At 42.2% G+C, this 72,089-nt stretch overlaps 4 protein-coding genes and 3 pseudogenes across 4 annotated transcripts; 1 reads left to right on the forward strand and 6 right to left on the reverse strand.

Moving 5' to 3' along the window:
* The first annotated feature begins 2,367 nt into the window (after positions 1–2,367).
* On the forward strand, positions 2,368–3,303 carry LOC138085705 (olfactory receptor 7C1-like). The gene has a single exon (XM_068980206.1). It carries the CDS (start codon positions 2,371–2,373, stop codon positions 3,301–3,303), a length of 933 nt encoding a protein of 310 aa, XP_068836307.1. The 5' UTR covers positions 2,368–2,370.
* A 9,328-nt stretch (positions 3,304–12,631) lies between these two features.
* Positions 12,632–13,572, reverse strand: LOC138085982 (olfactory receptor 7E178-like; annotated as a pseudogene).
* Positions 13,573–20,841: 7,269 nt separating this feature from the next.
* On the reverse strand, positions 20,842–21,787 carry LOC138085945 (olfactory receptor 7E178-like; annotated as a pseudogene).
* A 2,017-nt stretch (positions 21,788–23,804) lies between these two features.
* Positions 23,805–24,761, reverse strand: LOC138085440 (olfactory receptor 7E178-like). Its single transcript, XM_068979824.1, has one exon. The coding sequence runs from the start codon at positions 24,732–24,734 to the stop codon at positions 23,805–23,807; it is 930 nt and encodes a 309-aa protein (XP_068835925.1). The 5' UTR covers positions 24,735–24,761.
* Positions 24,762–39,356: 14,595 nt separating this feature from the next.
* LOC138085937 (olfactory receptor 7E178-like) lies at positions 39,357–46,244 on the reverse strand (annotated as a pseudogene).
* A 10,561-nt stretch (positions 46,245–56,805) lies between these two features.
* On the reverse strand, positions 56,806–57,750 carry LOC138085473 (olfactory receptor 7E178-like). The gene has a single exon (XM_068979884.1). The coding sequence runs from the start codon at positions 57,733–57,735 to the stop codon at positions 56,806–56,808; it is 930 nt and encodes a 309-aa protein (XP_068835985.1). The 5' UTR covers positions 57,736–57,750.
* Positions 57,751–62,002: 4,252 nt separating this feature from the next.
* Positions 62,003–62,941, reverse strand: LOC138085439 (olfactory receptor 7E178-like). Its single transcript, XM_068979823.1, has one exon. The coding sequence runs from the start codon at positions 62,930–62,932 to the stop codon at positions 62,003–62,005; it is 930 nt and encodes a 309-aa protein (XP_068835924.1). The 5' UTR covers positions 62,933–62,941.
* Positions 62,942–72,089: the final 9,148 nt, after the last annotated feature.

The following is a 72,089-nucleotide window of genomic DNA, read 5'->3' on the forward strand; positions in this document are numbered from 1 at the left end:
CTCATCTTCTTAGCTCCATTCTAAGCATCACTGTAATGTGGGTGCCACATACGACTCATCCTTTTGGGTTCATATGTAAATATCCTGGTGCAATTTCTTTCCTCCCAATATTTAATGAGCACCATACTCCAGTACTCTTGCCTGGCAAATCCCATGGACAGAGGAGCCTGGTAAGCTGCAGTCCATGGGGTTGCTAGGAGTCAGACACGACTGAGCATCTTCACTTTCACTTTTCACTTTCATGCATTGGAGAAGGAAATGGCAACCCACTTCAGTGTTCTTGCCTGGAGAATCCCAGGGATGGGGAAGCCTGGTGGGCTGCTGACTCTGGGGTCTCACAGAGTCAGACACGACGGAAGCGACTTAGCAGCAGCAGCAGCAGCAGCAGCAACAGCAGCAGCAGCAACAGCGTAGAGAACAAAATTTTGTTTGTGACCATTCTAGTATCTAATGGTACTGAAATGGTTTAAGACTTGGTGGACACATTTTCCTTGGACATTTAAACCATTCCCTTCACTTCCCAGGTGAAGGGTGTTTCATCACATGACAAATGTCCAAGAAGCATATAGCCCTGTTTCTATGAGATAATTATCATCTTGGTATTTGTTGTTGTTTGGACAATCAGTCATGTCCAGCTCTTTGTGACCCCATGGACTGCAGCATGCCAGCCTTCCTTGTCCTTCACCATCTCCTGGAATTTTCTCAAGCTCATGTCCATTGAGTCAATAATGTTATCTAACCATCTCATCCTCTACCACTCCTTTCTCCCCCTGCCCTCAATGTCCTTGTCATACCAGGCATTAAACATTTGCAGGTGAAACTTGCTCAGTCGTGTCTGACTCTGCAACACCATGGACTATACACTCCATGGAATTCTCCAGGCCAGAAAACTGGAGTGGTAGGTTTTCCCTTCTCCAGGATATCTTTCTGACCCAGGGATCAAACCCAGGTGTCCCTCATTGTAGGTGGATTCTTTACCAGCTGAGCCACAAGGGAAGCCTCCAGAATACTGGAGTGGGTAGCCTAACCCTTCTCTAGTGGATCTTTCCGACCCAGGAATTGAACCAGGGTCTCCTGCTTTGCAGGCGGATTCTTTACCAACTGAACTATCAGGGAAGCTCCTAAACATTTGTAAATGTGTTTTATTATTTAGTGAAAATATTTTCTTCATTTTTCCATAAGAAATAAACCTTAATTCTACTCATCCCACAATACTCTGTCCAGATAGTTGAGATATTCTCTCAAATTTTCTCACCTCTGAGGCATGGTTAACTGACTCCTTTCTGGGTCCCAGACAAGGCAAATAAACTAGAACAAGTTACTGTATTTCTTTAGGCCTCATGTTCCACTTTTGCTTTAGAGCATGAATGAACTATTTATCTATAAGTTTCAAAGTTGCTCTTAACTTTTAATTATTATTATTATTTTTAGAAAATGTACTTATTTATTTTTCTCTACACTAGGTATTTGGAGCTGCACGGGGCTTTCTCTAGTTGCAGTGCGTGGGCTAGTTGTGGTGGCTTCTCTGTGGAGCATGAGCTCTAGGGCATGAGGGCTTCAGCAGTTGTGGCACATGGGCTTAGTTGTGCTGCAGCATGTGGGATCTTCTTGGACCAGAGATCAAACCCACATTCCCTGCATTAGCAGGTGGATTCTTATCCACTGGACCACCAGGGAAGTCCTGCGCTAACTTTGTAGATTTGATGATCCTAAGCCAGAGATAGAGGCTTCCCTGGTGACTCAGTGGTAAAGAATCTGCCTGCAATCCAGCAGATGTGGTTTTGATCCCTGCATCAGGAAGATACTCTGGAGAAGGAAATGGCCACCCATTCCAGTATTCTTGCCTGGAAAATCCCATAGACAGAGGAGCCTGGTGGGCTGCAGTCCATGCAGTTGCAAAGAATCAGATATGCCTTAGTGACTGACCAACAACAAGCCAGAGTCAAGAGGATGGGTGGGTATCCCAAAGGTCAGTGGACAGTGGTTGAAATACTGTATAACAAATAACAATATAGGATTCTGAAGCTTTGTCGTGTTAATGTTTTAATACCCAATCCTTCACTTTAAGAAATTAAAGAAGTAGAGAGACTCTATGGGCTCCCCTGGTGGCTCAGACAGTAAAGAATCTGCTTGCAATGCAGGAAACCTGAGTTCGATCCCTGGGTTAGGAAGATCCACTGGACCCACACCAGTATTCTTGCCTGGAGAATTCCATGGACAGAGGAGCCTGGCGGGCTACAGTCCATAGGATCAGAAAGAATCAGACATGACTGAGCAATAACACACACAGAGAGACCCTAGAGTTGGTCCAGTGGTTATTTCATGTTTTTATCCCCTCTTCTTCAATCCTCTAGTGGATGCATCAGCAATATGAAACCAGGAAATCAAACACATGTTTTAGAATTTTCACTCCTGGGATTTTTCCAAGACTCAGAGCACCAGCACATCTTTTTTGAGCTGTTTCTATCTATGTTTGTGGTCACTGTCCTTGGGAACCTGCTCATCATCCTGGCCATCAGCTCAGACTCCCATCTCCACACCCCCATGTACTTCTTCCTCTCCAACCTGTCCTTTGCCGATGTCTGTTTCACCTCCACCACAGTTCCAAAGATGCTGGTGAACATCCAGACACAGAGCAAATCCATCAGCTATGCAGGCTGCATCACCCAGATGTATTTTTTCATGGTTTTTGGAGGTATGGACACTTTGCTCCTGACCGTGATGGCCTATGATCGCTTTGTGGCCATCTGTCACCCCCTGCACTACACAGTCATCATGAACCCTTGCCTCTGTGGTCTGCTGGTTCTTGTGTCTTGGTTCATTAGCTTGTCATACTCTCTGATCCAGAGTCTGCTGGTGTTACGGCTGTCCTTCTGTACCAACTGGGTCATTCCACACTTTTATTGTGAACTTGTTCAAGTCCTCACACTTGCCTGCTCAGACACACTCATCAATTACATCCTGCAGTATGTGGTGATTGGCTTTCTTGGCATTGTTCCCTTCTCAGGGATCCTTTTCTCCTACACCCGCATTGTCTCCTCCATTCTGAGAATCCCATCAGCTCATGGGAAATATAAGGCATTTTCTACCTGTGCATCTCACCTGTCTGTGGTTTCCTTGTTCTATGGGACGGGCCTTGGTGTGTATATCAGTTCTGATTCATTTTCCTGGAGAGGCATGATTGCCTCGGTGATGTACACTGTGGTCACCCCCATGCTGAACCCTTTCATCTACAGCCTGAGGAACAGGGACATCAAGAGGGCTCTACAAAAAGTCCTTGGAAGAACACTCTGTGTTCAGTGATGGGAACACTGATCCAAGGGTTTTGAGCTGACAGTGATAGCAGTAGTTGGCTAAAGAAATCCTGCCTCTTTCTTGTATGTGTGATTTGAATAAACATGTATTTTATTTAAGCAGAGCATATACATTTTAATGCAGATATCTTTCATTCAGCTCATTAAACAATTTCAGATTTGTCTTAGAAACACATTTCATGAACTTTAGACTATCAACTATTATTTAATAATTTTACATATGTAGAGAAAGTGTTTTTTTAATGACCACTGATTGAATTTTAGTATGTAGACCTATGCTTAATTACTCAACAGGTTGCATTTACTCAGTACACTATATTGGCATTCAAGTGTTTGAAATCCTGCCTCTTTAAAAAAGTTTTTTTTATTGAAGTATAGTTGATTTACAATGTTGTGTTAATTTCAGGTGCACAGCAAAGTGAATCAGTTTTACATGTACCCATATCTATTCTTTTTCAGATTATTTTCCTGTATAGGTTACCACAGAATATTTTTAAAAATTTTTATTGGAGTATAGTCAATTCACAATGTTGTGTTAGTTTCTGCTATACAGTTAAGTGAATCAGTTATATGTATATATCCATACTTTCTCAGATTCTTTTCCCACGTAGGTGATTACAGAATATTGAGTAGGGTTCCTACTGCTATTTAGTAGGTCCTTATTAGTTGCCTATTTTATACATAGTAGTGTATATATGTTCATTCTAATCTCCCAATTCATCACTACCCCCACCCCTCATACTTCCCCTTGGTAACCATGAGGTTGATTTTGAGATGTGTGAGTCTTTCTGTTTTGTGAGTTTGTTTGTATCATTTTTTATCGGATTCCACATGTAAGTGATACTATATATTTGTATGACTTATTTCACTTAGTTTGATAATCTCTAGGTTCATCTATGTTACTGAAAATGGCATTATTTTGTTCTTTTTCATAACTGAGTAATATTCCATTGTAAATATGTACACATCTTCAATCATTCCTCTGTTGATGGACATTTGGGTTGCTTCCTTGTCCCAGTTTTGGTGAATAGTGTTGCAATAGACATCGAAGAGCATGTATCTTTTTTAAATTTAAATTTATTTATTTTAATTGGAGGCTGATTACTTTACAATATTGTATTGGTTTTGCTATACATCAACATGAATCCGCCATGGATGTACACGTGTTCCCCATCCTGAACCCCCCCTCCCCTACCTCCCTCCCCGTACCATCTTTTTGAATTATGGTTTTCTCTGGATATATGCCAAGGAGTGGGATTGTGGGATCATATATTCTATATGAACTTCTATATTTAGTTTTTTAAAGAATCTCCATAGCGGCTGTACCAATTTACATTCCCACCACCAGTATAGGAGTGTACCCTTTTCTCCACACTCTCCCCAACAAGAAATTTTGCCTTTTAGTCACATCGAGTTTTGTTTCTCATCTATCCTCCACAAGGGACTTTGGTCAAAATTGCCTAGTGAGTACTTCGTCTTCACCTCTTATAGTGTTGTCTCTATTAACGTCAGTTCTACTCTCTGCATCCCTCCTTTTACTTATCCATCACTGTAATGGATTCGATTTCCAGTCCTGCAGGCTGATATCAACCACTTCAAGTACAGACTCAGAATAGTTAAATGGGAGTTATGAAATAGTGCCTGTTCTTAATACCATTGCTAGTTCTTATCAAATTCATTTATTCAACAGTACTTACTGAGCAGTTCTCAGTGTGCCAGGCTGATGCAAATATCTGGAACACAGAAGTGAAGGGAGGAAAAAAAAGACAAAAATCTTTGCCCTCATAGAGCTTAAATCCTGGATTTCAGCATTTATCAGATCACACTCTATGTCCAAACAGAAAATACACTGACAAATAAATTATTTATTTGATTTTCAGCATAGTTGAACTTTTCTGCATATAGTTAGTATGCTTCCAAAATAAGGTTTGAACATGTATCACTAGGACAGAAAAACTGCAAGGCCAAGAAGATCAGAACAGGTCAGGTGCTAATAAACTGTTGGGTCTAGCTGCCTCATTCTAGGTGAGTCTACTGAGGTTGAAACACCAGATCCAGACGGTGACCAAATCTGAATGAAAGGGGACATATGTTCAGGTATTGTACCAGGACAGAGTGCTGGATTAGAATTCAGAAAAGTAGGAACTGAATTACAGAATTGCCACCCTGGAGATATATGATGTTGAGCAGCTTCAGGGGGGTACAGAATATGTTCAAACTACCAGGTGTCTTGATGGATGTTTATTTTCCCATCTTCTTCACCATAAAGAAATTGAGTGGGACTTTCCCTGGTAGTCCAGTGACTGAGAGTCTACCTGCCAGTGCAGGGCACTGAGGTTTGATCCCTGGCCCAGTAAGATTTCACATGCTATGGGGCAAGTAAGCCTGTGTGCCACAACTACTGAGCCTGTGCTCTAGAGCCTATGAGCCACAACTACTGAAGCCCATCCATGTTAGAGCCTGTGCTCCACAGCAGGAGAAGTCACCACAAGGAGAAGCCCTCACTTATCACTACCCTCACAACTAGAGAGTAGCCCATGCTTGCCACTGCTAGAGAAAGTGCACATGCAATAAGGGAGACCCAGCACAACCAAAAGGAAATATAAATAAATAAATGTTAAAAAACCAAAATTGGATGATGTGTTGTCTTTCGATGGTGTGTTTTGCCAAGGCACTGCAGGCAGGAAAGGCAAACATAAACACACAAATATTCAACTTGGTAAAGAAGAATCGCTGCTCACACCAGGACTGGAGTCCAGTGGAATCAACTGGCCATCAAGTTATGTTCTTGAAAAGTGTCACCATTTTGAAGAACAAGAATGGGCTTCCATAAGGGAGGCTCATCTCCTATTTAATCCATTTAATTTCTAAGCTTTAAGATTGGAAACAGTCTTGGGTCATTGACTAAGACTACCTTAAGTTTCCCCCTCATCTTAAATGAGTTTCTATCAATCTGCCCTCACTCTCTTTTCTTAGAGTACATACATTAGAAAACTTTTAAATTCTTTTTCTACTCTCTCTTTTTTTTTTTTTTTTCTTTTTGGCCACGCCATGGGCATGTGGGAATCTTAGTTCCCTGACCGGGGACTGAACACGTGCCCCTTGCAGTGGAAGCACAGAGCCTTAACCATTAAACCCCTAGGGAAGTCCAGTCAGCTTCTTTTATTAGTAAATGTAGATAAACCTCCAAGTCTCTCATCCTTTTTACAACCAAAGAATGATTTTCACAAAGCCTTCCCTTTGAAAGCTAATCATAAAGAAAATTAGTTCCCCTATCTCCCTGCTTTTGTGGGAGTGTAAGAGCCTAAATTCAAAAGGCAGCAACCAAAACAATAGCATTGACATATATACACTATCATGTGTAAAATAGAAAGCTAGTGGGAAGCTGATATACAACACAGGGAGCCCAGCCTGGCACTGTGTGATGACCTAGAGGTGTAGGATGGGAGGTGGGGAGGGAGGGTCAAGAAGGAGGGGATATATGTACAATTATGGTGGACTCCATTTATTGTCCAGCAGAAACCAACACAACATTGTAAAGTAATTATCCTCCAGTTAAAAAGAAAAGTGTGCGTGTGTGCTAAGTCACTTCAGTCATGTCCGACTCTTTGCGACCCTATGTACTCTAGCCTGCCAGGCTCCTCTGTCCATGGGGATTCTCATGGGGAATCTCTAGGCAAGAAGGGTTGCCATTTCCTCCTCCAAGGGATCTTCCTGACCCAGGGATCAAACTCCTGTCTTCTTTATTGGCAGGTGGCTTCTTTACCACCAGCACCACCTGGGAAGTCCCCAAAAGAAAGGCAGCAATTAGCAAACACAAATGGCCTAACCTATCAACCCGTCTCCCTTCCCTAACATCTTCCAGTACTTTTCCATTAGCTCCCCCCAGCTTAAAAAATCTTCCCATTTTTTGTTTCAGTGAAGATGAGACAGAGAGAAATAAATGCATGATCCAGAGGCTGAAAAGAATGTGGTCTGGTTGATGAACTAGAAGAAAACCAATATGTCTAAACAACTGTGTTCTCAAGTTTATCAACCCAACATCTGGGGAGGGAAGCTGGAAATGGAGTTCAATCATATGGGCAAAAATTCAACTAATCACATTTATGGAATGAGTCTTAATAAAAATTCTAGAGACTGAAGCTCAGGTGAGCCACCTAGTTAGCAATATATATATATATGTATATGTATATATGTATTTTTGTCATATATTGTAGCTAGGAGGAGGTAATGGATCTGGACTCCATGGAAAGAGGAAACCAAGAAGCTTCACCTATGGGACTTTCCAGATCTTGCCCTATGTTGTATCTTTCATCTGATTTTAATTTATGTTCTTTACTATTAAAAAAGCTATAATCATAGAGTGTTAGTCACTCAGTTGTGTCCAACTCTTTGTGACCCCATGGACTGTAGCCCACCAGCCTCCTCTGTCCATGGAACTCTCCAGGCAAGAATACTGAAGTGGGTTGCCATTCCCTTATCCAGGGGATCTTCCTTATCTAGAGATTGAACCCAGGTCTCCTACATTGCAGACAGCTTCTTTACCATCTGAGCCAAGAACTTTCCTGAGTTCTGTGAGTTTCTGGTGTACTATTAAACCTGAGGGATTCTCCTTAATTTGAACATTCTAGAAAATTACTGAATGTGAGAAAGTCCTCGAATTTGTAGCTGGCTGACCTGAAGTGAGGGTCCCCCTGGGAACCTGGGAACTTGTGCTGGTGTCTGAAATGAGGACAGGCTTGTGAGGACTGTTTCCTCAGACATCACAGTTTGGCAAACTCTTTGTAGCCACTTTCTTTCTTAAATTGAAGAAAGTAAGGAAAACCACTAGAACATTCAGGTATGACCTAAATCAAAACCCTTAGGATTATACAGTGGAAGTGAGAAATAGATTTAAGGGTCTAGATCTGATAGACAGAGTGCCTGATGAACTGTGGATGGAGGTTCGTGACATTGTATAGGAGACAGGAATCAAGACCATCCCCATGGGAAAGAAATGCAAAAAAGCAAAATGGCTGTCTGGGGAGGCCTTACAAATAGCTATGAAAAGAAGAGAAATGAAAAGCAAAGGAGAAAAGGAAAGATATACCCATTGGAATGCAGAGTTCCAAAGAATAGCAAGGAGAGATAAGAAAGCCTTCTTCAGTGACCAAGGCAAAGAAATAGAGGAAAACAATAGAATGGGAAAGACTAGAGATCTCTTCAAGAAAATTAGAGATACCAAGGGAGTATTTCATGCAAAGATGGGCTCGATAAAGGACAGAAATGGTCTGGACATAACAGAAGCAGAAGATATGAAGAAGAGGTGGCAAGAATACACGGAAGAACTGTACAAAAAAGATCTTCACGACCCAGATAATCACGATGATGTGATCACTCACATAGAGCCAGACATCCTGGAATGTGAAGTCAAATGGGCCTTAGAAGGCATCACTATGTACAAAGCTAGTGGAGGTGATGGAATTCCAGATGAGCTATTTCAAATCCTGAAAGATGATGCTGTGAAAGTGCTGCACTCAATATGCCAGCAAATTTGGAAAACTCAGCAGTGGCCACAGGACTGGAAAAGGTCGGTTTTCATTCCAATCCCAAAGAAAGGCAATGCCAAAGAATGCTCCAACTACTGCACAATCGCACTTATCTCACACGCTAGTAAGGTAATGCTCAAAATTCTCCAAGCCAGGCTTCAGCAATACATGAACCGTGAACTTCCAGATGTTCAAGCTGGTTTTAAAAAACGCAGAGGAACCAGAGATCAAATTGCCAGCATCTGCTGGATCATGGAAAAAGCAGAAGAGTTCCAGAAAAAGATCTATTTCTGCTTTACTGCCTATGCCAAAGCCTTTGACAGTGTGGATCACAATAAACTGTGGAAAATTCTGAAAGAGATGGGAATACCAGACCACCTGACCAGCCTCTTGAGAAACCTATGTGCAGGTCAGGAAGCAACAGTTAGAACTGGACATGGCACAACATATTGATTCCAAATAGGGAAAGGAGTACATCAAGGCTGTATATTGTCACCCTGCTTATTTAACTTATATGCAGAGTACATCATGAGAAATGCTGGGCTGGAAGAAGCACAATCTGGAATCAAGATTGCTGGGAGAAATATCAATAACTTCAGATATGCAGATGACAGCACCCTTATGGCAGAAATTGAAGAGGAACTAAAAAGCCTCTTGATGAAAGTGAAAGAGGAGAGTGAAAAAGTTGGCTTAAAGCTCAACATTCAGAAAACCAAGATCATGGCATCTTGTCCCATCACTTTATGGGAAATACATGGGAAAACAGTGTCAGACTTTATTTTTTGAGCTCCAAAATCACTGCAGATGGTGATTGCAGCCGTGAAATTAAAAGATACTTACACCTTGGAAGGAAAGTTATGACCAACCTAGATAACATAATGAAAAGCAGAGACATTACTTTGCCAACAAAGGTCCATCTAGTCAAGACTATGGTTTTTCCAGTGGTCATGTATGGATGTGAGAGTTGGACTATAAAGAAAGCTGAGCACTGAAGAATTGATGCTTTTGAACTGTGGTGTTGGAGAAGACTCTTGAGAGTCCCTTGGACTGCAAGGAGATCTAACCAGTCCATCATAAAGGAGATCAGTCCTGGGTGTTCATTGGAAGGCCTGATGTTGAAGCTGAAACTCCAATACTTTGGCCATCTCATGGGAAGAGTTGACTCATTGGAAAAGACCCTGATGTTGGGAAGGATTGGGGGCAGGAGGAGAAGGGGATAATAGAGGATGAGATGGCTGGATGGCATCACCGACCAGATGGACATGAGTTTGAGTGAACTCCAGAAGTTGGTGATGGACAGGGAGACCTGGCATGCTGCGATTCATGCGGTCACAAAGAGTCAGACACGACTGAGCGACTGAACTGAACTGAACTTGTAGCCAGAAAAGACAGTGGAAAGAAATCAAGTCAAGTTCAAACCCATCACAGGCCTTTGAAAACCCCCAGGGAGCTCTGGAGCTAATACAGTCCCTTAGAATTGCCTGCAACTGGGGCAAAAGAGATCAATGTTTACACACCCTCACCATATAGTCATTGAATTTGGGCTGCCCAGTGATGCTCTGTAGCTGAGGCTGATCCCCCTAGGAGTTGATTGCTGAGGGCTGAGTAACACTCAACATTGGAGTAATGTGTCTCATGCCTGACAGGATAACATAACAACATAAAATTTACCCTCTTAGCCACATTATCTTTTTTTTTAATTGAAGGATAATTGCTTTACAGAATTTTGTTGTTTTATGTCAAACCTCAACATGAATCAGCCACAGGTATACATATATCCCCTCCCTTTTGAACCTCCCTCCCATCTCCCTCCATCCCACCCCTCTAGAGTGATACAGAGTATGAGTTTCCTGAGCCATACAGCAAATTCCCATTGGCTATCTATTTTACATATAGTAATGTAAGTTTCCATGTTACTCTTTCCGTACATTTCACCCTCTCCTCCCCTCTCCCCATCTCCATAAGTCTATTCTCTATGTCTGTTTCTCCATTGCTTCCTTGTAAATAAATTTTTCAGCACAATTTTTCTAGATTCTGTTTATGTGCGTTAGAATATGATATGTATCTTTCTCTTTCTGACTTACTTTACTCTGTATAATAGGTTCTAGGTTCATCCACTTCATCAGAACTGACTCAAATGCTTTCCTTTTTATGGCTGAGTAATATTCCATTGTGTATATGTACCACAACTTCTTTATCCATTCATCTGCTGATGGGCATCTAGGTTGCTTCCATGTTGTAGCTATTGTAAATAGTGTTGCAATGAACAATGGGATACATGGGTCTTTTTCAATTTTGGTTTCCTCAGGTTATATGCCTAGGAGTGGGATTGCTGGGTCATATGGTGGTTTTATCCCTAGTTTTTAAAGTAATCTCCATACCATCTTCCATAGTGGCTGTATCAATTAATATTCCCACCAACAGTGCAAGAGCGTTCCTTTTTTGCCACATCCTCTCCAGCATTTATTATTTGTAGACTTTTTGATGATGGCCATTCTGATTGGTATGAGGTGATATCTCATTGTGGTTTTAATTTGCATTTCTCTAATGAGCAATGTTGAGCATCTTTTCATGTGTTTGTTAGCCATCTGTATGTCTTTGGAGAAATGTCTGTTTAGATCTTTTTCCCACTTTTTGATTGGGTTGTTTGTTTTCCTGGTATTAAGTTGTATGAGCTGCTTGTATATTTTGGAAATTAATCCTCTGTCAGTTGTTGAATTTGCTATTATTTTCTTACCCTGTTAGACATCTTAAGTGTCCAGTTCAGGAGCATTTGTGGCTCAGTGGTAAAGAATCTGCGTGTAAGAGAGGAGATGCAGGAGACATGGGTTTGATCCCTGGATCAGGAAGATCCCCTGAAGGAGGAAAAGGCAACTCACTCCAATATTCTTGCCTGGGAAATCCCAGGGAGAGAGGAACCAGGTGGACTATAGTCCATGGGGTTGCAAAGAGTCAGACATGATTGAACAACTGAGCATGCACGCACACACCACTATCCATCTCCAGAAATTTTTATCTTCCTGAAGTGAAACTCTATTTCCATTAACCTAATTCCCCATTCTTCTTTCCAAAGCCTCTGGCAACTGCCATCCTACCCACTGTCTCTATAATTTTGACTACTTTAGGTGTCAAATCATTCAATTTTTGTCTCTTTGTGTCTTGCTATTTAATATGATTGGGAAGAAGGTAGATGGAATGGGGGAGAATTATCAGCAAAATTGGGAACTGACTTTGCTTTTGTAAGTACCCTCTCATCTACTCCTTGGGAAGCATACACCCCACTTTCCCCAGGAAAAACCCGGTTGATAAGTGTTTATTAAAACTTAATATTCATAGTGTCCTATTTCAATTTCAAAATACTCCAGTTTAGAAATCAAATATCTACTCTATTTACTCAAAAATCACTAAGGAGCAAAAATATATTAGATGTCTTGGTCATTAATGTAGAGTTTAGATCCACCTAACATATAGGGAATAATCTTAGGAAAGTTATAGAAACAATGCAAAACAAGAAAAAGAGAGAGCTGTATTTATTTTGTGATGATAGAAACAAGATTGCTTGTGACCAAGAGTCTTGAGTAATACATAAGGAAAGAGAGACGGGTATACTGATGTGATATGCAAAACCCAGAAGTGTTATAACTCACATGGGGCATCCAGCTAATCTCCCAATTCCATTAAAGCTATGCTATGAAGAGGAAAAGTTGTGTAAACATAAAGTAGAGAGCCAGATAGGTACATTTACAGTAAGTGACTTCAGATTCAGAATCACTTATTGCACATTTTTGATTAGGCTATTCTGCTGATAATCCTCCAGGGGGCACTCTTGATGTCCTTGTTCCTTAGACTGTAGGTGAAAGGGTTCAGCATAGGGGTGACCACAGTGTACATCACTGAGGCCACTGCACCCTTTCTGGGAGATTGTGAGATGGCTGAGCTGAGGTACACCCCAAGACCTGTTCCATAAAATAAGCAAACAACTGACAGGTGAGAACCACAGGTAGATAAGGCTTTGTACTTCCCACCTGATGAGGAGACTCTCAGAATGGAGGAAACAATTTGAGAATAAGAGTAAAGGATTCCCGAAAGTGGAATCCCACCGACAATGGTCCTGTTGAAGTAAATTAATATGATATTGGTGGAGTTTTCAGAACAGGGAAGACTGAGGAGTTTAGAAGGGTCACAGAAGAAATGAGGCATTTCCACTTCTGCACAGAGGTAAGCTGTGACATCATCAAGTAGTGAAGCTGGGAGTTCAAAAGTCTAATGGAAAGTGACACCAGGACCAAGAAGCCACAGAGGCGGGGGTTCATGATGAACAAATAGTGTAGAGAGTGATAAATGGCCACCAACCAGTCATAGGCCATCACTGTCAGAAGGAGACTCTCCAAACATGGAAAAAGAGAAAAGATGGTCACCTCAGCTAGGCAGCCTGCATAGGTGATGGATTTGCTGTGTGTCTGGAGGTTCACTAGCATCTTGGGGACAGTGGTGGTGTTGAAACTGATGTCAGCCAAGGACAGGTTGGAGAGGAAGAAGTAAATCGGTGTGTGGAGGTAGGGGTCAAAGGTGACAGCTAGAATGATGAGTAGCTTCCCAAGCACAGTGACCAAGTACAGGAAGAGCCCAAAGAGAAGGGGCTGCAGGTCTGGATAACCTGAGAGGCCCAGGAGGAGGAATTCTGAGACACCTGTTACATTCTGTGGTTCCATGTTGATGGGGTACCTTTAGGAAAAAAAGTGTGTTGAAAACAGAAAATGATTGTAGGGGCACCCAGATTAGTGTCCATACTTTGGATTGAAGCAATTTACAAATAAAGTATTTACACTTGATAATCATACCCTTTAGCACCTTCAGCAGTATTTCTCAGTTGTGAGTGATTCTTCATTAGGGTCAAAATATTCACTGGTTTCTTTATTCATCTATTTTAGAGGCATGGGGCCAAAGAATATGAGAGAAGTAAAGACATTTTGAGGTAACAAATCCTTGAATACAGTAAAATATCTGTCCCCTACTTTTGAAGGAAAAATATTGAATAATAGTTATTGTTTTCCCCTTTAAAAAATTATTCTAATTACAGGATACTAAAAAGCACTCCGGAGAAGGTGATGGCACCCCACTCCAGTACTCTTGCCTGGAAAATCCCATGGATGGAGGAGCCTGGTGGGCTGCAGTCCATGGGGTCGCGAAGAGTCGGACACGACTGAGTGACTTCACTTTCGCTTTTCACTTTCATGCATTGGAGAAGGAAATGGCAACCCACTCCAGTGTTCTTGCCTGGCGAATCCCAGGGACGGGGGAGCCTGGTGGGCTGCCATCTATGGGGTCGCACAGAGTCAGACACGACTGAAGCGACTTAGCAGCTGTAGCAGCAGCAAAAAGCACTCACATGTACTGCTAGTATCCAAATGTGGTGTAAGAAATTCCCTTGCTTTGTAATGTAGTCCTGAAGAGATCAAACCACAGTCACTGTAGTATAAATTATAGTCAGATAACCTTTTTATATTCCAATTAGCTTTAAGGGTTTTTCTTTTTATGTGATTTTATGACATCCATCTTCCATGGAGATAAATGCTCACTCAAATGTGGTGGTCTGGTCAAAGTGTCCTCAATATAACTGAAATATAAATATTTGGCCTTGGGCTTCATATTTTGATAAATATATTTTTGCTAAAAGTGTATGTATTTCACTAAAAGTGTCACTGATCCTGAGGATAGTATTAACATATGATGTATCAGTGATTAAATAATAATTCAGTTCAGTTCAGTTCAGTCACTCAGTCATGTCCAACTCTTTGTGACCCCATGGACTGCAGCACACCAGGCTTCTCTGTCCATCACCAACTCCCAGAGATTGCTTAAAGTCAAGTCCATTGAGTTGGTAATGCCATCCAACCATCTCATCCTCTGTCATCCCCTTCTCCTCCTGCCTTCAATCTTTCCCAGCATCAGGGTATTTTCCACTGAGTCAGTTTTTCATATCAAGTGGCCAAAGTACTGGAGCTTCAGCTTCAGCATCAGTTCTTCCAATGAATATTCAGGACAGATTTCCTTTAGGATGTACTGATTCGATCTCCTTGCAGTCCAAGGGACTCTCAAGAATCTTCTCCAACACCACAGTTCGAATGCATCAAATCTTTGGCACATTTAATTTGATAATTAAATTTTAATAAATAGTCTGAAGTTTTTTCACTTTTGCAGTTTTTCTCTATCAGTGCTAGACACCCTCAAGAAAAAGCCTGAGGTTGGTTTTTGTTGTTTTTGTGTGTAGTGGCTAGGTAACACTTCTTAACTATGTCTCTACTCCTAAAAATTTATGAAGGGTTGTTTTATCATTACACCTAACTCTTATGAACAGTTGGAGAGCATAGGATCAAAGCCAAGTCTCAAACTCCAAGTTGTCCTTCTTAAGATCAGCTTATGATCTTTTCGAGTCATTTTTCTGTATTGGGAAATTGCATTTTTTTTTTTCTACATTCAGCTCCAGGAAGGCAACTCAGGCCTTCATTTCTTCTACAGGTCAAAACATGATGCCATTTAGGAATAATCAAAATGGGAAAATACCCCAAAGACTAATATCAAAAATACCTGGGGAGTTTGTGCATCTGTAAAATGGGTATATTAACTGTACTGAACTTACAGGGTTGCTGGAAGAAATCAAATTAAAATAAATATAAAATAGTTAGCCAGTGTTATTAGTGCTGGCTGATCAATATAATTACCTTTTGATCTTTCAAAATTTAGCTATGGACTAGCTACAACCTAGAACCAATCAGATCAGAATCTCTGCTCATAATTCCTTTGGGCAAATGAACATATTGTCAGGGTAGAGAAACATTGTTAGGCAATTGATAAACATTGCAATGATGTTATCTATCATTAAAACCGTATTACCCACTAGTGCTCATGCTCCATCGCTCAGTCGTGTCTGACCCTCTCCCACCCATGGAACATAGCCCACCAGGCTCCTCTGTCTACGGGATTTTCCAGGCAAGAATACTAAAGTGGATTGCCATTTCTTCCTCATACTACTCACTGCCCATATTAAAATATAAATATTTGATAATATTTTCTTTAGAACTCATATTTATTACTGATGAAAAGAGAGTGGTTTTGCTGTTCCTGAGTGATCTTATTCCCCTGCACTTCACCAGCTCAGAGGCAAACACATCATGAATTGGGTAGACACATTTTTCTTTCAGTGTTTCCATAACATTAGTGTTAAACTATGTATTCATAAGCAATTTTGTTGAAAACTTACCTAGATAAATTCTCATTGACCACAATACTGGGAGTTTGGGATTGACATGTACACACTACTATATTTAAAATAAAGTGCCTTTCATGAAAGAAATGATACATAACATTATAAGAGGGATAAATTTCACTTTATTGTTTGAATTTTTTATTATGACATAACTATGAAAATTCTTGCAACCCTATGTACATTACACTAGTGAGAATTTCCAAAATATATATGCATACAAGAGTATTGATTCAGTTTTAAAATTTGAAAAATGCAATTTTTCTATTAACTACTTACAAAAGTTATGCTAATGGAAAAATCAGACCAAATCAACTACATGTTCTGATATACAAGGTGTAGAATTAGACAAATCCTTGAAGGCTGACTAAGAATAGTCCTTTCATGACAGGACCATATGAAAATTCACATCTTGTATAGGGAATGATATTTCTATAAATCAGATTTACAAAATGGGCTGGAAAATGCATTACTATCCATAGAAAACCATACCATCCATAATATTCATACCACAAAGCCCCCTGCAAACAGTTTGGTCCATTCTGTTAATTTAGATATGAGCTTACCACATCCCAATTCAAGGAATTGATGGTTCTACTTCCATTTGATCATCTGGGACTAACATAGGTTTTAAAAGAAAATAATCTGGTGGGACAGAGCCCTGGGGTGGGAATTAGGAGGCCTTCGTCTGAGTTCCACATGTTTTACCCACTTAATGTGCAGTGTGTGTAAATCTCCCTACTTCTCTGCACCTGTATCCCTCACATTGAAGTAGGGCCAGCAACACCCATTTGTAGGATGTGTGTGGTGTGGAGGAAAGGGAAATTTCTTCTTCTGCCCCTCTAGAGTTCTGTGGCTGGAATAATAACAAAATTGACACAAGACAGATTAACAGGAGAAAAAAGAAACAAATTTGAGTTCCTGCACATGGAGGTCTCATAAAAATAGGACCTAAGTAGTGGCCAAAGCAGGCAGCTTTTTCCTTTTTAGACAAAGACACAATAAATTGGTGAGGAATTGACAAGAGGAAGAAACGCAGGCTTTGGGTCCTTCGCTAGTAAAGAATCCGTGGTGGATTCATGTCAATGTATGGCAAAACCAATACAGTATTGTAATGTAAAATAAAGTAAAAATAAAAATAAAAAAAAAAGAATCTAAGCAGATTTGGGCATGGGGCAGAGAATGAAAAAAAGAATCAAGTTTGTTTGTATAAGCTTCTATGCTCCAAATTCCCCATCTCTGAGAACAAAGTTGTCCTCCAACTTCCGGGGCAGGAATGCCCCTTTCATGTGATTTATTCCCTGCTTTTCCAGGATACGCGGGAGGGTCACAGTTTCCGTCTTGCATTAGCTGCTTCTCAAGCAACTTCAGTATAAAATAATCAATAAACCATTGCAGCACATTGTGGAGCAGTCCACCCAATAGCGTGTCTCCAATAGTGGCAGATCCCCAATAGTGGCACCTAAGAGGTCAATGCTGCTGCTGCTGCTGCTAAGTCGCTTCAGTCGTGTCCGACTCTGTGCGACCCCATAGACGGCAGCTCACCAGGCTCCCCAGTCCCTGGGATTCTCCAGGCAAGAACACTGGAGCGGGTTGCCATTTTCTTCTCCAGTGCATGAAAGTGAAAAGTGAAAGTGAAGTCGCTCAGTCGTGTCCGACTCTTAGTGATCCCATGGACTGCAGCCCACCAGGCTCCTCCGTCCATGGGATTTTCCAGGCAAGAGTACTAGAGTGGGGTGCCATTGCCTTCAATACTTAATAAATATTCATCTATGTTTTTATTTTATCTATTTATTTTTTAAGTTTTTTTTTTTAATGTGGACTGTTTAAAAAGGCTTTGTTGAATGTGTTACAGTATTGTTTCTGTTTTTTTGGCTGTAAGGCATCTGGAATCTTAGCTCCCCAACTAGGGACTAAACCTGCACTTCCTGCACCGGAAGGTGAAGGCTTAACCCCTGGACCACCAGGAGAAGTTCCCAGACACAGCTTTTAATTCCGAAGTTGAATCATTATTGGACTAGTTAGCTTATTGATGAAATACAATCCTAGGAGAGTTTAATGATCTTACACTCTATTGTATGACAGAGATAGAAGCCTGTCAAGTCCCAGAGAATTCATTTACGAATGAGTAGAAATCCTAAACTGTGTCTCAGTTCACACAATAAAATTAACTTTCCTTTCTCTTTCACTGTTTCTCCTTTTAAAAAAATTTATGATTCACTACTTGTTAAAATAATAGTGTACTGTAGATATTAAATGGGAAATGATAGGTCCCTTAGAAAATCACACAGAGGCATATGAACCCTGCTTTATGCTTTGTCTAGGCCTACAAGACATCACTGGAAGGAATGATGGGGCAAGCAGGCAGGAAGGGCCCAGCATGCATGCTAAGTCGCTTCAGTTGTGTCCCAGCTTTTTGAGACTCTATGGGCTGTAGCCCGTCAGGCTCCTTTGTCTGTGGGGTTCTCCAGGCAAGAAAACTGGACTGGGTTGCTATGCCCTCCACCAGGGGATCTTCCTGATCCAGGGATTGAACCCAAGTCTCCTGCAGCTCCTGCCCTGGCAGATGGATTCTTTGCCTCTGAACCACTTAGGAAGCCTAAACTTCAGGATAACAATATCTAAAATTTACTTTGCTGTTACTGCAATGCCTCCATGAAATATTTAGTACCCATTTGGTTTCATTCTTACTCATGTAGTTGTATCAACTGGATATCAATTTAGATGACCAGTTTCAGGCTCAAAGGTATTAACAGCTTGCTCAGTATCATTCAGGTACTAAGTAGAGCAGATAAGATTCAAAATTAATTTGTGGGTGTCTGAGGCTTATGCACTGTCCATTCTGTTTCCCTACACTTCAGAGGGTTTCAACAGAGGTTCAGAAGTCTCTTCCAACTTTTCTTTAAAATTAATTAATTTATTTTAATTGGAGACTAATTACTTTACAATATTGTATATGCCTTTATACTGTTTCTTATTTCCTGATCAGCACCCTGACTACTCCCTTAGAGATCCACAGGGTAAATAATTACAAGAATGAAAGCACAAGTTGGTAATGAAGCAAAATTCAAGGTCAAAGACAAGAGAGAGAAATGCCTTGAATTGCATAAGGTGATGCTTTCTAGGACCCCCAGCTTCAACTCAGCCTTCCTTCCTATAGCTGATGTAGCAGGTGCCACACATGGTCTGCACTGAGTCTACTGTGAACACCCAAAAGGAACAGCATAGTGAGCAGGGGGTCTGTGCCTGGGAAGAAAAGGAAGAGAGTTTGCTTTTTGCCAATTTATAGTAGCTTGATAAAACTCTTATATGTCTCAAATCCTTAACCTTTGTGAAGAATCCTCATCAAATCCAACCCTCTAATGAACAATTGAGCAATTTAGGACCAAAGCCATTCTCAAACCCTAAGTTACCTGGGATTCTCCAGGCAAGAATATTGGAGTGGGTTGCCGTTTCCTTCTCCAAGGAAGAAGGACAGTTTAGAGAGACCTATTTCCTGATCAGGTAGAAAAGATGCCCAAGGAAGATAGAAACAGTGTGGGAGGTATGCCAAAACCAATACAGTATTGTAAAGTAAAAAAATAAAATTAAATTTAAAAAAAAGCTAAAATAAATAAATAAATAAATAAATGAGTTCTTGGGTCCCCACCACTAAAAACAACATCAACTTCATAAGCCTTTGAGCTAATATATGCATTTTGGTAACCTCCTACTGGCTCTCCTATCTGTTCTCTGCTTTGGTGATGAGAAAACAACCCCACACACATACCCCCCCCCCCCCAACTCAATCCCTCCTGCATTCGTGTCTCCCACTGCACTTGGCACTCACTGGATTGTGCTTGTCTCCACTGGACCAGGACTGAGGGATTCAGATCACCTGCCCCTCCCTTACCTGGAGTTGGATGAGGGCTGAAGCTTTGTGGTGAGGACGGGCACCAAGACAGCCTCAATTGTGGGCTTCCTGGTGCAGACAAAAACTCTGGGAGGAGGAGACACACAGGTATGGAACCCACTGGACTGGAGCTGGCTAACTGAAGGGCTGGGAAGCACAGGTTGACTATCTAAAGAGATGCAGTCTAGAGACCTCAATACACGTAGAAAATAATCATCTACAGTCTCTTAAACTCTGAGGATTTGCTAATTTCATGGAGGAAGAAAAGGAGAAAAGTGAATGTATTAGGAAGGATCTAGATTCATCATCTTCTCAGGGGAGTTTGACCTCTACTCCTCAGCTCTGACTGAAGCAACTTAGCAGCAGCAGCAGCCTCAGCTCTGACTTCCAAGTTTTTTTTTCTTCTTATTTCAATCAGAGAAAACATGTGACTTTCATATCTGCAAGCCCATTGAGTCACTTATGTAATTTAGAGAGATTTAGATCCACCTAACACACAGAGAATCAACATAGGAAAATTATAGAAATAGTATATAACAAGAGAGAACTGTGTTTATTTTGTGAAGATAGGAGCAAGGATGCCCATGACCAAGAGTCCTGGGTCATATGCAGCAAACATGAGAAGGGTGTACTGATGCGCTATGCAAAATCCTAGAAGGGCTATGACTCGTTTGGGGCATCCAGATAATCTCCTCTAAGAGGAAAAACTGTGTAAACAGAGCAGAGAGCCAGATAGGTACACGTAAGCTATGTGACCACAGAACAGAATCACTTACTGCACATGTTTGGTTTTGTTAAATTTTCTACTCCTATGAGCCAAAAAAAGATACCACGGTGTTGAGATTAGGCTATTCTGCTGATAATTCTCCACAGGCTAAACTTAATGTCCTTGTTCCTTAGGCTGTAGATGAAGGGGTTCAGCATAGGGGTGACCACAGTGTGCATCACCAAAGCCACTGCATCCTTTCTGGGGGAAGACAAGACAGCTGAGCTGAGATACACTCCAAGGCCTGTTCCATAAAATAAGCAAACAACTTGACAGGTGAGGGCCACAGGTGGAGAAAGCTTTGGACTTAGCAGCTAATGAAGAGACTCTCAGAATGGAGGATATAATTCAAATATAAGAGTAAAGGATCCCTGAGAGTGGAATCCCACCAACGATGGTACCAATGAAATAAATTAATATTTTATTGGTGGAGGTATCAGAACAGGCAAGGTTGAGGAGTTGAGGAGGGTCACAAAGGAAATGAGGAATTTCCACATTTGTACAGAAGATAAGCTGTGACATCACCAGGTAGTGCAGCAGGGAGGTCAAAAGACTGATGGCAAATGATGCCAGGACCAGCAAGATACATAGGCGGGGGTTCATGATGACCAGGTGGTGTAGGGGGTGACAGATGGCCACCAACTGGTCATAGGCCATCACTGTCAGAAAGAGACTCTCCAAACCTGCAAAAAGGGACAAGAAGGTCACCTGTGCTAGACAGCCTGCATAGGTGATGGACTTGCTGTGTGTTTGGAGGTTCACTAGCATCTTGGGGATAGTAGTGGTGCTGCTACTGATGTCAGCCAAGGACAAATTGGAGAGGAAGAAGAACACGGGAGTGTGGAGGTGGGAGTCAGTACTGATGACCAGGATGATGAGCGGGTTCCCAAGCATGGCCACCAGGTACATGGACAGGAAGAGCCCAAAGAGAAGGGGCTGCAGGTCTGGATCATCTGAGAGGCCCAGGAGCAGGAATTCTAAGACACCTGTTAGATTCTGTGGTTCCATGTAGAGGGGGCATCTTTGAAAATGAAGAGAGTATTGAATAAACAGAACAATTTCAGGGGCATACAGATAAGTGTCCATACTTTGGATTTAATCAATTCACAAATATTTGAAACTTTTTTATTATGATACAGTTCTGAAAATTCTTGCAATCCTCTGTATACTACACTAGTGAGAATTTTAAAAGATGTATGCATACAAGAGTATTGCTTCCATTAAAAAAAATGGAAACATTAAATTTTTTTGTAACTATCTTTACAAATTATGCTAATGGAAAAATCAGACAAAATCAATCACACGGTCTGATTTTCAAGGTGTGAAACTAGAAAGATCTTTGAAGGCTGACTAGGAACAGTCTTTTCATGATAGAGTTACATGAAATTTCACACCTTATATAGGGAATGATGGGGCTTCCCTGGTGGCTCAGGTGGTAAAGAATCCTCCTGCCAATGCAGGAGATGCAGGAGACTCGGATTTGATTACTGGGTTGGGAAGATCCTCTACAAGAGGAAATGGCAACCCTCTCTAGTATTCTTGCCTGAAAAATTTCATGGACAGAGGAGCCTTGTGGGCTATGGTCCTTGGGGTCATAAAGAGTCAGACATGACTGAGCAACTGAGCACAAGGAATAATATTATTATAACTATTATCACTCAGATTTATGAAATGGGCTGGAAAATGCATTACTATCCATAGACAACCCCATCATTCTTAATATTCATACGATAAAGATCCCTTGCAAGCAGTTTGGTCCATTCTGCAAATTTACCTATAAACTCACCACATCTCAAAAGAAGGAATTCATGGTTTTACTTCTACTTGATCATCTGGGACTAACATAGGTTTTAAAAGAAAATAATCTGGTGGGACAGAGCCCTGGGGTGGGAATTAGGAGGCCTTTGTCTGAGTTCCACATGTTTCACCCACTTAATGTGCAGTGTGTGTAAATCTCCCTACTTCTCTGCACCTGTGTCCCTCACATTGAAGTAGGGCCAGCAACACCCATTTGTAGGATGTGTGTGGTGTGGAGGAAAGGGAAATTTCCTCTTCTACCCCTCCAGAGTTCTGTGGCTGGAATGACAAAATTGACACAGGACAGATTAACAAGAGAAAAAGAAACAAATTTGAATTCCTGCACATGGAGGTCTCATTAAAATAGGACCTAAGAAGGGGCCAAAGCAGGAAGCTATTATCTTTTTTAGGCAAAGAAACAGTAAGTTGAGGAATTGACAGGAGAAAGAAATGTAGGCTTTTGGTATTTCACGAGTGAAGAATATAAACAGATTTAGGCTTGGGGTGGTAAATAAAAGGAAAAATAAGATTTGTTTACATTGGCTTTGCAAAGAGTCGGACACAACTGAGTGACTGAACTGAACTGAACTGAACACTGGCTTCTAATCTCCAAATTCCCTATCATTGATCATAAGGGGGTCTTTCCATTCCCGATGCAGGAGTGCCGATTTCAAGTATGGATGTGAGAGTTGGACCATAAAAAAGGCTGAGCACAAAAGATTTGATGCATTTGAACTGTGGTGCTGGAGAAGACTCTTGAGAGTCCCTTGGACAGCAAGGAGATCAAACCAGTAAGTTCTAAAGGAAATCAACCCTGAATTTTCACTGGAAGGACTGATGCTGAGGCCAAAGCGCCAATACTTTGGCCACCTGATGCGAAGAACTGACTCACTGGGAAAGATCCTGATGCTGGGAAAGATTGAAGGCAGGGGGAGAAGGGGACAACAGAGGATGAGATGGTTGGATGGCATCACCGTCTCAATGGACATGAGTTTGAGTAAGCTCCGGGAGTTGGTGATGGACAGGGAAGCTTAGTGTTCTGCAGTCCATGGGTCACAAAGAGTCAGACATGACTGAGTTTCTGAACTGAACTGAAGAGGGAAAAAGTGTGTAAACAGGAAGCAGATCCAGAAAGACATATATATGCTATGGGACTGCAGATCAGAATTTCTTCTTGCACATGATTGACCTTGCTGCCTTTTCCAGTCTTATGAATAGAAAGAAGATAACATGGATGTTGACCTTAGGCTATTCTGCTGATAATCCTCCAGAGGGCACTCTTGACGTCCTTGTTCCTCAAGCTGTAGATGAAGGGGTTCAGCATAGGGGTGACCAGAGTGTACATCACTGAGGCCACTGCGCCCTTCCTGGGGGAAGACGAGGAGGCTGAGCTGAGATACACACCAAGGCCTGTTCCATAAAATAAGCAAACAACTACCAGGTGAGAGCCACAGGTGGAGAAGGCTTTATACCTCCCACCTAATGATGAGATTCTCGGAATGGAGGACATAATTTGAGTATATGAGTAAAGGATCCCTGACAGTGGAATTCCACCAAAGATTGTACCAATGAAGTAGATTAATATGTTATTGGTGGAGGTGTCAGAACAGGCAAGGTTGAGGAGTTGAGAAAGGTCACAAAAGAAATGAGGGATTTCCACTTCTGCACAGAAGGTAAGCTGTGACATTACCAAATAGTGCAACAGGGAGGTCAAAAGGCTGATGGAAAATGACACCAGGACCAACAAACCACAGAGGAGGGGGTTCATGATGACCAGGTAGTGTAGGGGATGACAAATGGCCACCAACCGGTCATAGGCCATCACTGTCAGAAGTAGACTCTCCAAACATACAAAAAGAGAAAAGAAGGTCACCTGAGCTAGGCACCCTACATAGGTGATGGATTTGCTGTGGGTCTGGAGATTCGCTAGCATCTTAGGGATGGTGGTGGTGCTGAAACTGACATCAGTCAATGATAGGTTAGAAAGGAAGAAGTACATGGGGGAGTGGAGGTGGGAATCAGAGATGACAGCCAGGATGATGAGCAGGTTCCCAAGGATGGTGACCAGGTACATGGACAGGAAGAGTCCAAAGAGGAGAAGCTGAAGTTCTGGATCATCTGAGAGGCCCAGGAGGAGGAATTCTGAGACACCTGTTAGATTTTGTGGTTCCATGCTGATGAAACACCTTTTGAAAAAGAAGAGAATATTGAATAAACAAGTCAATTGTAGAGAGACCCAGATAAATGTCTATGCTTTGGATTTAAGCGGGTCACAAATAAAATGTTAGGCTTGAAGACCATACATCCCAAAGTCTTCAGCAATACTTCTTAGCTGTGAACACATATTTTGTTTTTGTTGTTTAGTTGCTAAATCATGTTCAAGTCTTTGCAACCCCATGGACTGTAGCATGCCAGGCCCCCCTGTCCTCCACTATCTCCTGGAATTCGCTCAAATTCATGTCCTTTGAGTCAATGATTCTATCTAACCATCTCATCCTCTGTTGCCTGCTTCTCCTGCTGCCCTCAATCTTTCCCAGTGTCAGGGTCTTTTCCAATAAGTTAGCTCTTTGCATTAGTAAGCCAAAATACTGGAGCTTCAGCTTTAGCATCAGTCCTTCCAATGAATATTCAGGGTTGATTTCCTTTAGGATGGACTGGTTTGATCACCTTGCAGTCCAAGGGACTCTCAAGAGTCTCCTCCAGCACAAAAATTCAAAAGCATCCAATCTTTGAAGGATCACAGCTGTGTTGTGGTGAAGGGGCTTGCAGAAGTCAATGAAACTATAAGCCATGCCGTGCAGGGCCACCCAAGATGGATGGGTCATAATGAAGAGTTCTGAGAAAATGTGGTCCATTGGAGAAGGAAATGCAACCCATTCCAGTATGCTTGCTATGAGAACTCCAGGGATAGTACGATAAAGCCAGAACACATCTTTACTGATGCTCAAAGTACTGACCAGTGTTTTTGTACACCTACTTTAAAGGTACGAGGCCAAAGAATTTGAGAGAAGTAATGACAATTTGAGATCAGAACTTAATGAACACAGCAACATATTTGTCCCCTGCTTTTGAAGGAGGTGTATGAAATTGAACGTATTTTTTTTTTTAAATCTGATTAAAGAACACTAAGAAATACTCACATGTACTGTATCTAATCCAAATGCAGTACAAGAAGTTTCCTTGATGTACATCTTAGTCCTAAAGATCTAGAATCATGTTAATTGGATCCTAAATTAAAATGAAATGCTCAGAGGTAGCATTTCTATGCAAATTATCTTTAATGGTTTTTCCATATTTACTTGGTTTTATGTCATCCATCTTCCATGGAGATAAGGCTGGGTTGTCTGATCAAAGTTCCTTCACATATAACTCAGATACAAATATTTGGCCTTGGTGGGCTTCATATTTTGATAAATATGTTTTTGTTGAAAACATAAAATCATACAGCATCACTGGTCCTTATTACTATATGATATGCCAATGATTAAAGAAAAGCTCACTTTTAATAAATGCTTCTTTCATTTTTAAAGTGCTATACACGCTCACAGAAAGATCTGAAGTTGAGTTTTTCTTTTACTGTTTTTGTTTGCAGTGGCTAATTAAAGCTTCTTAAATATGTCTCTAAATCAGTTTAGTTGAGTCTGAGTCTTTGTGACGCTATGAATTGCAGTCTGCCAAATTCCTCTGTCCATGAGATTTTTGAGACAAGAGTACTGGCATGGGTTGCCATTTCCTTCACCAGGGGATCTTCCTGACCCAGGGATCAAACCTGCACATCTTGTGTCTCCTGCATTGGCAGGCAGGTTCTTTACCACTAGCACCACCTGGGAAACTCTAATATATCTCTTCCTATACATTTGTAAAGGGTTGATTTCTCATCAAATCCAACTCTCATACACACAGTTGAAAATTTTAAGACCAAAGCCTGTTCTCAAATGCTACGTTGGTCTTCTTATACCAGCTTTTCAAGTCATTCTTCCTTATCGAGCAATGACATTTCTCGTACATTCATCGTCCTGAAGGCAACTCAGGTCTTCATTTCTCCTGACAGGTCAAAACATGATGTAATTTGGAAAAAATCAAAAGGGGAAAAGCTAAAGACTAATATCAGAAAAGTAGGGTAAAAAGTATACTTTCCATCTTGGGCAGGAAAGCTGGTAACCCCTGACAAAGAGTGGTAAAATATTTAACCTTGTTTCTTGGGATTAAGACTATGTACTCTTGAAATTTACCAATAAAAGACTTCATCAGAAAAGAAAAACAATACATGAGTAGTTTGTACATCTGTAAAGTGGGTATATTAATTGAACTGGACTCAGGGTTGCTCTGATAGCTCAGTTGGTAAAGAATCCACCTGCAATGCAGGAGACCCCAGTTCAATTCCCGGGTCAGGAAGATCCACTGGAGGAAGGATAGGCTACCCACTCCAGTATTCTTGGGCTTCCCTTGTGGCTCAGCTGGTAAAGAATCTGTCTGCAATGCAGGAGACCTGGGTTCGATCCCTGGGTTGAGAAGATCTCCTGGATAAGGGAAAGGATACCCACTCCAGTATTCTGGACTAGAGAATTCCATGGACAGTATAGTCCATGGGGTTGCAAAGAGTAGGACACAACTGAATGACTTTCACTTACACTTTCTTCCAAGGTTGCTGCAAAAAGTAAATTAAAATAAAGGACTTTAGCAGTGGTTATCGGTGCTAGCTGATTGATCTTTTTGATCCTTTTGATCTTTTCAAATTTAACTATGACTAGACCACAGCCTAAAACCAATTAGATCAGAACCTCTACCTGTAGTCCTTTGGGCATACTTATCAGGAGGCACTAATGGGAAAGAATCTGCCTGCCAATGCAGGAGACACAAAAGACGTGGGTTCAATCCTTGGGTCAAGAAGATCTCATGGAGTAGAAAATGACAATCGCTTCAGTATTCTTGCCTGAAGAAGTCTATGGAGAGAAGAACCTGGTGGGTGATGGCCCATGAGACCACACAGTCAGACATGACTGAGCAACTGAACAGACGCACACATCCAGCCTGGGTAGAGAACCATTACCAGTATATTAACTGTTGCATTAATGTTATATATTATTACTACCATTATTACCATACTAAAAATATAAATATTTAATAATGCTCGCTTTAGAATTCATATTTGTTACTGATAAAACCTGAGGATTTCTTGCTATTTCTGCATGATCTTATTCCCTTGAGCTTCAATTGCCCAAAGGTAAACATTGTCATGAATTTGGTATATGCATTTTCATTTCAATGTTTCCTTAATATTGGTGTTGATTTTTGTATTCACAAGAAATTTTCTTGAAAACTCACTTAAATACTATTACACTAAAGATATTGTTAACTGAATTCTGATATACAAAATATTGTCTTTTAAGCCTCTTGAAAAAGAAAGATATACCCATTTGAATTCAGAGTTCCAAAAATAGCAAGGAGAGATAAGAAAGCCTTCCACAATGATCAATGCAAAGAAATAGAGGAAAACAATAGAATGGGAAAGACTAGAGATCTATTCAGGAAAATTATAGATACCAAGGGAACATTTCATGCAAAGATGGGCACAATAAAGGACAGAAATGGTATGGACCTAACAGAAGCAGAAGATATTAAGAAAAGGTGGCAAGAATACACAGAACTATACAAAGAAGATCGTCATTTCCCAGATAACCACAATGGTGTGATCACTCACCTAGAGCCAGACATCCCGGAATGTGAAGTCAAATGGGCCTTAGGAAGCATCACTATGAACAAAGCTAGTGGGAATGATGGAATCCCAGTTGAGCTATTTCAACTTCTGGAAGATGATGCTGTGAAAGTGCTGCACTCAATATGCCAGCAAATTTGGAAAACTCAGCAGTGGCCACAGGACTGGAAAAGGTCAGTTTTCATTCCAATCCCAAAGAAAGGCAATGCCAAAGAATGCTCAAACTACTGCACAATTGCACTCATCTCACACGTTAGCAAAGTAATGCTCAAAATTCTCTAAACGAGGCTTCAACAGTACATGAACCATGAACTTTCAGATGTTCAAGCTGGATTTAGAAAAGGCAGAGGAACCAGAGATCAAATTGCCAACATCCATTGGGTCATCGAAAAAGCAAGAGAGTTCCAGAAAAACATCTATTTTAGCCCTATTGATTACACCAAAGCCATTGATTATGTGGATCACAACAAACTGGAAAATTCTGAAAGAGATGGGAATACCAGACCACCTTACCTGTCTCCTGAGAAATCTGTATGCAGGTCAAGAAGCAACAGTTAGAACTGGACATGGAACAACAGACTGGTTCCAAATAGAGAAAGGAGTAAACCAAGGTTGTATATGGTCGCCCTGCTTATTTAACTTCTATGCAGAGTTTATCATGTGAAATGCCAGGCTGGATGAAGCACAAGCTGGAATCAAGATTGCCGGGAGAAATATCAATAAGCTCAGATATGCAGATGACACCACCCTTATGGCAGAAAGTGAAGAAGAACTAAAGAGCCTCTTGATGAAAGTGAAAGAGGAGAGTGAAAAAAAAGAGTTGGGTTAAAACTCAACCTTCAGAAAATGAAGATCATGGCATCCAGTCCCATCACTTCATGGCAAATAGAGGAGGAAACCATGGAAACAGTGAGAGACTTTATTTTGGGGGCTCCAAAATCACTGCAGATGGTGCCTGCAGCCATGAAATTAAAAGATGCTTGCTCTGGAAGAAAAGCTATAACCAAGCTAGACAGCATATTAAAATGCAGAGACATTACTTTGCCAACAAAAGTCCATCTATTTCAAGCTATGGTTTTTCCAGTAGTCATGTATGGATGTGAGAGTAGGACTATAAAGAAAGCTGAGCACCAAAGAACAGATGCTTTTGAACTGTGGTGTTGGAGAAGACTCTTGAGAGTCCCTTGGATTGCAAGGAGATCCAACCAGTCCATCCTAAAGAAGATCAGTCCTGAATATTCCCTGGAGGGACTGATGCTGAAGCTGAAGCTCCAGTACTTTGGCCACCTGATGTGAAGAAATATCCTATTAGAAAAGATCCTGATGCTGGGAAGGATTGAAGGCAGGAGGAGAAGGGGATGACAGAGGATGATACGGTTGGATGGCATCACTGATGCGATGGATATGAGTTTAAGTAGGCTCAGGGGGTTGGTGATGGACCGGGAAACCTGGCGTGCTGCAGTTCATGGGGTCACAAAGAGTCAGACACGAATGAGCGACTGAACTGACCTGAAGTACATACATTTGTTTCAATACATAAAATGAGCATAGTATATCCTGGGGGATAAGCTGAGTTTTCAGTTAGGGAAATTCTTGTACCATCCTTCATAATACACAAATGAGAATTTCCAGATATGCACACATTATTGTTTCAATTGTAAAAATTGAAACCTGTCCAATTTTACTATTAATTACCTGTAATTGTTTTCCTGGTGGAAAAATCAGACAAGATTAAGTACATGTTCTGATTTTCAAAATTAAGTCAAAAAGATTCCTGAAATCTGACTAGCAATAGTTTTTCATGATTGAGCCACATGAAAATTCCCATTTTATATATGACTGTTATTTTCATGTGTCAAATTTCCAAAATGGGCTGGAAAATGCATTACCATTCATATAAAATCTTATGGCCCATAATATGTATTCAAAAAGTCCCTGCAAGCCATTTGATGCATTCTGCTAATTCATAGATGGACCCACTGAATCACACTAGAAGGAATCCATCATTCTATTTGCTTCCATTTGGTCATCTGGGACTAAAGCAAGTTTGGAAATAAAGTAATCAGTCATTGCACCCTGGTGGGACAGAGCCCTAGGATGGAAATCAGCAGACCTTTGTCTAAGTCCCACATTTTTCACCCCCTAAACATGGAGTGTGTGGAAATCTCCCCACCTCTGGGCACTGGTACTCCTTACATTGAAGTCGGGCGAATAACATCCACTTGTAGGAGATATGGGTTATCAAGGAAGGAGAAATTTCCCCTTCTACCCTTTTGGGTTCTTGTGCATGGAATAATAATAGCATCGACACATGGCAGATTAATAGGAGAAAAAGAAACACATTTGAATTCCTGCACATGGAGGTTTCATAGAAATGGGACCTATGAAGCGTCCAGAGCAGGCAACTTTTATACTTTTTGGAAGAAGAAACAATAAATTGGTGAGGAATTGGCAGGACAAAGAATCTTAGTATTTGGGTGCTTAATTAGCGAAGAATCTAAATAGTCTGGGCTTGGGGTAGTAAATTAAAGAGATATAGAGTATTGTTTATACAGGTTTCTAGGCTCCAAATTCTCCTTCTCTGATGATAAGCAGGTCCTTCTATCTCCGAATGCAGGGAGTGGACCTTTCATAACAGAGATTCATTTCCTGCTTTCATAGAGACAGAGAAGGACAGAGTTTCCTTCTTATATCGGCTCCTCCAAAAACAACTTCAGTTCATACCAATCAATACATCATTTTGGCATGTTTTGGGGTGACCCATCCTGATCCCCTGGAGGAGGAGATGGCAACCCACTCCAATATTCTTGCTTGGAGAATCCCATAGACAGAGGAGCCTGGTGGGCTACACAGTCCATGCAGTTGGAAAGAGTCCAACACGACAGAAGCGACTTAGCACACAGCACATCCTGATCCCCAATAGTGGCCTCTAACAGAGGTCAGTAGTTAATAAATATTCAATCCTGATTCTTAAATCAGAATTTGAGACATCCCTGGAGTAGTTAGGTATTGATGAAGTACAATCCTAATGAGCTTTAATGTTCTTAGATTCTATCCTATAGCAGAGGCACAGAAACCTATCATGGTTCAAGGAAGTCATTCATAAAATGAGTGGAGATCCTAAAATATGTCTCAGACCACACAATCAGATTAATTTCCCTTTTCTCTCTCTCTTTCTCTTTTTCTGAAAAGGGCTGTTTATTTTCTTTTTTTTCCCTTATTTTTCTTTCTTTTAAATTTTTAACCAGAGGATAATTGTTTCACAACATTGTGCTGGCCTCTGCCACATATCAGTGTGAATCAGCCACAAGTATACATGTATCCTCTCCCTCTTGAACATCCCCCCCACCTCCCACCCCATCCCACCCTTCTAGGTTATCACAGAGCATCTGATTTAAGCTCTCTGCATCATACAGAAAATTTCCACTGGCTATCTATTTTACATATGGTAATTTCTTTTAGGACCCAGTGTTGTTTTTTTTAAAAATAATCTCATGTTTTAAATTCTATTAAATGGAAAATAATAATTCTTGTAGAAAGTGACACAGAGGGTTACAAACACTGATTCATCTATTGTCTAGTCCTATAAGACTTCACTGGAAGGAATGTCAAAACAAGCAGGAAAGTGCCCAGCATGTGGAAGTCATGTTGCCCACACTCTTTTTGAGAAGCAAAGAAAGTCTATTCAATATTTTAACAGATTTATGTTCTTGTATCTTGTTCTGTGCCAAGCAAGGAGAGGCTCTGAGAATTCAAGAAATGAAGGAAGCTCAGGTGTGTCCCACCAGGCACTCTAACTCTACCTGCAGAAAAACAAAAATAAAATGTTCAGACTTCCCTGGAGAGCCGGTGGTTAAGAATTTGCCTACCAATGCAGGGACACAGGTTCAATCCCCGGTTCAGGAAGCTCCCACATGCCTTGGGGTAATTAGGCCCATAAGCCACAACTTCTGAAGCCCATGCACCCTAGAGCACCTGCTCTGCAATAAGAGAAGTCATCACAATGAGAAGCCCATGTACTGCAGAGAGTAGCCCCTACTCGCTGCAAGGAGAGAAAGCACATGCAGCCACGAAGACCCAGTGTAGCCAAAAATAAATAAATAAATAAATTGTAAAAAAAATGTTCTCTCAGGATTTAGGGAAAAATATTTCTGATCATGGCATATGTCACTTAACCTTGATGCTGCTGTTGCTGCTGATGATAAAGATACCTAGTTTACTCTGGTATTGCTGTAATGCATCCATCACACATTTAGTCACATGCTTAATACTCATTCTATTTCATTCTTATGCACCACTGTTCTATTGACTGATATCAATTTAGATGACAACATTCAGGCTCAAAGATATTAAGATCTTTCTCAGTGTCACTTAAATACATACAGCAGATACAACTCAAAATTGACTGTGAGTCTCTGAGGCCTGTGCACTGAACTTCTCCACTGTTTGCCTACACTTCAGAGAGTTTAAGTAGGGGATCAGAGGTGTCTTCCAAACGTTCTAAGGTATACCTTTAAACTATTTTTTGTTTCTTGCCTAAGAATAAAGTTCAACACCCTCACTCTGTACTCCCTTAGAGATCAAGAGGATATAAATTACAAGAATGAAGGAGTAAGTGGATACACAAACAAAATCCAAGAGCTGGCTCAAGAGAGAGAACTGTCTTGAATCATTATACACGGAATCTTTGTGGGATTCCCACCATCAACTCAACCTTCTTTCCTACAGTTGATGCATCAGGTACCACCACTGCTTTCCACTGTGTCTACCATGAACCCCCAAAGGGAAAAGCCCAGTGAGCAGGACATCTCTGCCTAGGATGAAAGGATCGCTTTTTGCTATCTTTGTAGCGGGTTGATAAAACTTCTTAAAGATATCGTGAAACCTAAACATTTGTGAAGGATTGATTTCTCATCAAATCCACCCCTCTTATGAATACCTGAGAAATTTAGGACTGAGGCCACATCTGAAACCCAAAATTGGCCTTTTATGACTATTTCAGAACTTTCAAGCCAATTCTCCCTTTTAGAGGGTGGCATTTCTCCTAAATTCAGCTCTCTGAATACAGGTTGAGTTAGCAGAAAAGAATACTGTCTAGATGCCCTATGAATGGAATTTCATTGTCTACATTCAAATCTGAATTTAATCCTTTTCTACCCCAGAGCCTAGTAAAAAATTGCATTAAAGTCCTGTGTTCCTATCCTTAACTGTAAAATGATGCTAAAGCATATTTGGGAGGTGATAATGCAGATAATGCTTATTTAACTTATATGCAGAGTACATCATGAGAAACGCTCGGCTGGAAGAAACACAAGCTGGAATCAAAATTGCCGGGAAAAATATAAATAACTTCAGATATGCAGACACCACCCTTATGGCAGAAAGTGAAGAGGAACTAAAAAGCCTCTTGATGAAAGTGAAAGAGGAGAGTGAAAAAGTAGGCTTAAAGCTCAACATTCAGAAAATGAAGATCATGGCATCTGGTCCCATCACTTCATAGCAAATAGATGGGGAAACAGTGGAAACAGTGTCAGATTTTATTTTTTGAGCTCCAAAATCACTGCAGATGGTGACTGTAGCCATGAAATTAAAAGACGCTTACTCCTTGGAAGAAAAGTTATGACCAACCTAGATAGCATATTCAAAAGCAGAGACATTACTTTACCAACAGAGGTCCGTCTAGTCAAGGCTATGGTTTTTCCTGTAGTCATGTATGGATGTGAGAGTTGGACTGTGAAGAAAGCTGAGCACCGAAGAATTGATGCTTTTGAACTGTGGTGTTGGAGAAGACTCTTGAGAGTTCCTTGGACTGCAAGGACATCCAACCAGTCCATTCTAAAGGAGATCAGTCCTGGGTGTTCTTTGGAAGGAATGATGCTAAAGCTGAAACTCCAGTATTTTGGCCACCTCATGCGAAGAGTTGACTCATTGGAAAAGACTCTGATGCTGGGAGGGATTGGGGGCAGGAGGAGAAGGGGACTACAGAGGATGAGATGGCTGGATGGCATCACTGACTCGATGGACGTGAGTCTGAGTGAACTCTGGGAGTTGGTGATGGACGGGAGGCCTGGCGTGCTGCGGTTCATGGGGTCGCAAAGAGTCAGATACAACTAAGCGACTGTATTGAACTGAACTGAACTGAATTGAATGCAGATAAAAGGAAACAAGCTATATGAAATCTTAACTCAGCTCCTGGCATGTGGAATCCCTAGAAAAAAGTTTATAATTTTGAGGTTACTGTTCATTTTCATGACCATCCCCTTCATGATCATCTGGAGTACTTAGGGTATAGGTCAGAGGTTCCTATTTCTTGTTCAGGCAGAAAAGATGCCCAAGGAAGAAAAAAGGGAGGAAAATAAGCACTTAAACAAGAGTTCTAAGATCCCTGCCAGTAGCAACAATGTCAATTTCCAAAGCCTCTGAATGGAATCTATGCATTTTGGTGCCCTCCCACCGGCTAGTCCTACTGTCCCTCTGCTTTGATGATGAGAAAACAAGGCTCCCCCAATGCCTCCTGCATTCAGTGTCTCCCACTGCACTTGGCACTCACTGGGTTGTGCTGCGTCTCTGCTGGGGCAGGACTGAGGGATACAGATTGGCTGCCCGTTTTCCACCGTTTGTTGGAAGAGGGCTGAGGCTTTGTCCTCAGGACTGGCAGCAAAGCAGACTCATTTGTAGGCCTTCTGGTGTGGACAACAACTCTGGGGCAATGGGGCACACAGCTATGGAACCGATTGGACTGGAGCTGGCTAACTGAAGGTCTGGGAAACACAGGCTGATTATTTATTGCGGTGCAGCTTTGAGACCTTAATGTACATAGCAGATAATTAGCCAACTTGGTCCATGGTTTCACAGTCTCTGAGGATGTGCTAATTTAATGGAGGAGGAAGAGGAGAAAGTGACTGTTTTAAGAAGGATCTAGACCTGCCCTCTTCTCAGGAAGCTGATCTCATCTCCTCACTCTGACTCCCAGGTTGTTTACCTCCTCATAAAGTTCAGGCACATTCTATTTAATAAGAGAAGGGAATATGTGACTTTTATATCTGCACATTTATTGAGTTCATCATGTAAACTAGAGAGATTTAGGTCTTCCATAACAGGATTCTGACTGTATTTCTAATTCTTTAGTTAAGATTGCTATCTCTGAAAACTTCCTACTTTTTATGTAGTCTTGCTTTGAAGTTTTAAGTTTTATGCCTTGGAGATGTATGGTTTTTGCTATTTTGAATGACAGTTCAAATTCAAGTTCTAATTTAGGTGGAATTTAAAATTTCTAGTTGTAATTAATTTAAAATTTTTGCTCTAATTTTACTGCTCAGTTGAAGTATGTTTTCACATTGCACAAGTCTTTATTTGACATATTTATCTGGTTACTTGCTACTTTGCTTAAACTCTTCAAGAGGCCTTAGAAATATCTACATTCAAAATGTGTTAGGGCTACAGTCCTTACAAGGCTTGCCTGGAGAAGTATCTGATTTTCCTTACTTACAAGTCTGTTGATAGGATTCAGTTCTTTGAGGTCCAGAGAATTCTCTTAGCTTCTTACCAAATGGACCTCTGACAATATGGCAACTGGCTTCCATCTCACCAGAGCAAGGTGGTGAGATGGCCAGAGAGTGTTGGCAAGATAAAAGCTGAGTCTTTCTACACATTAAGGTTTGAAGGGACAGCCCAATAATTTTCCAAATTCTTTTCATTGGAAGCAAGTCACTGTTTCCAGTTCACTCAAAGAGACAGGTATCTACAAGAGCGTGAACTCAGGTGGCTGGTTTCACTGGGAGCATCTTTGAAGCTACCCACCACGTAGACCTTACCCTCTATCAGAACAGTTAACTTGGAGAAAGATAAGACTATAGAGATAGTCCTTTGTTTTCCAGCCTCATCTCCAATCTACTAAAACTTGATCTTTTCTAGAAAATTTTCCTGTAGAAGAACTGGAATGTGGAAGGATTTGCACTGTTTGGGGGTATTTTTGCAGATCCCACCATGCTGCTTCTGGCCATATAGTCAGAAATTCCTCTAGTTGCTCTAGAAGAGTAACTATGCTCACCATAGAGCACTTCCATCACTGTTTGAATAAGCCACAGTCATTCAGCACCCCAGTTCTGCAGTTCCCAGGTGACTCAGTGGTAAAGAATTTGCCTGCCAGTGCAGGAGACACAAGTTTGACCCCTGGGTTGGGAAGATCCTCTGGAAGAGGAAATGGCAACCCACTCCAATATTCTTGCCTGGAAATCCCGTGGGCAGAGGAGCCTGGTGGGCTACAATCCAGGGAATTACAAATAGCCAGACACGACTTAGTGACTGAGCATACACACATGGCCTGAAGTGAGGCTAGCCCCAGGAACTCCTGAACTTGTGCTGGTATCTGAAATGAGGACAGGCTTGTGAGGACTGTTTCCTTAGGCTTTGCGGTTTAGCAAACTCTTTGCAGTGAGGAAAGGCAATAGGAGAAAAACGAGCCAAGTTGAAGCCCCTCAAAGGCCTCTGAAAACCTCCAGAGAGCTCTGGAGTTAGGATGATCCCTTGAAACATCCTGGAGTTGGAGAAAAGAAGATAAAGGTCTACCTCCACGTCATATAGTAATTGGATGTGGGCTGCCTGCCTGGAGGTAGATCCCTCTAGACGTAGATTGCTGAGTGCTAACATCCAACATTGAAGCAGTATGTTTCTCATCCCTGATAGGAGGGTTTTTTTTTTATTGTGGTAAAATAATATAAAATTTAGTCTTAATCATTTAAAAAATATTATTGAAGTATAGATGTTTTACTTAGTTGTGTTTAATTTCTGCTGTATAGCAAAGTGACTCAGTTGTATATATTCTTTTCTACTGTGGTTTATCACAGGATATTGAATATATTTCCCTGTGCTATACAGCAGGACCTTGTTGTGTATCCATCTCTATATAATAGTTTGCATCTATTAATTACAAACTCTTAATCTTCTCTCTCACCTCTTCTCCCCCTTGGCAAACACAAGTCTATTCTGTATGTTGGTGAGTCTGTTTCTGTCTCCTAGATAGGTTCATTGGAGAAGGAAATGGCAACCCACTCCAGTATTCTTGTCTGGAGAATCGCAGGGATGGAGGAGCCTGGTGGGCCGCCGTCTATGGGGTCGCACAGAGTCAGACACGACTGAAGCGACTTAGCAGCAGCAGCAGTGGCAGATATGTTCATATGTGTTGTAGTTCAGATTCCACATATAAGTAGTATCATTTTTGTCTTTCTCTTTCAAACTTACTTTGCTTAGAATGACAATCTCTAGATCCATCCATGTTGCTGAAAATGGAATTTCTTTCTTTCTTTTTAATGGCTCTAATATTCTATCATGTATGTATACCACATCTTCATTGATTCATCTGTCAGGAGACCATCTTAACCATTTCTAGGTGTACAGTTCAGTGGCATTAAGTGCCTTCATATTGTTTTGCAACCATCACCATCAACCATCTCCAGGAATTTTTCATCTTCCCCCAACTGAAACTGTTTGTATTAAACACTAACTATCCATTCCTACTACCAAATCTTCTCTATGTATGACTCTGCCCTCCAATAGTATGAATTGGACTTCATTTGGTATCTAATACACATGGAATCATTTAATATTTGTCCCTTTCTGTCTGGCTATTTAATATGATTGGGGAAAAGGTTGATGGACTAGGAAGAGGAATTATCAAAAACATGGGAATCAACTTTGCTCTGGTAAGTACTCTCCATTCTATTCCTGAAGGAGCATTTGTCACAGTTTTCCTAGAAAAGTTCCATTTGAAAAATCAATATTAGTAGTGTACTACTTGAATTTCAAAATTCGAGCAGGATCTTACTCATCCTACATGTTAAAAAGTCTGGCCACAATCATTAAGAAACAAAAATATACTAAATGTCTGGTTCTTTAGGTAGTGTTTAGATACTCATTAAATAATGGGAAAAATCATAAGCAAAGTATAGAAATAATCAATAACAAGAAAGAGGGAGCTATGATTATTTTGCAATGATAGAAACAAGACTGTCTGTGATCAATACATTGTCTTCATGTATCCTGGATAATACATAGGAATCTGAGAATGTTATAGTCATATGCTATACAAAATCCAAGAAGAATTATGACTTAAGTGGGAAATACAAAATATTTCCCAATTCTGTTAAAGCTATTCCAAGAGGATGAAAAGTTGTTGCTGAACCATGAAAGATGCTGGGATTCTGGCCTTTGGAGGAGAAGAATTCAATCTGGGGCCAGAGACAAGGCTTGATCGCTCAGACCTTTTGTGTAGTAGAGTTTTATTAAAGTATAAAAGAGATAGAGAAAGTTTCTTACGTAGACATCAGAAGGGGGCAGAAAGAGTACCCTCCTTGCTGTGTTAGCAATGGAGTTATATACCTTTTAATTAGTTATTTCAATGAATCAAAAGAATGTCTGGAGGTTGTAAGGATCTTATTAGGCCCACTCCCATAATTTACATTTTAAGATAACAGGACTAGCCGGAAGGTTTTCAGGACTTCCCTGGTGGCTCAGATGGTAAAGCATCTGTCTACAATGTGAGAGACCTGGGTTCTATCCCTGGGTTGGGAAGATTCCCTGGAGAAGGAAATGGCAACCCACTCTAATACTTCTTGCCTTGAAAATCCCATGGACAAAGGAGCTTGGTGCAGGCTACTATCCATGGGGTTACAAAGAGCTGGGCATGACTGAGCAACTTCACTTTCACTTTTTCAGGAAGGAGAAACTGTCCTCAGGCAGGCTACAATCCCTAGTACAGAGTTTAAACTGTGTTGTGTAATTGACTAAGAGTAAGGAATGTAGAGGAAAAAAAAATGTTTGTCCTTTCTTTCTCCTTGAGAATTCCAGACTGCTCTCTCCTTGAAGACCCCCAGACTTCTTATTAACCTGCCTAGGAATTGACTCCTCAAGGACAAATTGTGTAAAGAGAAAGCCAAGAGCTAGATAGATACATATATGTGACATGACTGCAGCATCTGGTTTCCTGTATCACATATTTGATTTTTCTGCCTTTTCCAGTCTCATGAACCAAAAAAGACCAAAAAAAAAAAAAAAAAAAACCACAAGACACTAGCACTGAGATTAGACTATTCTGCTGATAATCCTCCAGAGGGCACACTTAATGTCCTTGTTTCTCAGGATATAGATAAAAAGGTTCGGCACAGGAGTGACCAGTGTACATCACCAAGGCCACTGCACCCTTCCTGGAGGAAGATGAGGCAGTTGAGCTGAAGTATACACCCATGCCTGTTTCATAAAATAAACAAACAACTGCCAGGTGAGAACCACAGGTGGAGAAGGCTTTGTACTTCCTACCTGATGAGGACATTCTCATAATGGAGGATATATTTCAAGTATAAGAGTAAAGGACCCCTGAGAGTGGAATCCTACCAATGATGGTACTAATGAAACAGATTAATATGATATTGATGGAGGTGTCAGAACAGGAAAGGTTGAGGAGTTGAGAAAGGTCACAGAAGAAGTGAAGTATTTCACCATCTGCACAGAAGGTAAGCTGTGACATCATCAAGTAGTGCATCAGGGAAGTCAAAAGGCTGGTGGAAAATGACACCAGGACCAATAAGCCACAGAGGCGGGGGTTCATGATGACCAGGTAGTATAGAGGGTGACAAATGGCCCCAACCTGTCATAGGAAATCACCATCTGAAGGAGACTCTCCATGTAAGAAACGCCGCAGGAAGAAGGAGCCACCCCTATGGACCGTTGATCAGGGCCTTTATTGGGCGGTAGCTCTCGGGCAGAACTCCCGGGGGCGGGTAAGCAAGGAAGCGAAGGGGGTCTGCGAAGCAAAGGGAGTCTGCAAGGTATGAGGGGTGGGGAAGGGTTTTATAGCCCGGGCCGGGCTCCCATATAAGGAAGAAAGCGCAGGCTCAGTGGTGATTGGTGTCCAAGGGCTCCGTGTCGGCACCTGATTGGACGGCTTTGGTTGTCGGCCCGCCTCCGGGGCTTGTCTGCGGCACTCTGCCGGGACATGTCCCGACATGCCCGGGCATGCCCAGGCATGCCTCAACACGCCCGACCTTGCCCTGACCTTTCATCCTGGCCTTTTTGATATAGGACAAGGGGCGCCAATTCTCTCTGGCTACTTCCTGCTCAACGGGGGCGGCGAGGGGTAGGGTGAGGCCGGGATGACAGGGGGCGTCTGCTGTTAATTTTGTCACGGAGTGCTTGTTGGAAGCCCTTGGTATTATTGTCGCAGCACCATCAGCTGGACCATGTTGAGCCGTTGTTTGATAGAGGCCAGAAGCTTATTTAGGATACAGGGCCTGAAAGTCAGGAGCAGCAGGAGAATGATGAGTGGTCCCATTAGGGAGGATAGCAAAGTTGTCAGCCAAGGGGAGCTCTGGAACCAGGACTCAAACCAGCCCTTCTGGGCCTCCCTCTCTCTCTTCCTGCATTCCAATCCCTCTCTTACTTTAGCCATGGACTCTCGAACCACCCCAGTATGATCAGCGTAGAAACAGCATTCTTTGAGGGCTGCACAGAGGCCCCCCTGCTGCAAAAAGACCAGGTCTAGTCCCCTGCGGTTTTGTAATACCACTTCGGAAAGGGAAGTCAGGACTTTTCTAGGGCCATCATGGACTTCTCTATGCAGGCGATGTCTTCGTCAATTGCAGCCCTCAGGGTGATCAGGCCCTGATGTTGTGTGGTCAGGGAAGCAATGCCCGTGCCCATCCCAGCTGCTCCCAGGGCGAACAGCGTTGCCAGAGTAATAGCTGTAACGGGCTCCCTCTTATGTAGTGGTGAGGATTACAGTATGGGGTCCCATCCAGCGAGGCTGTAGTGGGCGGGGACTCAGGGTTTTTAGAAGTACCTGATCTCCTGGGGCCAGAGGCTGGGTGGGCCCCTCGTCGTCTGTCGATTGTGGCAGGACCCGGTCTGTGTGTTCCCTCAGCAAGGATCGTAGGAGGGAGAAGAGGGGGAGGTACCCCGCGAGTGGGGGAGCCTCTCCCTCTGGGAGGTGAGTCAGGAGATAGGGCCTGCCGTAGAGCAGTTCAAAAGGGGTCAAACCTGTTTTGGAGTGTGGTGTGGTGCGAATGCGAGTGAGCGCCAGAGGAACGAGGTCGACCCAAGACAGCCGCAGTTCTGAGGCAAGTTTGGTCAGATGCATCTTGATGATGCTGTTCACCCGCTCTACCTTGCCTGACAATTGGGGCCGATAGGGGATGTGGAGATGCCAGCCGATACCCAGGGCCACAGCCACCTGCTGAGAGATCTGTGAGATAAATGCAGGCCCATTGTCAGACTGGAGAGAGTTTGGCAACCCAAATCTGGGAATGAGATGGGCCGTCAAGATCTCCGCCACCGCCGCTGCCATCTCTCGGGCGGTGGGGAAGGCCTCGACCCATCCTGAAAAGGTGTCTACCAAGACCAGCAGATAGCGGTAGGTTCGATGTCTGGGCATGTGGGTGAAGTCTATCTGCCAATCCTGCCCGGGCATATGTCCCCTCAACTGGTGAGTCTCTTGTGGGGGTCAGAGTCCTCCTTGAGGAGAGGTGGAGGCACATGTTAGGCAGGAGCGGTGGACGGCATATATGGTCTGTCTGAGATGTAAGGGAGAAAAGACAGGGCTGAGAAAGGAAAAGAGAGCCCTTGGTCTGATATGGAGGGTATTGTGGATTTGGGATATTATGGCCTTAGCCTGGCGCTCAGGAAGCACCGGTTTATTATGGAGTAGTATCCATCCCGACGGGTGCCTCTGAGCCCCTTCTTGCACCAGCAAGGCTCTGGCTTCCTTGCTTGAATAATCTGGGTTGAGGGTGGATCTCAAAGTCAGCAGGGGCTCGGGAGCTTGTTGTAAGGTAATTTGTCAAGCCACTTGATCTGCCATATTGTTATCCAGAGAGACAGTGTCGTGGGTATTTTGGTGTCCCTTGCAGTGTATGATAGCGACCTCTTTGGGCAGGGATAAGGCATCCAACAGTCGAGTAACGTGGGGGGCATTACAGATGGGGGATCCTTTAGTGGTCAGGAAGCCCCGTTCTTTCCAGATTGCCGCGTGAGAATGGACAATCAAGAAGGCATACTTGGAGTCTGTGTAAATATTGGCCCTCTTTCCTTCTGCTAGGTGTAAGGCTCTAGTTAGGGCTGTTAGTTCAGCCTTCTGAGAAGTTGTCCCAGGTGGCAAGGGCTGAGCCTCTAGGACTTCCCGGGTGGTTACCACAGCATAAGCCACCCTTCGGTTTCCATTGGGGTCTCGCTTTGAGCTCCCATCGACGAACAAAGTTAGCTCTGGATTTGGTAGAGGTTTGGAGAACAGGTTGTGGGGTGGTTGTATAAGGGACTCAAGGACCTCCGAGCATGAGTGGGCTGGGGGTTCTGAGGAGAGAGGGAGTGAGGGTAGCGAGGAAAGCGGGTTTAATTGTGGGGAGCAGCTCACGGAAACCTGAGGATTGTCCAGGAATACCAGGTGAAATTGTTGGAGCCTGGACTCGCTGAGTTCAGGAAGAAATCTAGAGGCTAAAAGGTCACCAGGACGGTGGGGCGAGAAGATGGTCAGGGGTTGGCCATGAATCAGCTTTTTTGCATTGGCATAACAACGTAGTCACCGCCGCTAGTGCCTGCAGGCAGGGGAACCATCCCCTGGCTGTGGGGTCAAGTTGTTTGGATATGTAAGCAATAGGCAGCAATTCAGGGCCAATCGGTTGCACCAAGGCTCCAAAGGCTATCCCTCCCTTTTCATCAGTGTATAGATGGTGCGGATAGTTGGGATTTGGGAGAAAGAGAGGGGGTGCAGCCAATAGGGTTGAGCGTAAAGCATGAAAGCCCTGAGTCACTTCAGTGGGGGAAGACAGCGGCCCTGTGGGAGTCTCTTTAGCTGCCGCATATAGAGGTTTGGCCAGGGTAGCATAATTTGGGACCCAGTGTCGGAAGAATCCTGTCAGTCCTAAGAAGGACAATATCTGGTCTCCATCGGCTGGAGGGCAGATGGACCGGAGGAGGCTACACTGGTCTGCTGTCAGGGCTTTAGTGCTCAGAGTGATTTGGAGGCCCAGATAGACGACAGAAGTCCGAGTCAGTTGGGCTTTGGATTGTGAAGCTCTGTAACCCTGGGAACCAAGGAAATTGAGGAGAGTTGTAGTATGTTGTCGGGAGGTCTCTTCTGAGGGGCTGCAAAGGAGCAAGTCATCTACGTATTGGAGGAGGGTGCTAGGGCGAAGCGAGCATCTGGCCAGGTCCCGGGACAGAGCCTGCCCGAAGTAGTGGGGACTGTCTCTGAACCCCTGAGGGAGTACGGTCCATGTGAGTTGTGTGGTCAGCTGGGTGTTGGGGTCAGTCCAGGTGAAAGCAAAGAGGAATTGGCAGTCGGGGTGGAGTGGGATGGTAAAAAAGGCATCCTTGAGGTCAGTAACGGTGAAATGAGAGGTCTGAGGAGGTATGGAAGAAAGGAGGGTGTAGGGGTTAGGGACAAGCGGATGGGTAGGGATCACCGCCGCGTTGATCAGGCGGAGATCCTGCACTAGCCGGTAGTCTCCTGAAGCCTTTCGAACAGAGAGGTTGGGCATGTTACAGGGGGAGGTCGTGGGGATCAGGAGACCCTGTCCCATGAGATGGTCGATGATGGGCTTTAGCCCCCTGAGGTTGTGAGTAGACAAAGGAAACTGGGACCGGGCTGGGAAACAGGTGGGGTCCCTTAGCCGGATGAGGACTGGAGGGTGGTGCTGAGCCACCACCGGGACTCGGGTGTCCCAGACCTCAGGATTAACAGAAGAGGTTGGAGGGTCAACAAGTAGCATTAGGAAGGCCCCTGACGTGGGAGCTGATCCTGGAGCTAGCTGAAGAGTGGCCTTCAGCTTAGCAAGTATACCTCTTCCCAAGAGAGGAGTAGGGCAGGAGGGGATGACCAAAAAGGAGTGGGTAAATAGACAGGAATCTAATTGACAAGACAGTGGTTGGGTTTGGAGCGGACACGAGGGTTGGCCGTCAATGCCCATAACCAAAACCTGGGAAGGACGTAGAGTGCCCCTAAAAGAGGGAAGGACCGAATAGGTAGCCCCTGTATCAACCAAAAAATTGATGGACTTACCTGCTACCTGGAGCGTTACCCTGGGCTCGGCTTGGGTTATTGGGGTCCCCGAGTCTGGGCGGCATCAGTCACCGTCGAAGCTCAGCAGCTCCAAAGCCGGAGGAGGGCAGGAGGTCTCCCTGGGGCGCTCTGGTCCCCAGCCCCTAGAGGTCGAGGCCCAAGAGGCCTGGGGACAGTCACTAGCCCAGTGTCCTCGTCGTTTGCACAATGGGCACAGCTTGGAAGGAGGCCGCGGATTGGGGCACATCTTGGCCCAGTGCCCTTCTTGGCCACACTTGAAGCAGGCCCCCGGAGGGGGGTTTTGGGGCCCCAAGCCCGCCGCCGGCCACAGGGCTGCCACCAAGGCCTGGGTTTGCTGGTTTAGGAGGCTTGCCTGAAATTTGGCCTTTTGCTTGAGCCTTGCCTTTCAGCTGGCCTCAGCTGTTTCCTTGCGGGCATGGTAGACCTTAAAAGCCATTTTTACCAGGTCTTGGATAGAGGTCTGAGGGCCGTCCTCGGCCTTGGCCAACTTTTTTCGGATATCAGGGGCAGACTGGGAGATAAAACGATTGGCCAAGGTGGCCACCCCGATGGGGGATTCAGGGGACAGGCTGGTGTATTGGACGAGGGCCTCGGTCAGCCGATTAAGGAACATGGCTGGGTTTTCGTCGGGCCCCTGGGTCACCTCATCTAGTTTGAGGAGGTTTACAACCTTATGAGAGGACGTTTCCATCCCATCAAGGATACACTCTATCATATAGCGTACTCGCAGCTGGCCGCCACCCCTTTCCTGGTAGTTCCAATCAGGGTCAGTGTCAGGAACCACCTGAGCCCCCGGGGGGCGCTCGGGGGAGGGGTTGGCATAGTGCCGCTGGTCGGCCTGAGCCTTGGCTGCCGTCCAGATAGCCTGCCTCTCTTCGGGGGTGGTGGTAGACCCCAGGATGACATATATGTCCTGCCATGTCAAGGCGTGGGCGCGGGTCAGACCAGTAAACTGCTTAATGTACTGAGTGGGGTTGGAGGAGAAGGAACCCAGTTTGGCCTCAATCTGTGCTAAGTCTTGGAGGGAGAAAGGGACATGGACTTGGGCTAGACCCTCAGCTCTGGCTACTTGTCGAAGAGGGAAAAGCGCGGCTGGGGGAGGGGGAGGGGAGGCTCCCGGAGGGTTGCTGTGGGAGCGAGTATGGGAGCTAACCGGGGAAGGGGAGGGAGTGACGGGGGTGGGGGGGGGGAGGAGGATACAAGATAGGGTTAAGGGCCGGAGGATCCGGGGCCGGTGGTGGAGTCTCGGGGGCGGGAGCGGAGGTAGGAGGGTCCGGAGTGGAGGGGGTGGTGGCCATGGGAGAGGTATAGGGAGGAAGAGTAGAACCAGGAGTTCGATCTGTAACTGACTGTGAATAATCAATTGAGATAACTCACAGGCCAGGCTCCCATATAAGGAAGAAAGCGCGGGCTCAGCGGTGATTGATGTCCAAGGGCTCCGTGTCGGCACCTGATTGGACAGCTTTGGTTGTCGGCCCGCCTCCGGGGCTTGTCTGCGGCACTCTGCCGGGACATGTCCCATCATGTCCCAGGCATGCCTCAACATGTCCGACCTTGCCCGACCTTTCACTCCAAACATGCAAAAAGAGAGAAAAAGTTTCCCTGAGCTAGACACCCTGCATAGGGGATGGATTTGCTGTGTGTCTGGAGATTCACTAACATCTTGGGGACAGTGGTGGTGCTGAAACTGATGTCAGCCAAGGACAAATTGGAAAGGAAGGAATACATGAGTTGTGAAGGTGGGGGTCACAGATGACAGCCAGAATGATGAGCAGGTTCCCAAACACGGTGACCAGGTATATGGACAGGAAGAGTCCAAAGAGGACGGGCTGCAGGTCTGGATCATCTGAAAGGCCCAAGAGGAGGAATTCTGAGAGACGTGTTAGATTCTGAGGTTCCATGTTGATGGGGTATCTTTAGAAAAAAGTAGAGGGTGTTGAATAAGCAATTGTAGAGGCACCCAGATAAGTGTCCAAACTTTGTATTTAATAATTCATAAAAAGTTTTCACTCTTGAAGACCACACACTCTAGCACCTTCAGCAATATTTCTCAATTGTGAGGACATCTTTTTTGATGCCCAGAGTATTCACCAGTTTCTTTTTCTTCTTTTTTTTTCAATCCAGAGCTTCTGTTTATCAAAAGACACTGTAGGAAATGAAAGGAAAGTCACAGGGGGACAGAGCCCCTTGTTAACACATGGGTTACTAGTTTTCTACTGCTGCCTCAACTCATTACCAACAACCTAGGGACTTCAAAAACAAGGGAAATGTGTTATCACATAGTTCTGCAGGCTAGAAGTCTGGCATAGGTATGACTGGGCTAGAAGCAGGTTGTCAGCACTGCTGGTTCCTTCTCAGGTTTCCAAGGAGGAGTTTGTTTCCAGCTTCTGGATGCTCCTTCTTCAAAGCAGCAAAGGCATACCCCTCCAGCCCTACTTCTGTGGTCCATCTCCCTCTGGTTGTGGCCAGGAAAGCCTCTCTGCTCTGAAGGACTCGTGTGATTCAATGGACCCACAAGGACATCACAGGGTCATCTCTCCATCTCAAGATTTTTAGTTTAAGCACATCTGCCAAGTTCCTGTCCCCATGTACTGTGACATACACATTAGTCCTGGGGATTAGTGCAGGAAATCTTTAACAAGGGAAACATTCTGCCTACCACAACCTACTAAAAAAGTCATGGTCTCATACCCAGGATTTTTTTTCCAAACTTTAAACCTTTTATTTTGTATTGGGGTATACCCGATTAACAATGTTGTAGTAGTGTCAGGTGAACAGCAAAGGGACTCAGCCATACATATACATGTATCCATTCTCCCCTCCCATCCAGGCTGCCACATAACATTGAGTAGAGATTCATGTGCTATACAATAGGTCCTTGTTGATTATCCACTTTGAATATGGCTGTGTGTACATGACTGTCCGAAATTCCCTAACTATCCCTTCCGTAAACCTCCCACCCCGACCCCAGGCAACCGTAGTTTGTTTTCTAAGTCTGTGTCTCTTTCTATTTTGTAAGTAAGCTCATTTGTATCATTTCTTTTTAGATCCCACATATAAGGGATGTCATATGATATTTCTCCTTCTCTGACTTATTTCACTCAGTATGACACTCTCTAGGTCCATCCATGTTGCTGCAAACATACCAGAATATTTAAAGAACTCCTAGTTGTTGTTATTTAGTTGGTAGGTCCTGTTCAACTCTTTTGCGATTCCTGCTAGGCTCCTCTGTCCATGAGATTTCCCAGGCAAGGATACTGGAGTGGTTTGCCAGTTTCTTCTTCTAGGGGTCTTACTGACCCAGGGATTGAACCCACATCTCCTGCATTGGCAGGCAGATTCTTTTACCACTGAGCCCCCAGGGAAGTCATCATTAGTTTCTTTAGCACTGATTTTAAAGGCATGCGGCCAAAGAATGTTAGTGAGGTTACGGCATTTTGAGATAACAAATCTATGAACCCAATAATATATCTGCTCCCTAGTTTTAATGGGAAAATAAAAATGAAAAAATGTTCTTCTGATTTAAAAAATTATATTTGACACTAAAAAGCACTCAAATATACTGTATCTTATCTAAATGCAGTACAAAAAAGTTCATTGACTTGCAGTGTTGTCCTAAAGAGAGAAAACCTTACTCACTAGATTCTAAATTAAAATCAAATGTTCACAGTCAGATAGTATTCCTGTTTGCTAGTTAACTTTAAGGGTTTTTCATTGTTTTTAGGTTTTATAAAATACATCTTTCATGGAGATAGAAACTCACTCAAATACGTGGGTAGTTTGGTCAGTCTCTTCAGATGTGGCTGATAAACACTTGGTCTTGGTGAACTTCACATTTTGTTTTTTTTTAAATATAAATTTATTTATTTTAATTGTTGGCTAATTACTTTACAATATTGTAATGGTTTTGCCGTACATTGACATGCATCTGCCACGGGTGTACACGTGTTCCCCATCCTGAGCCCCCCTCCCACCTCCCTCACCATACCATCTCTCTGGGTCATCCCAGTGCACCAGCCTTGAGCATCGAACCTGGACTGACGATTTGTTTCGCATATGATAATATATATGTTTCAATGCCATTCTCCCAACTCATCCCACCCTCGCCCTCTCCCACAGGGTCCAAAAGTCTGTTCTATACATCTGTGTCTCTTTTGCTGTCTCATATACAGGGTTATCGTTACCATCTTTCTAAATTCCATATATATGTGCTATTATACTGTATTGGTGTTTTTCTTTCTGGCTTACTTCACTCTGTATAATAGGTTTCAATTTCATCCACCTCATTAGAACTGATTCAAATGTATTCTTTTGAATGGCTGAGTAATACTCCTTTGTGTATATGTACCACAGCTTTCTTATCCATTCATCTGCTGATGGACATCTAGGTTGCTTCCATGTCCTGGCTATTGTAAACAGTGCTGTGATGAACATTGGGGTTCACGTGTCTCTTTCAATTCTGGTTTCCTTTGTGTGTATGCCCAGAAGTGGGATTGCTGGGTCTTATGACTATTCTATTTCCAGTTTTTTAAGGAATCTCCACCCTGTTCTCCATAGTGGCTGTACTAGTGTGCATTCCCACCAACAGTGTAAGAGGGTTCCCTTCACTCCACACTCTCTCCAGCATTTGTTGCTTGTAGACTTTTGGATAGCAGCCATTCTGACTGGCTTCCCTGGTGGCTCAGAGGTTAAAGCGTCTGCCTGCAATGCAGGAGACCTGGGTTCGATCCCTGGGTTGGGAAGATCCCCTGGAGAAGGAAATGGCAACCCACTCCAGTATTCTTGCCTGGAGAATCCCATGCAGGAAGGAATCTCGTAGGCTACAGTCCATGGGGTCACAGAGAGTTGGACACGACTGAGCTACTTCACTTTCATTCTGACTGGCGTGAAATGGTACCTCTTTGTGGATTTTTATTTTATTTTTTTTGATTTGCATTTATCTCATACTGAGTGATGTTGAGCATCTTTTCATCTTTTCATGTGTTTGTTAGCCATCTGTATGTCTTCTTTGGAGAAATGTCTGTTTAGGTCTTTGGCCCATTTTTAATTTGGTCGTTTATTTTTCTGGAATTGAGCTGCAGGAGTTGCTTGTATATTTTTGAGATTAGTTCTTTGTCAGTTGCTTCATTTGCTATTATTTTCTCCTATTCTGAAGGCTGTCTTTCCACCTTGCTTATAGTTTCCTTTGTTGTGCAGAAGCTTTTAATTTTAATTAGGTCCCATTTGTTTATTTTTGCTTTTACTTCCAGTATTCTGGGAGGTGGGTCATAGAGGATCCTGCTGTGATTTATGTCAGAGAGTGTTTTGCCTATGTTCTCCTCTAGGAGTTTTATAGTTTCTGGTCTTACGTTAAGAACTTCACATTTTGATGAATATGTTTTTGTTGAAAGAACAAAGCCATTTAGCATTGCTGATCTTGAAGATAGCATTACTATACAATGCACCAATGATTAACAATTAAATTTTAATATATATCTGAATTTGTTTTTCATATTTGCAAAGTTTTAAAAGCTAGAGTATAGTTGCTTTACAATGTAGTGTTAGTTTCTGCGGTACAACAAAGAGAATCATGTATGTGTATACACATATCCCCTCCCTTGTGGACCTCACTCCCGCTTCCCCATCCCACCCACCTAGGCCACCACAGAGCACCCAGCTGATCTCTCTGCACTATACAATAGTTTCCCATTAGCTATCTGTTTCATACAGTACACAAATGTCAATTCTAGTCTCCCAATTTATCCCGCCCTTCTGCTCCGTGACCACAAGTCCATTCTCCATGTCTGTGTCTCTATTCCTGCCCTGTAAATAGATTCATCTGTACTATTTTTCTACATTCTTTTTCTAGATATTTGTTTTTCTCTTTCTGACTCATTTCACTCTGTATGACTGTCCATCCATGTCTCTACAAATGACCCAATGTCATTCCTTTTCATGGCTGAGTAATATTCCATTGCATATATGTACCACATCTTTATACATTCATCTCTTGGTGGATGTTTAGGCTGCTTCGATGTCCTGGTTATTGTGAATAGTGCTGCAATGAACATTGGGTGCATGTGTCTTTTTGATTTATGGGTTTCTCAGTGTATGCCCAACACTGTGATTGCTGAATCATATGGTAGCTCTATTTTTAATTTTTTAAGGAATCTCCATACTATTCTCCATAGTAGCTGTATCAATCTACATTCCTACCACTCCCTAACACCATACACAAAAATAAACTCAAAATAGATTAAAGACCTAAATATAAGACTGGGCAGTTTAAAATTCTTAGAGGAAAACATCAGAAGAACACTCCTTGACAAAAAGCACAGCAAGATCTTTTTTGACCTACCTCCTACTGCTGCTGCTGCTAAGTCGCTTCAGTCGTGTCCAACTCTGTGCGACACCATAGACTGGGCCCACCAGGCTCCCCTGTCCCTGGGATTCTCCAGGCAAGAACACTGGAGTGGGTTGCCATTTCCTTCTCCAATGCATGAAAGTGAAAAGTGAAAGTGAAGTCGCTAAGTCATGTCTGACTCTTAGCGACCCCATGGACTGCAGCCCACCAGGCTCCTCCATCCATGGGATTTTCCAGGCAAGAGTACTGGAGTGGGGTGCCATTGCCTTCTCTGGACCTACTTCCTAGGATAATGAAAATAAAAGCAAACATACAAATGGGACCTAATTAAAATTAAAAGATTTTGCACAGCAAAGACAACCATAAATGAGATGAAAAGACAAACCTCAGGATGGGAGAAAGTATTTGCAAAGCAATACTTTGGACAAGCAATGGACAAGGCATTAATTTCCAAAATATACAGCTTATGAAACTCAATATCAGAAAAAATAAGCAACTCAATCAAAAAATGGATGGAAGACCTATGCAGACATTTCTCCAAAGTGTGTTAGTTGCTCACTCATGTCCAACTCTTTGTGACCCCATGGACTGTAGCCTGCCAGGCTCCTCTGTCCCTGAATATCTCCAGGCAAGAATACTGAAGTGGGTTGCCATTCCCGTCTCCAGGGGATCTTCCTGACCCAGGGATTGAACCTGGGTCTACTGCATTGCAGGGAGATTCTTTACCATGAGCCATCAGGGAAGGCCTCCTCCAAAGACATAAAGAATGTTTTCTTAATCAATGTCATACACTCTCAGAGAAAGGTCGGAGGGTGAGTCTGTGTTTTGCTGTGTTTGTTTGTAGCAGCTAGGTAAAACTTCTTAAAGATGCCTCTAATCCTAAGTATTTGTGAAGGGTTGATTTCTCATCAGATCCTACCTTTTATGAACAGTCAAAAAAAAATCAAGACCTAATCAGGTCCTAAACAGTACTTTAGCCTCCTTATGCCAGATTAAGAAGTCTTCATGCCAATTCTTCCTTATGGTGAGTTTCTGTTTCTCTTAAATTCAGCTCCCTGAATATCGGTTGGATTGGCAGGACAGAATACTGTCAAGGTGCCTTGTAAATGGAGTTACACTGTCTGCATTTGAATCTGACTTTATCCCCTTCTATACCACAGGGCTTGATCAAAATTACATTAAAAATAAAATTTCCACCCTCAGGTGTAAAATGATAGTAATGAATGTTGCTCTCGTTTTGTGGGGGATAGTAATTCAGACAAAGGGCTTCCCTATTGGTTCAGAGAATAAAGAATCTGCCTGCAGTGTGGGACATTAAGGTTCGGTTCCTAGGTTGGGAAGATTCCCTGGAGAATGGAATGGCAACCCATTCCAGTATTCTTGCCTGGGGAATTTCACTGACAGAGGAGCCTTGGCGGACTACAGTTCATAGGGTTGAAAAGACTTGGACATGACATAGAGAATAAAACTTTCACATTCACATTTTCAATGCAAATAAAACGGCAAACTACATTTAAAAAATCACTTCAGCCTCTGGTGTGTGAATTCTTACATAAGTCTTCGTATTACTGTGGTTATTGTCATGGTTTCATCACTGTCCCTTCCAGAGCATCTGGATAACTTAGGGGGACACTTTAGAGGGACCTGTTTCCTAATCAGGTAGAAATGATGCTCAAGGAAGATAGAACCAGTGTGGAAGGAAAGCAAAAACTTAAGTGTTCTGGGGTCCCCACCACTAACAATAACATAAACCTCATGCTTAGAGCTGAATCTGTGCATGTTAGTGGCCTCCCACCGAAAATTCCAACTGTCCCACTGCTTTGATGGTGAGCAAACAAGGCTCCTCCAATGCCTCCTGCACTCAGTGTCTCCCACTGCACTTGGCACTCTCTGGGCTGGGCTGTGTCTCTGCTGGACCAGGACTGAGGGATGTAGATTGGCTGCCCCTCCCCTACCTGCTGTTGGATGAGGGCTGAGGCTTTGTCCTCAGGACAGGCAACAAGACAGACTCAGGTGTGGGTCTCTGGTGCAGACAACAATTCTGGGGGGATGAGACACACAGGTATTGATCCCACTGGACTGGAGCTGGCTAATTGAAGGGCTGGGAAGCACAGGCTGCTTATTTACAGTGATGCAGCATGGAGAACTTTCATGCACATAGCAAATTAGCCAAACTGGTCCACGGTCTCTCAATCCCTGAGGGTTTGTTAATTTAATGCAGGAGGAAGAGGAGAAAAGTGAATGTGTTAGGAAGGATCCTGTAGAGCCTAGAGGAGGCTGACTTCTGCTTCTCACCTCTGCCTTCCAGTTTATTTTCTCATCATAAAATTCAGACACATTTTTTTTTCAATTAAGGGAAGCAATACATGATTTTATGTCTGTAAACCCACTGAATTAATCATGAAATTTAGCGAGATTTAGGTCTTCCCTTCCAAGATTCTGATAGTATTTCTATTTTCATGGTTAAGAGTTCTGTCTCTGGCATTGTCATTTTTTTTCTATAGTCCTTGTCTGGAGTTTTGGATTTTCTGCCTTGGAGATTTATGGTTTTTGGAATTTTGAATGACAGTCCAAATTCTAGTTCTAGTATGCTTGGAATTTTAAATCCTAAATTCTATTAATTTAAGGGCTTCCCTGGTAACTCAGACAGTAAAGAATCCACCTGCAATGCAGAAGACCTGGGTTTGATCCCCGATTCGGGAAGATCCCCTGGAGAAGGAAATGGAAACCCACTCCAGTATTCTTGCCTGGAAAGTTCCAAGGACAGAATTAATTAAAAATTCTAACTCTTAAGTTTTCTCTTCATTTGATGTATGTTGTTACATTACACAACTGTTTATTTTAACATATTTGTCTCGTAACTTGCTAGCTTGCTCAAACACTTCAAGGGGCATCAGAGAATCTACATACAAAATGGGGGCCAGTGTTGTAGTCTTATCAAGGTTTGACTAGAAGAATATTTGATTCCAAGCTCACTTCCATGTCTGTTCATAGTACTGAGTGCTTTGGAGACTAGAGGATTCTCTTAGTTTCTTACCTCTTATGAGGCAACTGACTTCCATCAGAGCAAGGAGGTCAGTAGACTGGAGAGGACTGGCAAGATGAAAGCTGAGCTATTTCACACATTAATGGTGGAAGCGACAGGCCAATAGTTTTCCAAATTTAGTTTACTGGAAACAAGTCACTGTGTTCACTCCAAGGAGACACGTATGTACAAGGGCATGAACAGAGGTGGTGGGGATCTTTGAAAGCATCTTTGAAGCTACCCATTTAACCAGCCTCATTCTCCCTCTGTACAGTTGACTCTAAAAAGAATAAAACTATGGAGATATTTCTCTGTGTTCCAGCCTTGGCTCCAAAATATCATCTTTTCAAGAAAAATTCCCCAGAGAACTAGAACATGAAAAACTTGCCCTGTTGTGGGTACTTCTGCAGATCCCACCTTGCTGTTCCTAGCCTTACAGTCAGAAATATCTCTTGTTTCTCTTACACCCATAGAGTCCTTCCATCACTGTTAGAATAAGCCACATCCTTTCCAGTGCTGGAGTTCTACAAACATCTCAGTGTTCATCCCTTAGTCGTGTCTGACTCTTTATGACCATTGGACTATAGCCCACCAGGCTCCTCTGTCCATGGGATTCTCCAGGCAAGAATACTGGAGTGGGTTGTCATGCTCTCCTCCAGGGGATCTTCCCAACCCAACAATTGAACCCGGGTCTCTGGCATCTCATGCATTGCTTATTTCTACTCAATAAAGAGGTCACATCTCTCTCTAAATATATTTTTCTTTAAAACCTTTGTGTTTGAACTCTTGGTGTTCATTAAGACAGTGTCTTTTTAGTTTTAAAGCAGGATATGCGAGATGTGGTCTGTTGTGACCTTCTACATCTTATCCTTGCAGTACTCCTGGCTCAGAGTCTGTGTATGAGGAACTCAGAGATTAAGTCTTCATTAAATAATAGACAGAAAACTAGATACACAGTTTTCTCAATTAAGCTGCACATATTTATCTAGTTTTCTGCCTATCAGATAATAAGAATATTCAGTTACATTGGACATGGGACTTCCCAAGGGGTGCAGTGGTAAAGAACCTGCCTGCCCTGCAGGAGATACAAGAAATGTGGGTTCTATCCCTGGGTTGCGAAGGTCCTCTGGGATAGGAAATGGCAACCAGCTCTAGTATTCTCGCCTGGAAAATTCCATGGACAGAGGAGCCTTGTGGGCTACAGTCCATGGGGTTGCTAAGTGTTGGATATGATTGAGTACTGAGCACATTCAGCACAAATTGGACATGGAACCCTGGGAACCACTGCACTTCTGGTGGTATCTGATATGAGGGCAGTCTTGTGAGGATGGTTCTCTCAATTCTGTGGTGTGGCCAGTTCTCTTCAGTATGAAAGGGCAATGGAAAAAGTAAAGCCAAGTTGAAGCCCCTCAGAGGTCTATAAAAACCACCAGGGTGCTCTAAAGATGATCCCTTAGAGTTGGCTGCAGTTGGGTGAAAAGGAATCAAATACTTACATACTCACATCATACAGTCTTCAGATGTGGGCTGCCTTGGGCTCTCTGTAGCTGAGGGAGATCCCTCTAGAAGTTGATTCTTTTTTTAAAAAAAGTTTATTTTAATTGGAGGATAATTACTTTATAATATTGTGATGGTTTTGCCATATAGCTACATGAATCTTGAGGGCTGAGTAACACCCAACATTTGGGGAAAGCGTCTCTCATTTCTAACTGATTTTGTGTGTGTGGTAAAACAACATAAGATAAATTTTACCCTTTTAACTATTTTTAAGTGTACAGTTAAGTGGCACTAAGTATATTCATATTGTTTTGCAACCATCACCACCATTCATCTCCAGAACTATTTTGTCTTCCCCAACTGAAGCTCTGTGCCCATTAAACACTAACTCCCCTTTCCAACTCCCAAAGCCTCTGGCAACCATCATTCTCTTCTCTGTCTATAGGAATCTGACTACTTTAGGTACTTCATATCGGTAGGAATCACTCAACTTCTGTTCTTTATGTCTAATTATGTAATATGATTGAGCTTCCCTGATGGCTCAAAGGGTAAAGCATCTGCCTGAAATGAGGGAGACCTGAGTTCAATCCCTGGGTTTGGCAGATCCACTGGAGAAGGAAATGGTAACCCAGTCTTGCCTGGAAGATTTGACTGACGGAGGAGCCTTGTAGGCTACAGTCCATGGGATTGTGAAGAGTCATACACAACTGAGCAACTTCACTTATGTAATATAATTGGGGAGAAGTTAGATGGAATGGGAAGGAGAATTATCAGAAAAATTGGGAATTGACTACTTTGGTGGGTACTCTATATCTACCCCTCAGGAAGCACACATCCCAGTTTTCCTAGTAAAGTCCCAGTTAACAACTTCTTATTCAAACTTAGTATTCATGGTGTCCTATTTTAATATCAGAATACTTTGGTTTGGAAATGAAATGAAATACCCATCCTATTTGCCAAAATTCATTAAGGAGCAAAAATATATAGATGTCTTGGTCATTAAGGTAGGGTTTAAATACACATAACAAATAGGGAGTAATAATAAGAAAACATAGAATCAGTTGTTTTTTAGTCACTAAGATGTTTTGGGACCTCAGGGACTGTAGCCTGCCAGGCTCCTCTGTCCATGAGATTTCCCAGGCAAGAATACTGGGGTGAGTTGTCATTTCCTTCTCCATGGAATCTTTCCAACCCAGGGATTGAACTCTCATCTCCTGTACTGCAAGAGGATTCTTTACTGTTAGAACAGAAGGAAAGCCCATAGATTCAGTATATGACAAGAAATAGATCTGTATTTATTTGAAGGTGATAGAAATAAGACTGCCTGTAACCAAGGGCTTTGGGTAATACATAAGGAAATTGAGAAGTGTACAATGAGGTGATGTGCAAAATCTTGGAAGGATTATGACCCCCAAATAATGTCCCAATTCCAATAATTCTAATTTAAGAGAGAAAAAAGGTGTAACCAGAAAGCCAGATTGCTACGTATATGCTATGGAACTGCAGATTCATCACAGTTACTTGTTGCACATATTCGATTTTACTATCTTTTGCAGTCTTAACAAACAACAACAGAAAAATTACACAAGAATTGAAATTAGGCTTTTCTGATGATAATTCTCCACAGGGCACTCGTGATGTCCTTGTTCCTTAGGCTGTAGATGAAGGGGTTCAGCATAGGGGTGACCACAGTGTACATCACTGAGGCCACTGCACTCTTCCTACGGGAAGATGAGACAGTGGAGCTGAGATACACCCCAAGGCCAGTTCCATAAAATAAGCAAACAACTGACAGATGAGAACCACAGGTAGAGAAGGCTTTGTACTTCCCATCTGATGAGGAGACTCTCAGAATGGAAGATATAATTCGAGTATAAGAGTAAATGATCCCTGAGAGTGGAACTCCACCCAAGATGGCACCAATGAAATAGATTAATATGTTATTGATGAAGGTGTCAGAACAGGAAAGGTTGAGGAGCTGAGAAAGTTCACAAAAGAAATGAGGAATTCCCACTTCTGCACAGAAGGTAAGCTGTGACACCATCAAATAGTGCAGCAGGGAGGTCAAAAGGCTGATGGAAAATGACACCAGGACCAACAAGCCACAGAAGCGGGGGTTCATGATGACCAGGTAGTGTAGGGGGTGACAAATGGCCACCAACCGGTCATAGGCCATCACCGTCAGAAGGAGACTCTCCAAAAATGCAAAAAGAGAAAAAAAGGTGAGTTGAGTTAGGCAGCCTGCATAGGTGATGGATTTCCTATGTTTCTGGAGGCTCACTAGCATCTTGGGGATGGTGGTGGTGCTGAAACTGACATCAGTCAATGATAGGTTAGAAAGGAAGATATACATGGGAATGTGGAGGTGGGAATCAGAGCTGACAGCCAGGATGATGAGCAGGTTCCCTAGGATGGTGACCAGGTACATGGACAGGAAGAGCCCAAAGAGGAGGGGCTGCAGGTCTGGATCATCTGAGAGGCCCAGCAGGAGGAATTCTGAGACACCTGTTAGATTCTGTGGTTCCATGATGATGGGACACCTTTCAAAAACAGTAGAGAGTGTTGAATACACAAAACAATGTTAGAGGCACCTAGATAAGTGTCCAAACTGAATTTAATCAATTCACAAATAAATTATTAGGGGAAAAACATAGGAAGAACATTCCTTGACATACATAACAGTAAGATCTTTTTTGACTCACCACCTAGGGTAATGAAAATAAAATGATAACATAACAACAACAAATTAAAATTAAAAACTTTTGCACAGAAAAGATAACCATACATGAGATGAAAAGACAAACCTCAACATAGGAAAAAATATTTTCAAATGAAGCTATGGACAAAGAATTAATCCCAAAATATGGAAAAAGCCTGTGAAACTCAGTATCAGAAAAAAAATCAATAAAAAAATGGGTGGAAGGCCTACATAACATGTTTCCAGAGACACACAGAATTTTTTCCAATCAGTATCAAATACTTTCAGAAAAAGATTGGAGGTTGAGTTTATATTTTGCTGTATTTGTTTGTCGTGGCCAGGTAAAACTTCAATATCCCTCTCCTCCTGAATATATACATGAAAGCTTGATTTTTCATCAAATCCCACCTCTTACGAACAGTCAAAAAATTTAAGACCTAATCAGGTCTCAAACACCAAGTTGGCCTCCTTATGCCAGCTTAAGAGAGCTTTTCGTGCCAATTCTTCCTAGTAGAGAGTTTATGTTTCTCCTAAATTCAGCCCCCTAATTGTTGGCTGGATTGGCAGGAGACAATACTGTCAAGGTGACTTGTAAATGGAGTGTCACTTTTGCCCTGTAAATGCAATGTCACAAGTGACAATACTGTCAAGGTGCCTTGTAAAATAGAGTGTCACTGTCTGCATTCGAATCTGACTTTATCCTCCTCTCTACCACAGAGCCTGATCAAAATTACATTAAAATTAAAATTCCTATCCTCAGGTGAAAAATGATAATAATGTATGTTGCTCTCTTTTGGGGAAGGGGAATGCAGATAAAGGGCTTCCCTGTTGGATCAAAGAATAAAGAATCTGTGTGCAATAGAGGAGACCTGGGTTCAGTCCCTGGGTTTGGAAGATCCTCTGGAAAACAGAATGGGTACCCACTCCAGTATTCTTGCAGTTTCCCTGGTGGTTCAGACGGTAAAGAATCTGCCAGTAATGCAGGCGATCCAGGTTTGATCCCTGGATTGGGAAGATCCCCTGGAGAAGGGAATGGCAACCCACTCCAGTATTCTTGCCTGGAGAATTCCATTGACAAAGGAGCCTGGCAGACTACAGTCCATGGGGTCGCAAAGAGTTGGACATGAATTAGTGATTAAAACATTCACACTTTCAATGCAAATACAATAACAAACTACATTGAAAACTTACTCCAGCCTCTGGCGTATGAATTCCTACATAAGTCTTTGTAATACCGTGGTTATTGTCACCATTTCATCACCATTGCCTTCAAGAGCATCTGGAGAACTTAGGGGACACTTTAGAAGGACCCATTTCCTAATCAGGTAGAAAAAATGCCCAAGGAAGACAGAACCAATGTGGAAGGAAAACAAAAACTTGAATAAGCACTCTAGGATCCCCACCACTAACAATAACATAAACCTCATAGGCTTTGAGCTGATCTTTGCATTTTGGTGGCCTCCCACTGACTATCATAACTCCCACTGCCTTGATGATGAGTATACAAGTCTCCCTCATCCCTCCTGCACTCAGTGTCTCCCACTGCACTTGGCACTCTCTGGTCTGGGCTGTGCCTCCGCTGGACCAGGACTGAGCGCTGCTGATTGGCTGCCTGTCCCCTACCTGCTATTGGATGAAGGCTGAGGCTTTGTCCTAAGAACAGGCAGTAAGACAGACTCAGGTGTGGGCCTCCTGGTGCAGACAACAACCTTGGGAGGATGAGACACATAGGTATTGATCCCATTGGACTGGAGCTGGCTAACTGAAGGGCTGGGAAGCACAGGCTGATTATTTACAGTGACGCAGCCTGGAGAACTTCATGCGCAGAGCAGATAATTAGCTAAACTGGTCCAGGGTCTCTCAATCCCTGACGGTTTGCTAATTTATTGGAGGAGGAAAGGGAAAAAAGTGAATGGATTAGGAAGGATCCAGTAGAGCCTGGAAGAGGCTGACTTGTACTCCTCACCTCTGCCTTCCAGTTTATTTTGTCATCATCAAATTCAGACACATTGTTTTTTCAATTAGGGGAAGCAATACATGATTGTATGTCTGTAAATTCACTGAATTAATCATGAAATCTAGACAGATTTTGGTCTTCTCTCCTAAGAATGTGATAGTATTTCTATGTTCATGGTTAAGTTTTCCGCCTCTGGCATTGTCATATTTTTCTTTCTATAGTCCTGGTCTCGAGTTTTGGGCTTTCTGTCTTGGAGATTTATGTTTTTTGTTATTATATTTTTTTAATTTGGAGCCAAGATGCCCAAGGTAAGAGTCACTCTGGGAACCACTGCACTTGTGTTGATATCTGAAATGAGGACAGTCTTGTAGGAACTGTTCCCTAGACTCTGTGGTTTGGCAAACTCTCCATAGCATGAAAGGGCAGTGGAAAAGTCAAGCCAAGCTGAAGACCCTCAAAGTTCTATGAAAACCACCAGGGTGCTCTAAAGATGATCCCTTAGAGTTGGCTGCAGTTGGGGGAAAGGAGCCCAATGCTTACAACCCCACATTATGCAGTCATCAGGTGTGGGCTCTCTGAAGCTGAGGCAGATACCTCTAGGAGTTGATTCCTGAAGGCTAACACCCAAATGTGAAGCAATTCATCTCTTATTTCTGACAAGAGATTTTTATTTTGTTGTGGTAAGAAAAATAAAAAACCATAACATTTACCTCCCTAACTATTTTTAAGTGTACAATTCAGCAGCATTAAGTACATTCACATTGTTTAGCAACCATCACCACCATCCGTCTCCAGAACTATTTCATCTTCCCCTAATGAACACTAACTCCCCTTTTCCTATCCCAAAGCCTCTTACAACCATCATTCTCTTTAAATTTGACTACTTAAGCTGTGGAATCAGTCATTTTTTGTCCCTTTCTGTCTCACTAAGTAATATGATTGGGGAGAAGTTAGGTGGAATGGGAAGGAGATTTATCAGAAAATTTTGGAATCAATTTTTCTCTGGTAGGTAGCCTCCTCTCTACTCCTTGGGAAGCATATACCCCAGTTTTCCTAGGAAAGTCCCAATTGATAACTGCTTATGTAAACTCAGTATTCATAGTGCCCTATTTCAATTTCAAACTTCTCTGATTTAGAAATGAAATACCCATCCTATTTTCACAAAAAGATCATTAATGAGCAATAATATATCGGATGTATTGATCGTTATGGTAGAGTATAGATACATATGACAAATAGGGAATAATAAAAGGAAAAATATAGAATCAATATATAACAATAAATAGAGCTGTGTTTCCTTCCTTGGAAGGAAAGCTATGACAAATATAGTCTATTAAAAAGCAGAGACATCACTTTGCTGACAAAGGTCAATATCGTCAAAACTATGATTTTTCTAGTCATGTACAAATGTGAGAGTTGGACCATGAAGGCTGAGCACCAGAGAATTGATGCTTTTGAATTGTGGTGCTGGAGAAGACTCTTGAGAATCCCTTGGACTGTTAGGAGATTAAACCAGTCAATTCTAAAGGAAATCAACCCTGAATATTCATTGGAAAAACTGATGCTGAAGCTGAAGCTTCAATACTTTGGCCACCTGATGCAAAGAGCTGACTCATTGGAAACTACTCTGATGATGGGAAAGATTGAGGGCAGGAAAAGTGGGTGGCAGAGGATGATATGGTTAGATAGCATCACCAAATCAATGCACATGAATTTGAGCAAACTCCAAGAGATAGTGGAGTACAGAGGAGCCTGATATGCTATAGTTCATGAAGCCGCAAGAGTCGGACACGACAGACACTGAACAACACCAACAAAGAGCTGCATTTATATTGTAACTATAGAAACAAGACTGCCAGGGACCAAGGGCTCTGTGTAATGCATAAGGAAATTGAAAAGGTGTAGTGATGTGGTATGCAAAATCTTGGAATGGTTATGACTCACATTGGGTGGCTAAATAATGTTCCAATTTCATTAGAGCTATTTTAATAGGAAAAATATATAAACATATATGGTGTGAGACTGAATATTCAGAATCGCTTGTTGCACATATTTATTGTTACTGCCTTTACCAGTCTTAGGAACATATATATATATACACACATACACATATAGGTACATATGACACAGGTATTGAAATTAGGTTCTTCTGATAATAATCTTCCAGAGGGCACTCTTTATGTCCTTGTTCCTTAGGCTGTAGATAAAGGGGTTCAGCATAGGGGTGACCACAGTGTACATTACTGAGGCCACTGCACCCTTCCTATGAGAAGATGAGACAGCTGAGCTGAGGTACACCCCAAGGCCAGTTCCATAAAACAAACAAACAACTGACAGGTGAGAACCACAGGTGGAGAAGGCTTTGTACTTTCCACCTGAAGATGAAACTCTTAGAATGGAGGAAATAATTCGAGTATAGGAGTAAAGGATCCCCGAGAGTGGAACTCCACCCAAGATGGCACCAATGAAATAGATTAATATGTTATTGATGAAGGTGTCAGAACAGGAAAGGGTGAAGAGTTGAGGAGGATCACAAAAGAAATGAGGAATTCCCACTTCTGCACAGAAGGTAAGCTGTGACACCATCAAATAGTGCAGCAGGGAGGTCAAAAGGCTGATGGAAAATGACACCAGGACCAACAAGCCACAGAAGCGGGGGTTCATGATGACCAAGTAGTGTAGAGGGTGACAAATGGCCACCAACCGGTCATAGGCCATCACTGTCAGAAGGAGACTCTCCAAAAATGCAAAAAGAGAAAAAAAGGTGAGTTGAGTTAGGCAGCCTGCATAGGTGATGGATTTGCTGTGTGTTTGGAGGTTCATTAGCATCTTGGGGATGGTGGTGGTGCTGAAACTGACATCAGTCAAGGACAAATTGGAGAGGAAGAAGTACATAGGGGTGTGGAGGTGAAAATCGGAGCTGACAGCCAGGATGAGGAGCAGGTTCCCAAGCACGGTGACCAGGTACATGGACAGGAAGAGCCCAAAGAGAAGGGGCTGCAGGTCTGGATCATCCGAGAGGCCCAAGAGAAGGAATTCAGAGACACCCGTTAAATTCTTTTTTTCCATGTAGATGGGGCACCTTATGAAAAGAAGAGTGTTGAGTAAACAAAACAAATATAGAGGCACCCAGAGAAGTGTCCATACTTTGGATTTAAGTGGATTCATGTTGATGTATGGCAAAACCAATACAATATTGTAAAGTAATTCACCTCCAATTAAAATAAAAAAATTTAAATTAAAAAAAATAAAATATTCACACTTGATGACCACATGGCCTAGCAACTTTAGCAACATTTCTCAGTTGTGAGCTCATCTTTAATGAGGCCCCAAATATCATTTGCTTCTTTATTTACCTATTTTAGAGGCATGAGGCCAAAGAATGCAAGAAAAGTAAGGACTTTTTGACATAATAAATCCATCAACATGATGTGATATGTGTCCCCTTAATTTTGAAGGAAAAGCCTATAGTAAAAGTTTTTTTCTCTCTTAGAAAAGTCATTCTAATTAAAGGACACTAAAAAACGCTCAAATATACTGTATCTTATCCAAATGCTCTACAAGAAACTCTCTTGATTTGTAATGTAGTCCTAAACAGCTAAAACCACTCTCTGGGGTATAAATTTTAGGGAGAATGGCATTGAAACATGTATAATATCATATATGAAATGAATCACCAGTCCAGGTTCGATGCATGACACTGGTTGCTTGGGGCTGGTGCACTGGGATGACCCAGAGGGATGGTACAGGGAGGGAGGAGGGAGGGGGGTTCAGGATGGGGAACACGTGTATTCCTGTGGCGGATTCATGCTAATGTATGGCAAAACCAATACAATATTGTAAAGTAATTAACCTCCAATTAAAATAAATAAATTTATATTAAAAAATTCCTAATCAGCATTTCTATTTTTTAAATTAACTTCTAGAGATTTTTCATATTTATTTGGTTTTATGACATCCATCTTCCATGGAAATATGTGTTCACTCAAATGTGTGTGTTGTGGTCAAATTCTCTTCACATATAACTCAAATATAAGTATTTGCTCTTAGTGGACTTCATATTTCTATAAATGCATTTTTAATATCTCTTTTTTCCTTTATTTATTTTTAATTGAAGCATAATTATAATATTGTGTTGGTTTATGCCATATATCAACATGGTGGAGCCATAGGTATACATATGTCCCCTCCCTCTTGAGGCTCCCTTCCAGCTCCTACCCCTCTAGGTTGTCACAAAGCCCCAGTTTGAGTTCCCTGAGTCATACAGCAAATTCCTCATACAGCAAATTCCTACTGGCTATACATTTTTCTCTTTTTAAAATATTTATGTATTTAATTTAAAAAATTTATTTATTTTTAATTGAATGATAATTGCTTTACAAAATTTTGAAGCATAAAATCATACACTATCACTGATCCTGAAGATAGCATTCATATGTTATGCACCAATGATTAATTAATAAACTCTAATTAAGACCCTGAACTTGCTTTTCTTATTACAGAATATTTTTCTATCAGTACTATAATAGTCTCAAAGAAAGTTCTGAAATTGAGATTGCTGTTTGCTGTTTTTTTGTTTGTAGTGGCTAGGTAACACTTCTTAACTATGATATATCTTTAATCCTAAAGGTTTGTGAAGGGTTGATTTCTCATCAGATCCAACCTCTTATGAACCATCAAAAAATTTAAGACCAAATAAGTTCTCAACATTAAGTGGGCTTCTCATCCCAGTTTAAGAGCTTTTCAAGCCAATGCTTTTTTTTTTTCTCACTTAATTCATTTATTTTTTATTGAAGGATAATTGCTTTACAGAATTTTGCTGTTTTCTGTCAAACCTCAACATGAATCAGCTATAGGTATAAATTCTTTCTTACAGAGAGGTTGAGTTTCTTTTAAATTCAGCTCCCTGAATGTAGTTTGGGTTGGCAGGAGAGAAATCTGTTTAGGGGTCTTGTAAATGGAGTTTTGGGCTTCATTGGTGGCTCAGCGGTAAGGAATCCGCCTGCAATGAGATTCAATCCCTGGGTTGGGAAGATCCCCTGGAGGAGAAAATGGCAACCCACTCCAGTATTCTTAGCAGGAAAAACCCCATGAACAGAGGAACCTGATGGGCTACAGTCCTTGGGGTCTCAAAGAGTTCAATATGACTTAGCGACTGAATAATAACAAACAAAATGGAATTTCACTGTCTGTATTCAAATTGGACTTTACTGCCTCTCTACCACAGGGCAAGATTGAAATTACATTAAAATATCTATCCTAAGATGTGCTCCTATCCTCAAGTGTAAAATGATAATAAAGCATATTGCTCTCTTTTGGGGGGTAATAATGCAGGTAAAAGAAAACAAGTTACATAAAAACATTAGTTCAGAGCCTGGCACATGAATTCCTACATAAGGCTTTGTGATATTGTGGTTATTGTCACAATTTTCATCACTATCACCTTTGTGATCATTTGAAGCACTTGAAGGACACTTTGCTGGGCTGTGCTAAGTTGCTTCAGTCATGTCCAGCTCTTTGCGACCTCGTGAACTGCAGCCTGCCAGGCTCCTCTGTCCATGGAATTCTGCTTGTAAGAATACTGGAGCGGATTGCCATGCCCTCCTCCAGGGGATCTTCCTGACCTAGGGATCGAACTTGTGTCTCCTGAGGCTCCTGATTTGCAGGCAGATTCTTTACCACTGAGCCACTGGAGAAGCCCAGAGGGTACTTCAGAGAAAACTATTACCTGCTCGAGTTTAAAAAAAAGATGCCTGCGGAAGACAGAATAATTATGGGAGGAAAATAGACATTTAAATAAAAGTTCCAGCATGCCCACCAGTAACAACAACATCAACTTCATAGTCCTCTGAGCTTATCTATCCATTTTGGTGTCCTTCTACTGGCTATCCTATCTGTCCTCTGCTTTGATGATGAGAAAACAAGGCTCCCCCAATCCCTCCTGCATTCAGTGTCTCCCACTGCACTTGGCACTCATTGGGCTGTGCTGTGTCTCTGCTGGGGCAGGACTAAGGGATGCAGATGTCTTTTATCTCCCCTACCTGGTGTTGGATAAGGGCTGAGAGTTTGTCTTCAGAACATGCAGGAAGACAGCCTCAGGTATGTGCTTCCTGGTGCAGACAACATCTACAGGAGAATGAGACACACAGATATAGAACCCATTGGACTGGAGCTGGCTAACTGAAGGGCTGGGAAGCACAGGTTGATTATTTACAGTGATGCAGCCTGGAGACAGACCTCCATGCATCTAGAAGATAATTAGCCAAATTGGCCCATGGCCTCTCAGTCTCTGAGGATTTGCTAACTTCATGGAAGAAGAAAAGGAGAAAAGTGAATATATAAGGAAGGACCTAGACCCTTCCTACTCCCAAGAAGAGGTTGACCTCTACTTTTTAACCTTTGAGTTCCAAGTTGTTTATTTCACCATAAAATTCACGCACTTATTTCCTCATTGAGAGAAAGCAATATATGACTTTATATCTGTAAACCTTTGATTAGTCATATAATTTAGAGAGATTTATGCCTTCCATGGGCTTCCCAAGCAGCGCTGGTGGTAAAGAACCAGCCTGCCAGTGCAAGAGATGCGAGACGTGGGTTCAGTCCTGGGTTGGGAAGATCCCCTGGAGGAGGGCAGAGCAACACACTCCAGTATTCTTGCCTGGAGAATGCCATGGACAGAGGAGCCTGGCAGGCTACAGTCCATGGGGTCACAAAGAGTCAGAAACTATTCAAGCAACTTCACCCACACATATGCATGTCTTCCATACCAAAATTCTGATAGTATTTCTATTTCCTTAATTAAGATTTATATCTCTGAGAGCTTGCTACTGTTTTCTGCTGTTTGTTAATAGTCCTGTTTGGGGTTTTGGAATTTATGGTTCTTGCTATTTTGAGTGACAGTTCCAATTCTAGTTCTAATTCTGTTGGAATTAAAAATATTTCAATTCCATTAATTTAAAATTTAGCTCTACTTTTTCTGCTCAATTGGTGTATATTGTTATATTGCACACTGTTTATTGTGATGCATTCTGTTATTTTGCTTAAATACTTCTAGGCATCTTAGAGAGTCTACATTCAAAATGTGGGCCTGGGCTATATAGTCTTGTCAAATCTTGACTGGAAGAGTATCTGAACGCCAGCTCACATACATAGCTATTGGTAAGATTGAGTCCTTTGTGGGCCAGAGGACTCCCTTAGTTTCTTATCAAATGGGTTTCTGACAACAGGACAACTGACTTCTATCAGTGCAAGGTGGTGAGATGTCAAGAGAGGGCTGGCAAGACGAAATCTGAACGCTGGTGATGGAGTGTGAGAAGGGATGGATTGGGAATTTTGAATCAGCAGATGCAAACTAGTGTATATATTAAATAGAATGAATAAACAAGGCCCTACTGTGTAGCACAGGGAACTATATTCAATATCCCTTAAAAACAATAATGGAAAAGAAAAAGCAAAGCTCAGCCTTTCTGGATGTTTGTGTTGGCAGATTGAGTTTTTCTCATTTTAAGAAATTAGAAACTAAAAAATTATTGCTTTTTTTCCTTCAGTTTCCCCCCGAAACCCTATGCATGTTGCTCCTTCTCCAATTGCTGTGTTTGTGGCGGATTCATGTTGATGTATGGCAAAACCAATACAATATTGTAAAGTAAAAATAAATAAATTTATATTTAAAAAAAGAAAAAAGTGCTGCTTTTTCACATTATGAGAAAAATATTTTTATCTTCAAGTAATTGGGGGGAAAGATAGTCTCATTAACAAAGTCATGTGGTTTATCTCACATATATTATGACCACAGTCATAAGAGCTGGGAGTTGCAGGTAACATATTCTAATCTTGACCTCAGGTCCTGAGTGTGAATCCTGCTGGATGCTTTCAGCTCAATAACTCAATGTCTTTGTGGCCAGAAATGAGATCTTGAAAATCAGAAAAACTATTTGGGACTTTATTCAATTGGAAGTTTTCAAAAGGTAAGTGATGGAATCTGATCGACTCTTCAAGTCACATAATCCTTTTCTGCTCTGAGGTCATATTACATGGTGGCATGAGGTCAACTCTAAAGTCTGGAAGCCTGAGTTCAAATCCCTCTTACAAAAGCACCATGAATCCATGTATGTACAACTTAAACTTACCTTATACTTAAGTGAAATTATGGTAAAGTGGGGCATGAGAAAAGCACCCAACTTATAGGTGTATGGAAAGAATGAAATTAGCTAACATAAGTAGATGCTGAGATAGCTGCCTAACAATAGCCAAAACTCTGTTATTAGTGGTGGTGGTAGAATATAATGATGATTATTTCAGTATTATGAAAGTGAAAGTGAATTGAAAGTCACTCAGTCATGTCTGATTCTTTGTGACCCCATGGATAGTCCATGGAATTCTCCAGGCCAGAATACTGGAGTGGGTAGCCTTTCCCTTCTCCAGGGCATCTTCCCAACCCAGGGATCGAAGCCAGGGATTGAACCCAGGTCTCTTGCACTGCAGCCAAATTCTTTACCAGCTGAGCCACAAGGGAAACCCAAGAATGCTGAGTGGGTAGCCTATCTCTTCACCAGTGTATCTTCCATACCCAGGAATCGAACCAGAGTCTCCTGCATTGCAGACAGATTCTTTACCAGCTGAGCTACCAGGGAAGCCCATTTCAGTATTATGATTTCTAATAATTTTACTGTTAACCAGAAAATTTAGAGCACAGATTTTGTGATAAGAACTCAAATGGTAGGACACAGAAATGAAAATAAAAGTTAGAAGAACAGATCTTTAAGGATCCATTAACAATGAAGAGGCTTAATTCACTCATGGATTTGAACTCCCAGCAGAGCTATGATGATCTGGGTCACCATCTGCTCAGGAAGTGTACTGGGTATGTACAAACCAGTGGATCAAGTTAATTATCCATGCTCCATAGTGGTCAGTGCTTTAGAAGAGTGGTCCTCGTGTGTGACCATCACAGTAGCAACATCAACTTTTGGGAATATTTTTAGACAGGCACATTTTTAAAAAAATTATTTGTTTATTTTTGGCTGTGCTGGGTCTTTGCTGATGTGTGTCGGCTTTTCTCTGACGGCAGTGAACAGGGGCTACTCTCTAGTTGCAGCGCTCAGGCTTCTCATTGCAGTGGCTTCTGTGTCTGCAGAGCACAGGCTCTATGGCGCACAGGCTTCAGTAGTCGCAGCACTTGCGTTCAATTGTTGTGGCTTCCAAGCTGTATACCACAGGCTCAGTAGTTGTAGTGCATGGGCTTAGTTGTTCCGCAGCATGTGAAATCTTCCTGGATCAGGGATCAAACCTGTGTCTCCTGCACTGGCAGGCGTATTCTTTACCACTGGGCAACCAGGGAAGCCCTAGAAGGGTACATTTTTGAGTGCCATACCCAACCTTCTGAATTCAATGCTCTGATATAATTGAATCACTTTGCTGTACAGAGCAGACTAGTGGGCTGCTGTCTACGGGGTCGCACAGAGTCGGACACAACTGAAGCAACCTAGCAGTAGCAGCTGTATGCCTGAAACTGACACAACTTTGTAAATCGACTATACTCTAATAAAACTTCTAAAATATAAAATTTAAATTTAAAAGTACATTCATTTATTTTATTTTATTTTTTAATTTATTATTATTATTATTTAATTTTTATTTTAACTTTATTTTGCTTTACAATACTGTATTGGTTTTGCCATACATTGGCATGAATCAGCCATGGGTGTACATGAGTTCCCAATCCTGAAACCCCCTCCCACCTCCCACCCCATATCATCTCTCTGGATCATCCCTGTGCACCAGCTCCAAGCATCCTGTAATTGGATGTTAATTACTTTACAATATTGTATTGGTTTTGCCATACATCAACATGAATCTACCACAGGTATAAAATTATATTAAAAAAATAAGAACCAGAAAACAAAACAAACAAAAAAAAGTAAATTCATATAGAAAGAGTTCAGTACAGTCGCTCAGTCATGTCCAACTCTTTGCGACTCCATGAATTGCAGCATGCCAGGCCTCCCTGTCCATCACCATCTCCCGGAGTTCAATCAGACTCACGTCCATCGAGTCAGTGATGCCATCCAGCCATCTCATCCTCGGTCATCCCCTTCTCCTTCTGCCCCCAATCCCTCCCAGCATCAGAGTCTTTTCCAATGAGTCAACTCTTCCCATGAGGTGGACAAAGTACTGCAGTTTCAGCTTTAGCATCATTCCTTCCAAAGAAATCCCAGGGCTGATCTCCTTCAGAATGGACTGGTTGGATCTCCTTGCAGTCCAAGGGACTCTCAAGAGTCTTCTCCAACACCACAGTTCAAAAACATCAATTCTTCGGCGCTCAGCCTTTTTCACAGTCCAACTCTCACATCCATACATGACTACTGGAAAAACCATAGCCTTGACTAGATGGACCTTAGTCAGCAAACTAATGTCTCTGCCTTTGAATATACTATCTAGGTTGGTCATAACTTTTCTTCCAAGGAGTAAGCGTCTTTTAATTTCATGGCAGCAGTCACCATCTGCAGTGATTTTGGAGCCCCCCAAAATAAAGTCTGACACTGTTTCCACTGTTTCTCCATCTATTTCCCATGAAGTGATAGGACCGGATGCCATAATCTTCGTTTTCTGAATGTTGAGCTTTAAGCCAACTTTTTCACTCTTCTCTTTCACTTTCATCAAGAGGCTTTTTAGCTCCTCTTCACTTTCTGCCATAAGGGTGGTGTCATCTGCATATCTGAGCTTATTGATATTTCTCCCCGCAATCTTGATTCCAGCTTATGTTTCCTCCAGTCCAGCGTTTCTCATGACGTATTCTGCATATAAGTTAAATAAGCAGGGTGATAATATATAGCCTTGATGTACTCCTTTTCCTATTTGGAACCAGTCTGTTGTTCCATGTCCAGTTCTAACTGTTGCTTCCTGACCTGCATACAGATTTCTCAAGAGGCAGATCAGGTGGTCTGGTATTCCCATCTCTCTCAGAATTTTCCAGTTTACTGTGATCCACACAGTCAAAGGCTTTGGCATAGGCAATAAAGCAGAAATAGATGTTTTTCTGGAACTCTCTTGCTTTTTCCATGATCCAGCAGATGTTGGCAATTTGATCTCTGGTTCCCCTGCCTTTTCTAAAACCAGCTTGAACATCAGGAAGTCCATGGTTCATGTATTGCTGAAGCCTGGCTTGGAGAATTTTGAGCGTTACTTTGCTAACGTGTGAGATGAGTGCAATTGTGCAGTAGTTTGAACATTCTTTGGCATTGCCTTTCTTTGGGATTGGAATGAAAACTGACCTTTTCCAGTCCTGTGGCCACTGCTGAGTTTTCCAAATTTGCTGTCATATTGAGTGCAGCCCTTTCACAGCATCAGCTTTCAGGATTTGAAACAGCTCAACTGGAATTTCATCACCTCCACTAGCTTTGTTCATTCATAGTGATGCTTTCTAAGGCCCACTTGACTTCACTTTCCAAGATGTCTGGCTCTAGATGAGTGATCACATCATCATGATTATCTGAAGATCTTTTTTGTACAGTTCTTCCATGTATTCTTGCCACCTCTTCTTCATATCTCCTGCTTCTATTAGGTCCATACCATTTCTGTTCTTTATTGGGCCCATCTTTGCATGAAATATTCCCTTGGTATCTCTAATTTTCTTGAAGAGATCTCTAGTCTTTCCCATTCTGTTCTTTTCCTCTATTTCTTTGCATTGATCACTGAAGAAGGCTTTCTTATCTCTTCTTGCTATTCTTTGGAATTCTGCATTCAGATGCTTTTATCTTTCCTTTTCTCCTTTGCTTTTCACCTCTCTTCTTTTCACAGCTATTTGTAAGGCCTCCACAGACAGCCATTTTGCTTTTTTGCATTTCTTTTCCATGGGGATGGTCTTGATCCCTGTCTCCTGTACAATGTCATGATCCTCATTCCATAGTTCATCAGGCACTCTGTCTATCAGATCTAGGCCCTTAAATCTATTTCTCATTTCCACTGTATAATCATAAGGGATTTGATTTAGGTCATACCTGAATGGTCTAGTGGTTTTCCCTACCTTCTTCAATTTGAGTCTGAATTTGGTAATAAGGAGTTCATGATCTGAGCCACAGTCAGCTCCTGGTCTTGTTTTTGGTGACTGTATAGAGCTTCTTCATCTTTGGCTGCAAAGAATATAATCAATCTGATTTCAGTGTTGACCATCTGGTGATGTCCATGTGTAGAGTCTTCTCTTGTGTTGTTGGAAGAGGGTGTTTGC

The sequence above is a fragment of the Capricornis sumatraensis genome, chromosome 9 (assembly GCF_032405125.1).
Source record: "Capricornis sumatraensis isolate serow.1 chromosome 9, serow.2, whole genome shotgun sequence".
Taxonomy (NCBI): Eukaryota; Metazoa; Chordata; class Mammalia; order Artiodactyla; family Bovidae; genus Capricornis; species Capricornis sumatraensis.

Coding starts and splice junctions, on each gene's coding strand:
- LOC138085705 (XM_068980206.1), top strand. CDS start 2,371: ATGAAACCAGGAAATCAAACACATGTTTTAGAATTTTCACTCCTGGGA.
- LOC138085440 (XM_068979824.1), bottom strand. CDS start 24,734: ATGGAACCACAAAATCTAACAGGTGTCTCAGAATTCCTCCTCCTGGGC.
- LOC138085473 (XM_068979884.1), bottom strand. CDS start 57,735: ATGGAACCACAGAATCTAACAGGTGTCTCAGAATTCCTCCTGCTGGGC.
- LOC138085439 (XM_068979823.1), bottom strand. CDS start 62,932: ATGGAAAAAAAGAATTTAACGGGTGTCTCTGAATTCCTTCTCTTGGGC.